General features: G+C 43.3%; 1 long non-coding RNA gene across 1 annotated transcript; it reads right to left on the bottom strand.

The window, feature by feature from the left end:
- Positions 1-43,506: 43,506 nt before the first annotated feature.
- On the bottom strand, positions 43,507-62,922 carry LOC128853394 (uncharacterized). Its single transcript, XR_008451923.1, has 4 exons — positions 62,024-62,922; positions 49,598-51,590; positions 48,855-49,152; positions 43,507-43,857 (listed from the first exon to the last, which is right to left on the bottom strand). It is a non-coding gene; the product is annotated as an uncharacterized LOC128853394 (long non-coding RNA).
- Positions 62,923-72,089: the final 9,167 nt, after the last annotated feature.

Genomic DNA, 72,089 nt, shown 5'->3' with positions numbered 1-72,089 from the left:
GGAGCCTGTGGAAATTAGCTTAAAAATCAGCACTTGTTTTTGGCCATGGCTGTGCTGTAGCAGATGAGGCTTCTATGACCCCAAGCCCATCCATCTTCTCGAACAGAGGAGATGCTGTGAACACAGGGTGAGGTAACTGGGTTTTTTCCATTACTTCACCATGGTCCCAGCTGCTCACCGATGGCTGTCTATTCTCTCTCAGCTGATTTGGAGCCAAGTGGTTCTCATCTAGATCTTATTCCACCCGCACAATGGCACCTTCTGGGTAAATTTGTGTTACTCACAGATCTGAGAAGAAGAGAGGAACACTTTGAGGTCAGAAGAGTGCTGAGAACCTGTAGTGTTTTGCAAATTTTCCCTTAAACTGACAGACCACTCATGCAGATTTTGTTATTGCTGTAGGTCATGAATATAAGCCATGTACGGTTAGGTGTTAGCCTGCCAGTGATACTGATTTGGGACTGAAATAACCGTAAGTTTTCTAGCCATTGGGCTTGATTGTGTACCTGTTTCCAAAGTGTCCATCAGCAGTGAAAAACAGGTAATCCAAAATGATTGAGGTGAGTGAAACAGCTGCTTTATGAGAGGAGACCGAGTCTCCCCATTTGAAGAAGAGAGAGCGTGGGAAAATGTGACTGAGTTTAACAAAATCATGGATCCAGAGGCTGAAGGGAACTCAAAACTATTATTCACCGTGTTTCACAGCATGAGAGAGGAACTGACATGGGACATGGGTTCCAGCGAGTTGCTTCTTGTGCTTTTGTGCCCACAATTAGTAACACAGTGTTTGGCTCATGGTGGCAAGCACTAAAGCCCTGTTAGGAGCAGGAAAGAAATAGGCTACTCCATCAGCCAAGCAAGAATGTCTCAATCTGGCCACTACTGGCCTAACTGGGAGTACTGGGCTAGCAGCTGACAAAATTAGTATGGTTTGCACTGTGTGGACACGGAGAAAATGCAGAACACAAATCTCTAGGAACAGAGCCTCCAAACACCGCTTTGCTCATGTGAAAGCCAGTCCCGAAGGCCAAACGTGTATAAACATAACTTTATTAACTAGGTGTGTGGATGCCATACCTGATGGGATATATGATGGGAATGCAAGCTGAAATCTTTCACTGTGGATGTGTACGGTAGATCTGTGCCAACATAGACAGTGATCAGTGTTCATAAAGCCAGTATTGAATCTGTTCTTAATTTCACAGTAGAAATAGCTGGGGAGACCATCGGTTTTGCTAGAGCATTCATCAAATTAATGTGCCACCAGCACCACGTTCTTGCCAGTGGATGAATTCCACACAGGCAGCAGCACTGTTACTTCAGTGGAAAAAACTACAGCTTCAGGGTGATGATGTGTCGCATCACTCTCCTGCTTTAATATTCGCTCCCTGAATTGCTCTCTTGGATGTGTTAATTCCACATGCCTTTGTCTGCTGTTCTGCTTTCCTCTTGCAAAGCCAGGAAAGAATAAATAGCAGCGTAATGCAACGTGCAACAGTATAAATGCCTGCTGAAGAACAACTGCTGAGACTCTTGACATGAGAGTTTGTAAGAGAAACAAAAGAAAATATGCTGATTCTGCTGGTTTGCTTCTGAACTCGTGCTGTGCCTGACTAAATGTTATGTCAGAACTCCACTGCTCACTGTTTTCTGATGTTTCACTGGGGAATAAGTGTCATTGTTTAAGTTATGCTGTTAAATGTCAGGTTGCAGGGTAGGAGGAGACACCTCTCTTCTATCGACTGTCTGTCTAAACATGATTTTATGAAGTACAGACATTAGATGAGAAATCTCACATTTTTTCACAATATTATGTAATTAGTAAGAGGAGGAGAGAGATACACAGAACACCCCAGACTGCAGCACAGGTCTACCACCACCAATCCACCTGCCAGTTCTGCTCAGCATCACCCTGGAGAGCAGGTCTGGGGAAGTTGCCTGCCAGAGGCGATGGTGGGGCCAGATCCTTGTCTGGCGGTAACTGGTGTGGGACCACTGAACCGTGGTTTGCAGTCAGGTCAATAAAAATATTTGACACTTATAGATCTCCCTTGTTAAATCCCTCATATCATTCCCACCATCACTATCAAATGGAAGAAGCAATCATGCAGGAATATGTTCAATCCAAGTTACCAGGCTGAGCTGGTAACAAGTCCAAAGTTGGAGCCCAGGCCTGAGCGTGGCTTGCTAAAACAAAGCAAGGATGCTCCCTAATTCCTTAAAATCATGAGGAGCTTACAGTCCCATAGGGTTCCCTTCTTGTCTGTCCTGTTCCAGATGACTTGTTCCCCCAGACTGTTGTAGTTCTCATTCATTGCAGAGGAAAAATAGCAGTGCCTTGAGACCCAAGTCCCACTCAGCAGTACGATATGGGCTGTGGAACCGATAACATATTAGTCCACGATAGCAGTGCTTTCTTATGACCATAAGAACTCTGTCTTTTCTTGGGTCTGGAAGCAGTTCAGATCTGAGTACTGATCGTATTGGGTAACAGTACATTAAAGCAGAAGAAATTCCCTTGCAATTAATGGTAGGAGATGAACAAAGTTGTCTGAGGCAAAGAGCCTAAAGTGGTGGGTGATCCATGCTTTCAGCTCTGGTGGCTGCCAGTGCTATTGCATCCAGGGGTCTCTGGAGACCTGCCTGCCAAGGGGCTGCAGAGACCTGCAGCCAGCACAGGATATTTATTTCTAAGGCATTGTGCATCGGCCCACAGGGAGGATGAGTCACTGCCACCCTGAGCAACGAAGATTAATTCTAGGTCAGCGACCGATCTCTGGAGCCACCTTGCCATTTCAGCTAGGTTTTCACTTAAGATCCACGGTCTCTCTTTTCCATTACATATTTCTGTCTTCCCTTCTAATTATCTAAGCTCTAAAATGTGGAGCAGAACTGAACTGAAGAGACAGTGACCATAATAACAACTTAGAATTTATCCTGTAGTGTCCCGTGGTGCGAAGCACTGTGATGATCTTTAGCTGTTATCGATACTGGTTTCCCTCATGTATCAATCTGGGAACTTATTGGGGGGAAAAGCATTCAGTCAATAATCTCTATTTAAAACTACTATGGAGCAGCACATTAGTTGGCTGCAGGCAGTCAGGCTGGGAGGAGTTAGAAGCTATACAGAGCGATCAGGCTGGCAGTGTGCTGCCAACGCAGAGTGTCACAAAGCAGCAGAAACTTTAGGAGAGTAAAACTGGCTCTGATGATTTACTGCAGAAAGGTTTTGGGTACTTGGCACAGGGTAGATGCTGAGTTTTTGTAGTCTGGCTCCCCAGGAAGGTGTATCCAGTGGTATCTTTGCACGCCTGATTGCCTGCCTTAGAGAGGGATACTGCAGAGGTTTTGTTAGATGAGATGGATCCAGACTGAAATGTTTAACAATGATGTGTTGTAAACTTCTAGTAACCCTGCAAGTAGTTTTGCTGCCCTGGGGCAGTATTATTGCAGCATCTGACTTGGAAAGGGAATTATTTACTTCAGCCCATGGTGCAACCACTTTAGCTGCCTCAGGCTGGTTGTTCTGACTCCAGTGCTTGGGACAGAAAGTGAGCAGTCCCTGTGCTTGGAAGTGGGCTGGGATTCAATTCCTATGTGGTCCATCTAGAGATTAGCTTTGGATGGGAAGGATTCTCAATCATCCCTAAAATAGAGTGATAGAATCTGACCCCCAACAGGCTTCCAAAGTCTCTGTGACAGCTGAATTAATTGCACAAAGCTACTCACAACAGCAGCACCTGCACATGTAAAACCGACTGGCAAGTCCAGTTAACAGCATCTGGCAGTTTCAATAGAAGTGTCAACAACCCATGCAAAGGTTATTGGAATTAAAGAGAATTACAGAACTGGTTTTAAAAACTTAATAAGCTCATGAACTCAGAAGACTGGATATACAGGCTCTGGTTTTAAAAGCTGTTCTAGTGCAACCTTCTGGCAGAGGTTATTTATTTGACCATCTGTGAGTGTCGAGCACATAAATAAGGCTCTTGGCTAACTTTCCTTTCACTCTTGCTTTCGTAAAGCAGTATTGTTCCCAAGCTCCCTAGGAAGAGAAACAAGTCACAGAAAGAAAAAGGATTGCATTATACTAAATGCTGTTGCAAAAGTTCATGTCACTGCAAGTCATAGGAATTTTGTCGTGAATATCAGGGACTGGACAGGCATTTAATTTGTGAAATCTGCATGTGAATGAAGAGCAACACAGCATCAGAAACTATGACAGACTTTTTCAATGGATTTTCAGAGAATCATAGAATCACCAGGTTGGAAGGGACTCACTGGATCTTCGAGTCCAACCATTCCTAACACTCCCTAAACCATGCCACTCAGCACCTTGTCCACCCATCCCTTAAACGCCTCCAGGGAAGGTGACTCAACCCCCTCTCTGGGCAGCCTCTGCCAGTGCCCAATGACCCTTTCTGTGAAAAATTTTTTCCTGATGTCCAGCCTGAACTTCTCCTGGCGAAGCTTCAGGCCATCATCCCCCTTGTCCTCTCCCCTATCACTTGGGAGAAGAGCCCAGCTCCCTCCTCTCCACAACCTCCTTTCAGGTAGTTGTAGAGAGCAATAAGGTCTCCCCTCAGCCTCCTCTTCTCCAGGCTAAACAACCCCAGCTCTCCCAGCCACTCCTCATAAGACTTGTTCTCCAGCCCCTCACCAGTTTTGTTGCTCTTCTATTTTGTTGGACTTTGGTTCAGTGTCTGGACAGGAAGCCTAATGCCACTGAAATTGATGCACTGAAATTATGTCTAGTTTAAACCTGCCCCTCTCCAGTTTATACCCATTGCCCCTCATCCTATCTCTACAAGCCTTTGTAAACAGCCCCTCTCCAGCTTTCTTGTGGCCCCTTCAGGTACTGGAATGTCGCTACAAGGTCTCCTCAGAGCCTTGTCTTCTCCAGGCTGAACAACCTCAACTCTCTCAGCCTGTCAGTGCCTCTCTCATCATGCACATTGCAATACCTGCAGAGGAGGTGTTGATGCTTCTCGGCAAATCGAGTCACTGGAGATTCACCAGCAGGGCAAAAGTGAAACAATATCCTACTCCAAAACCCTTACTGCAAACTTCAAACTCTTCGTAACAAGAAGCAGAAAAGATGCAAATTCTGTAGTGAGTTACTCCCTGGTAATGAAGGAGTGCATGTTTAGCCACCTCCCCATCAGCTCGTCAATCTCTCACATCTCAGGCTGCCATCCAAAGTTTTTGTATTTTTTATGTCAAACAAAGAACAGATTTATGGGTAAACAGGCAAAAATAAGGGAAAGGAATGGAAATGAATTGCCATCCTTCACTGGGCCACTCCCCAGGTCCTTCAAGCAGACATGAAATACACCAGTGTAAAACCTTTGCTGCTTTATATCCTTGCTTCAGGAAATCACTAGCAAACGTTCCCCTTAGGGTTTCTTTTTGCAAACTGGATAACCAAAACTTGAACTAGTATTTCTGATGGAAGCTGCACACAACGAAATAACAGCTTCCCTAGCTGGGGAGAAACAGGCCTTTTTCAACTGGGCAACAGTGTATTGGTTACGTGAAGGGTGGTGTGACCTTGGGTACATCATTTAACTTTCCCATCCCGGCTTCTTCTTTTGTAAAGCTGCAGAATGAACACCTGCCAACACTGCCACTTTCTGCTGCCTTGTTTTTTATACAGAATAATAGAAATTACTTCATTTTTTTAGAAAAATGAGTTGAAGGTTCAATCGAGATCACTCTCGTTTTAGCACTGAGTTATGTGTCGCGCTAAGTTCAGCTTTGGGTAACAAGGTGAATGAAGTAGCGGTGTCATATTGCTTAGACACCTGGTAACTGTACCATTTGTAAGGCTTGCCTAGTATTAGCAGAGAGAGAGGAAGAAAGGCAAAAAGTTTGGCATATCTGTAATTCATGCTTTGCTGCTTTCATTGCAATTTCCTAAAGCAGTTAAAGGTCTATCTGGCCTTGCATATCTCTGAAATAAAGAGAGAAATATCCTGTTTCCCTTTGAAATATGCTGCTTCTCTCTGAAAAAATACATGGAAAAGACAAGTATTTGGAATGTGCCTGTGATCTGTGCCCTTCTCTTACCAACTGGTAGTCCCAGGCAGCTGATAGGAGCAGCAGTCCACAAAGAAAAGCTGCACACGTGACTGACAGCATTTCAATGATTTTTTGAATTTTTGGAGTTGGAATCATGTCACCAGAGTGTAACATTGCCAGATTCTCCGATATCCACAAACACATAAACTGTATCCATAATGTTTAACAACATGCCTTATTTGCAAAAATTTACATTCCTAAGATGTGCATTAGAAAGGCAGAATTCTTTGCAGACTCTGGTGTTCAGAGTGTTCGAGGCTGTCTGATGCAACTGCGTTCTCACAAATGCTACATTTTTAAAGCAGCAGAGGACAAATAAGGCGAGAAAATAGTTTCCAGAACCTTTTGGGGCAAGTTTCAAGAACTGCAAGACTAATAGGGTTTGAGGGTGAGGTGGCTGCGGAGCAGATGCTTCTGGCTACTGAACGATGTTCATGCTGGAGCAATGGTCAGCAGTGAGTCTTGGCTACCTGCTGGATATCCTTGCTGGCTGCTCTGTGATCTGGAGCCCAGTCTGTCTGAGGAAATGAATCCACCAGGAACACTTCACCCAGGCTCAGCCCAGCAGTGACAGTGGGAGCTTTAGGTGTCATTGCCTTCTGTCCATGAGTGGTCCTCAGAAATCCAATGACTCTGCTGTCCCCAGAACAGTGAGGGGAATATCTTGTGATCCGGACTGGATGAAGAAGAATTGGGCATTTTGCTGTGGTTATCAGGGTGGAAGCTTGTCTCTGCTTTTGTATGTAAGGGTTGAGGAACTTCTCCACAGGTCTGGTTCAGTGAATTCATTCTGTGCTCAGATTTGGGGGGTTGTTAGGACATTGGGGCACTTGCCTGGATTCCTGTGGACTGCTTAACAGACCTTCTGACAAAAAATAAGTTTTCCAGCTGCACTGCTGGAAGATATATGTTTGGAATGTGTGTTTGGTGTTTTCTTAAGTTGAAGCTAATAAATGCAAAGCAGGTGGAGAGGTGTCCTCTTTGCCTCAGAGAGTCAATTCCACCAGCTGCTGATATGCACACCAGGTCACAGCTTGAGCAGGAAAGCTGATGTCTTCTCACATCTTTGGGGCTTAGTGGGCAAGAAGGACAAATGTCTTGTTTACTTTATTTATTTATGGATAACAGTTCAGGGATGGAAAAACTGCAAAGAAGTATCTGAAAAGAACTTCAGCTATTCTGTTCCCAAAGAAGAAACAAACTAATTTTGCTTTCAGGCTCAGATTGCTTTTTTTCTCCTTTTCCAGCACAGATAACAGTTTTTAAAGAAACTTCTCGAAGCAAGGGTTTTAATGAGTTCTCTACACCATATTGCATCTTTGGATTTGCATCATTTGAACCATATTTCTAGAGGTAATTTTTCAAAGTGGTGCACAGCACTTTATCTGCATGAATGCCTCTGTGTGAGTGATTTATAAGTATAAATTTTGTATATACGAAAGGGGTCCAGGCATTTGAACAAAAAGGCATAGCATTTTTGTTTTCAGCAGCTTCCCAGTGGTCCATTTATCATTCCTTCAGAGAAAATCACACAACAGTTTTTGTCCTGCCTTGGGGCAAAGAGCTCTTAGACCATTTCAGTCTGTGCGTTACCGTGTCCTGCAGAACAGGCAGGCTGAGGGGCTGCACCCAACATCTCCCATCTGTGCTGTGGCGAGGGATGCTCTGGGACTGTATAGCACACATACAGGACACTGACCTGTCTGATGAATCTATGGCTGGATCCTCAGCTTGCACCCTGCCCAGGGACAGGAGGCAGTCTTCGAGGCACTAATTAAATTATTGCCCTGCAGGATGGTATTGGAGAGGCTGCGAAAGGAGATCTGCTTTTCCCAGGGCTTTCATCCCCCTTGTTTGCTCTGATAGCTCCGAAAAAATACAAAAGGGAAACCTAGGGGGGCACAGGTAGGTTTCCTTCACCAATGTAATCATGTCCTAAAAGAAAATAGCCCTCTTGTCCTGGAAATAGATATATTAAATAAATCTCCAATGTTCTCAGCTCAGTGTTCAGCCTGAGCATTTTAAACCATTTAAAACAACTAGAGAAGCCATCTGATTTTACTGTGTCAGTAATGATGCCGCAGCTTTGAGAAATTAATTTCTTCCCCACTGCATGCTCTGTTTGAGAAATGATACCACATTGTGAGATACTGCACCAAGCTTTGCTGATCACATTGCATAACAGGATGCTGGCTAATGATCCAAGATAATAGAAGGCGAAAGCCGAATACATTTTTAAAAATCATCACATGATACAAAATAATGACAGTACTCGGTACTGTGTAGGAGAGGAGAAACTCTTCTAAATGTACTGCCCAGATACTCCATCAGAAAGAACACATTTTGATAATCTAAGCCAGAATGATCCTCTTAATTTTTTTCCAATGAGGGAATCAATGAAACACCTCAGATGCTCTAAGTGTAAATCAGCAGTTCTCCGTTGGAGTCAATCGATCATATTTCCTACTGCTGGAAGAGGAAACTAAGAACAGACGCAGTCGGTAGTTAAAAGTTCTCTAGTCCCAAGCAAGCGCTTGCAACCTCGGCATCATTAACATCAAGCAAAAATCTGCCCACATAGATTAATGGCAATATTCCCATCAAAGCTTCAGAATACCTACAGCCAGAGACCCCGGGGTGAAATCCAGCCGGCATCACTTAGCGTTAGTTAAATCAAACTGCTGGCGCTTATTAAGAAGGTTAAACTTTGCAACAAGGACGCTGCAGCTTATGCAAGGGATGACTCGCCTTCCCTGACCTTGCTTTGTGGCTGGTGCTGCACGTTTCTTGCCAACAACAGTGATAAACTTCAGTGCAAATCCAAAATTACATGGAAATCCTGTGATCCTCCAATTTCCAGAGCCTAGTGATGATCTCACTTTTACAGGGCTGAACGTGTGAAAATCAAGAGCAGAGGACAAGGAGAGAAGACTTGAGAGAGGAGGAGAGATGACTTGCTCTGCCCAGGAAAACAACTCAGTCTATTTTTTCACTCCTTGCAGTTCATTACTCTCAGCTCCTTGGGTGAATGGATTTTTTTTCTCCTATTTATGATAATTTTCAGATCTTCTACCAAAAAAAAAAAAAAAACCCAACCAACAGGAGTATATGTGTTCAGTTTTCCCTTGGAAAAAATTCAGAGTAATTAGGAAGCAGAAAGAATACATATGGCCAACCATATAGCCAGAATAATAATCAAGAACAGCAGGAGGGGGAAAAAAAAGAGTCAGACAGTGCTGCCTGTGAGACAGCCTAGGCTGTTTGGAAACTGTGTGCCCAAACAGCATCTGGTCAATTATAAGAAATGCATCAAATAAAATTCAAACTCATTCACAAATGAGTGAAGATGAGAGTAAAAGAGAAACATTTGCAAAGAATATAATTGGAATGAATAATTTAGACAGTCCTACCTTACCTATTCAAAGTACTTACAAATATTGATTCCAATTTTCTATACACAGGCCTGTGATGGTACCCAGCCTGCTGTTGTCTTCCTGGAGTGAAACCCTGGGCTTTTTTGCTTGGGGTCATTCTCTCAGCCTGATGTGCAGCCGAGTAAGTCCCTCACACAGAGTTGCTATTTTGTGTAGCATTTATACATTTAGGGCTTTATGGTGACTTGCTGTCTGAGTGGGAAGTGTGAGTGCTTTATGCACATAGCCAGGTGTGTGCAACAGGAGGGAGAGATGCTTGGTGATCCCATGCAGGAGAAAACCTATCCTATGGTCATGACCAAGGCTGGAGGTTCTTGCTGTGAGGACGTGCTTTGTGCATCTGGGTTGGGATCACTGCCTGAGCCTTTGCATCCCTCGTGTTTGCATGGAAAGCTTCTCTCCGTGAAAGCCTGCAAGAATTCATCACCTGCAATATCTATTAATCTTGATGGGTGGCATTCAGATACCAAATGGGGTAACCAAAGCCAACAAAGAAGGAAAAACCTGGATGGACATGCCCTTTAATGAAGTTTTACGTCATATACCATAGCTGCTTTTGTCTTTCTCCTACCCTCCCCAATCAACCCCTCAGTACATCATTATTCAGGACGGTGTTTCTGCATGTGTTTGAACTGCAAAATCAGAGGCACAAGCCTAAAATTAAACATGCACTTTAGCACCATCCAGAAACGGTTCTTTGCTTGCTCAGCACACAAAAATGAGAATCCTTGTCATCATAGAGTGGGCAAAGAACAGAGATACTCAGCAAATAAATGTTTAGTTATAATATTTCCTCTAGTGCCTGTTTCTCTGTCCCTCTAGAGTTGAGTGGAGAATCACACCTCCTGCACCACAAGCTCATTAGCCTTATTTCATATCTTGCAAGGGTGGACATGGACTCTGACATTCAGTGTGGAAAAGCAGATCTTCAGCACCAATCTTGAGATTAATTTCTGACATTTCTCTCCCTTTATCTCATTGATGTATGTGAAAAAAAATAAATATGTACCTCTCTATATATAAATAGAGGTGAGCAGAACAGCAGCCCAGCTAGAGGACAGCCTGGTGACATAGAGGAGAGGCCACCGCATGTGCTCCCTTGGGGTTATTAACAGTCTGGTGATTTCTACTAACGAGAGAGCAACAGCAGTGATGAGTTTAAGGTGAGATTCACAGTGCCTGTCTGAGTGCAGAAGGTGTCAGAAAAATCATTCATCTCGCATTTCCCACCACTTCCCTCCAGCATATGGCACAGCCACAAAGAGGTCCTTTGCACCGCTGTGTGTGCGTACAGAGCCAGCACAAACAAGGAGTCGGTGCTGCATGTATGGCCTTCCTTAATATTATTTCTTCTTCCCTCACGCTATTTTCAGTGGTGCAAGAAGAAGCACCAGGGCTATTTAGGATATTTTTTATGTTTGCAGAAGGCTGTATTGAGTGCTTTTATGGTTTGGTAAGAGTAGACAAGACCAAACTGCAGCTCAAAACCCAAGAAGTCGACTAAAATGCTCTCATCACTTCAGTCACCTATACCATACTTATGCAAATGAAGGCAGGAGAAATTAGTGAGCAAACACAGCTTGAGAGCCTGGCCCTGCTGAAATCCGTATCAAACAGCCCAGCTTCAGTAGGTGCTAGATTTTTGCGGAACTAAGGTCCATCTGCCCGCTTAATGACAGCCCCAGGGAGAAGCCAGGTGCTGTAAACCCTGTGACGGAGGGCTGGGATGAGCAAGTGTCCTTTCAGCCCTGAGCTGTAGAGCTGAGGAAGGTTTCTAACAGGTAACAGCTTTAAACTCCTGTCTTGCCACAATGAAGGGGTGCCTGAAGCCAGGTTCCCCAAATTTTCTCCATTTTGGACCCTCCTGCTAGGAGGCAGAGAGAGAGAACATATTACTTGTTGTAGGTCTGCAACTATAATTTTTTCTTGTTGTATGTCTTGCTGGTTTTCAGTCAGCATAGAGGTGTGCCGGAGCTGCTCATTTCCTCTAACCATGATTGTCAGGTGCTTCTTGCAGCATCAGAGCTGAACTTCCCCCGGAGAACAGCAGATGTTTGCTGACTCTCTCCTCCCAGAGCATCCCTGCTCTGCCCATGGGCTTCTGCCACGTGGCACTGACAGCATGAAAGTCAAATGGTGCCTTCAAACACAACATCACTCCCAGGCAAAACCTGCCTTGTGGGGTAGATTAGTACCAGGTGTGATCTTTCCCTGATACAACATTGTTGATAAGGATTTGATCTTCCCAAGAACAGGAAAATTCAAAATGTTGCTAGAGGGAGTAAGTACCTAAATCTTTTAATGAGCAAAAAATTTATCATTACTGTTAATATAGCAGACAGGAATACATCGCCAGACAGTAAATCTGTCGTGGTGGTTATTACCATTTAATATTGAGTCAATATAAGTAATGTCTTGGAGTCTTTCCACGTAAACTGATAAAGCAGCCAGGACACGGGCGGATCTCCAAGTAGCAAGTAGTTTGAACTTGAGATTTCTATAATAATTTTTCTCACTCTGTGCTGAGGAGGAAAGAGAAGACCTAAGAGCTAAGGCGTTTGCTGGACAACTGGGTTGAAATCTTTGCTTTGGTTTCTGGCATGACCTTGGGCAAGACATTTAATCTCTCTGAATTGCTGTGCAAGGGACATCCCACTTCTGCCACTTATTTAGGGTCTCTGGGTTACAAGTTTCTTGCTATTATGGTTTGTATTATCTCAGCTTGATGCAAGATCTGGTGCATATCTTGAATTAGAATCCAGGAGACATCTGTGAAAAATTATATACTCCATAAAATTCAGTTTACAAAAATCTTTTAACACAGACCCTAAGTCTTTAACTAATTCAGAAGAGTCTTGTAGGGGATCTATTAATGCCATTGTCTTATTTGGTTTGGCACATAGTCTTGGGAAATTCATTAGCATGCCATTGCCTTGTGTTGGATTCAAACTGATGGAGCTCACCGCCATCAAAAGTCATGTTTCTTGCTGCTGCCATTGAAAGGACTTTCTGCAGTAAAAAGTACCTCAAAGTAGTTCTCAAGGAGAAACTGTAGGCAGAAATGAATTTGCCAGAGATTGGCCCAAGAGGATGAAATAACAGAGTGTCTTAGAAGCAAAAGGATGAAAGACAAATGCCCTAGGCCCAAGAGGAACTGTGTCTCCACTGTGTCCTCCAGGTCCTGTCATAAACCTGTGCTGGAGAACAGGCCAGGAGCTTGGTCCAGAGCAGATGTGGAAGGACAGAGGGTGGTTTTACAGATAGGAGAGTGTCCCATTTGATGAGGGGGTGCATGCTGTGGCAGCCGGTCACATGGGCAGGCAAACCTTCCTGCACCACTTCTCTCTGCTCTCTCTGTTTTCCACCACTCCAATAAATCGTGCTACCTGACACGGCCTTGTAGACTCTGGAGAGACCTCTCAACCTTGTAGACTCTGGAGAGATCTCTCAGCTACTCTACTACTCTATAGCAATATCGGCTTAAAAAAATAGAGAAGCACTAGCATTTATTGTCAGTGAGCTATTGGGGTTTTAATCTGTGGGTGGTTCTGGGTATGCACTTCATAGACAAAATCTACGATTAGGGAATGAGCCAGCGGAGTAAGACAGACTATGAGTAGTGACAGACAATGCTTAAATACTCTGGCATGCTGTAATCCACATCCAGAATTTCACTCTGTTGCAGCAAAACTGACCTCGATGGGTCAGACCCCTGTAGTCATATTGATGTGGGGTACAGTCATCCTCCCTCCACTCTTGGTAAGTGTATTTGGCTGACTTCTTTTGATGCTTTTTCCTTCTTTTTTTATCCAGCTGTCTGCATTGCTGTAGTTCTCTGTAGATGTGGACGGAGGGCGTGTGTAAGATTGCTGCTAAAATCACTTGCCTTTGGATGCCAGATTACTCTCCTACTCCCTGCTTGTGCATTGTGGCTGGTGATCACTGATTGTGGGATGCTACACTCAACCCCAGCCTGTTCCTGCAGCTCAGACTGAGCAATAACAGGAACATGATCAGACTAAGATTTCTCCTTGTTGCCTTAAAAAGTCTTTGCACTTTCTTTTGTTCAATGTGTATTCCAGCTGAACTCAGCAAAGAGCTCTAATGGGGTAAACATGGCAATACACTTGGATAAACTGTCCCAGAGGGAAGACAATATAAATCTTGCTGGTTTGAAAAAAACTCAGTCAAAGGTTTTTGTCAAGATATTGAATTGATGTAGCAGTTTAACTGTTATTTAATATTTATATATTCATGCATAGCATCCAAATAGGTCAGGAACCTATTGTGCTGTGTAAGACACGGATACATTTACATGCACGAAGTCTCCAGCATATTTTGGAAGCATCACTGATACCTCTGGACTGTTAGTGCAGCCACCAGTACTTGCCTAATGGGGAAAATGAGATTTGTTGGTGTTTCTTAATGCAATGAAAAACCTTTGTGGAAGAGTTAGAATTACACAGACAATCGAGTTTTCTCTGAAATTCTGTTCTTGAAGGCTTCGTCTCAGACAGGGAATTCTTCTGAGCTGGTGGCATTTAACTTCTGTCTCAATACAAGCAAGTGCTGTATTGATCCTGGTTCCAGCCACATTGGTAACCAGGGCTCTGGTTCAGGGTTGCTCCAGGAACCATGCGAGGGAGTTCAGCAGAGTTTGAATTTCTCTTTTTCTTTCCTTTTTCCTCTCTGTGCCTCCAAACTCATGTGCTAATGTTGTTTTCATGCTCTTGTACACAGCTACAGGAGTTAGGTGTACGAGATGCTATATGCCTGCTCTCTCTGCTATATTACTGTAGGCACCAGGGTAATATTGAGCCCTGAATATTTTGATACTAAGTTTTCTGGATGTTAATTTAGCGTCCCAGACCTTTGTGGCCCTTGAGTCGGTGGCGGCAGAATATGCCCAAAGGTAGCCTGTGAGCATGCAAAATTCTGGCAGAGAAGAAAGGAAAAAAGAAGGAAGAAAAAACAGCTCCAGCCATAGCTCCTCTCTGCTAGCAGTGCAGCAGATGGTGGAGGGTTGCTAGACAGCAGTTCCTTGAGCTTTAGCATAAGCCAAGAAACAATAAAAGAAAAGAGGGAAAAGAAGGTAGAAAAGGGAATTTAAACAGATTGTCGTGTCACCGTTCTATTCCTGCCACCTCAGCAGGAAATTAATCACATAATGTCACGTAAATAAAAGCTAGCCCTGAAGGTCCAATCCAAAAATGGCTCTGCCTTGAGGGCCCAAGTGAATCAAACTTCGGGGAGGGGGACAAGAGAAAACACTGATGGAGGGGAAGGCAGCACTGGCTGCGCTGGGAGAGGGAGTAGTTCATACAGCCAAAAGCCAGGCTCGGACCTGTCCCATCAATGTGTCTGATGGTTCTGAGAAGTGGGAGAGAAAAAAAAGTCCACCTGGGGAGATGCAGCTCCTTAATAAAAGTCTTGGTTTTGCTCTGGGAGGGGGCAGCAGGCTGAGGGTCTGTAGTGGAAGAGCATGTTGGCTGGAGGGACCAGCCGGAGGAAGCCAGGAGTTAGCATAGCAAGAAAGGTAAATGGACCGTTCTCTTAATAGCAGATTTACAGCCAGGATGGGTACAAAGTAGTCCATATTTCTTCATAGAAGTTGGTTGGCCGTGGAGAGAAGTCTCCCTAGAGAGATATCTAGGATATGGATGGACATTACCCATAAATATAGTTAAATAAGTTTCCCATTAGACTTAAATCCAGTGAGGCAGCATGAATCATCTTAAACGTGCATAACACTCCCTTATATATCATCACTCCTGAAGCATTAATTAACCCATAATGACCATCCTTAGACACTCAAAAAGACCTATTCTTCACTCTCTCCCAGAACAACTGCTGGAAAAACAAAATAATGGTTCCTGGGTCATAATGCAACCTATGGATTTGGCTCTGAAAAATGCTGCAGTGAGTGTCATTTAGTGTTCCTCTGGGAGGTAACTAAGGACACATGGGACTACATGGCCAAGGTGAAGAGCCGGCCTTGGGGGATCTGCTTGGTTCTTTAAGGTGCTCATGCTCAAGTGCTTTGCCTGGATGATAGTATGTTTGATGGCAGAACCTGGTAAAACTAAGAGACCTGCTTGGAATATGGGTATTTTCCTTTTTCCTTTATTGGCTTTATATAACACTACCATAAAAATCATGCTGGCTTGCATTAGGCTGCACAGATTGGTTTGAACTGGGCTTTCAATGAGAGAGAGAGGCAGCTGAAACGGAAGAGCAAGTCAAATAAAGAAGGTACTAAGCAAACAGAAACACTATTTAAGGTGGCTCTATCCCCCAGTGGACCTACTAGTGTCTGTGTCTGTGCCAGGAGAACCAGCAGCCAAAAACAGAAAAAGAGAGGGAACTAAGTGGAAAAGAGAAATTAATCCTCAAGTAACTGAGAACAGGTGCTTCATTTGGGCACTTGGATGTGAATGTGATGCAGTTGGTTGCTCTATCGACAGGGGAATTCAATAAGTGAGGCTGGTGCACTGATGACAGAGCTCAAAGAATGAAAACCAGTGTAAATTAACTCCCTTCCACCAGACTGTGCTTTATTAAAAAGCACAAGTTGTCAAGGCAGTACCTTGAAGGTCACTGCTCCAGCAGCTTGGGCAAAAAACTTAAAACCTGAAGCTTGTGAATGCCTCGCGTAACTAAAGGGACTTGAGTTGCAACCCTTTATTTTTCCTTCTGCTGACAGTAAACTGGTGCCTGCCTGACTCCTGTGATGAAAACATGCTTACTGAGAGCCCTGGACTGTGACAAAGGGAGAAGGGAATGTCTATACAGCTTCCCACACCACTGATAGGGTGGCAGAGAAAAGAAAATTCCAGCTTGGTTTGTCTCTGTCCATATGCTGCCCCAGCCAGGACACCTGAACCACTACTGGAGGTGTTGTAAGGAGCTGCTAGAATGGGCCAACAACAAACTGCTTCTTCTGCTCAAGAGTGTGAGGAAGGGGCAGGACAGAGTTGTGCCTCGCAGCTAGGTCTCCAAGCAGCAAACCTAAGCAGCGTCTTTTCATTTAAGTTTGCGACTAAAGGTACGGCCTCACTCCAGTGGGCTGTTTCTGTCGAGCTGGGGCCTCTGTGCATTGCCCAGAGGGAGCTGGGAAGAGCAGCAGCTGTGGTACTCCCACGTCAGAGGGTGGCCGATGTCTCCTGCTGCAAACCAAGTTATGGCATCCTGATTCCATTTGATGTGGGATGATGTTTCAGAAAAGAGTTAAGAGCATCATGTCAAATATAATTATGAGACAATAACAGCCTATTAGTTCCAGTGCCTAATTTTAAACCTCAGACTGTCTAAACCCCGTCAGACTGCTTTTAGAAGAGCTGTCAGCTCCTTAAGGTATAAATAAGAAGCACAGAGAAAGGATAATCTCTGCCTCTCTTAGGGCCAAATGCCATCTTCCAGAAAAAGCAAAATTCCCATTCCATCATTTACTCACTGAGAATTTTCTTTCTGGCTAAATGTGAGCAATTTCCCCTGGGATGAGCAGGTTAACAAAAGGACATTATCTGCTTCAGCTCTGATCTGTTGCAGTTCCTTCAAAAAGGCAAAGGCATAGGGGAAAAGAAGCATCCTCTGAGCAACTCAGCCCACTCCTCAGTCATCTCAAATCTGATCAGTTCCTCCTATCTTTGAAGCATCTGCTTTCTCCACTGACCCCCACACTCACCACAACTCACGTTTTGTGGGTTAAGGTGCGGATCAGACAGTTCACTCTGAAACATCCTGGGTAACTTGCAGGTCAAATTATCTGAATGGCTAATTGGTCGTGTGGGAACAAGATGATAGTGAGCTTTTTATTGTTTGAAAATATTTAGTTAATGATATACATACACAAATAATACCTTTTAATTTTAGAACACGGTTTGAGTAACTTATAAATCGCCACACAAAATATTCCCCTCCTCCCCCACTCCAGCCCCGTGATGTAGAGTTGAATGTTGTATGTATGAATGATGCATCAAAAGTAGCCCATATACTGAGTCAGGATATCTTACACTAATGAAGTCCCTAAAGAAATGCTCCACAGACCTTTGGAGCTGCGCTATTCTGATGGCGTGGATATATCAAGAGATAGCTAAAATAGCATTAGATATAAGATCTTCCTAGTAAAATTCACCAAAGAAGCACATAAACATCAAAGAGTCTTAACTCCTCACTGTTATAAAATATTCTTATGTTTGGATTGATAAGAAAGTAGGGTAGTGCCCTAGATGCATAGCTATGGGAAGTGGTGTGATTCTTGAACTGCTGTTGTAACTTATTCTTATAGGATTTTATAAACGCTTTGAAATCAATTAATTTTTGCCCCACAAAATATACCACTTTTTTACTTGCAAATCTACAGTAAGTGGTCATAATATACTTGATTTTTCACTGTTGACCAAATACAAGCACTAATACTGCTCAAAGGGTGCATATTAAATTGAACTACAAAGTGCCTGACGTTAGCTCTGCCAAGATACTCCTGGCTACCTTCTCTGGTATCTATCGGTTCTGCTCATATAAGTGAAACAAACTAATTCTTTATCAGATCAGACCTTATCTTTTGAAAATAGACACTGTCACAGACTATTCCACATGATGAAATTGTAAGTTCCTATCTTCATTTCTTATCATGAAATAATTAGAATATTTCGGTTCTGCACCCTGAGTCATAAACAATGGTAAAAAGCTGGTAATTCAATTAGAAATCAGATTCTTTTTCTAATAAGCAACTATATATTGTGATATCAGTATTCACGCAGAGCGCTAAAAAGCAAATGTTTGCAGGCTTGCTAGCAACTTCACTGAGCTCTCTTGAAAATATTGACTTTTTGGTGATCAGCTTTGAATGTGGCTGTGGGTTCTCACTCTATAAGGCGCTAAACATTACATATGCAAGTCCCATTTGTTAACAGAAAATTAAGTGATTATGAAAACATTTCAGTAAGAACTCTCTCTCTGGGTGCTTTCTGAAATCCTCCTCCATGTTGAATGTGATGAAAGTGTTGGAGCATCTCTGTACCATTACATAGGGAAGTCATAATATCATTGTATCATAGTATGGTTTGGGTTGGAAGGGACATTAAAGATCATCCAGTTCCACCCCCCCCTGCCATGGGCAGGGACATCCCACTGGATCAGGCTGCCCAAAGCCCCATCCAACCTGGCCTTGAACACCTCCAGGGATTGGACATTCACAGCCTCCCTGGGCAACCTGTGCCAGTGTCTCACCACTCATGGCGAAGAAATTCTTTCTTATGTCCAGTCTAAATCTGCCCCTCTCCAGTTTATACCCATTCCCCTGGTCCTATCCCCCCAAGCCTTTATGAATAGTCCCTCCCCAGCTTTCCTGCAGCCCCTTCAAGTACCGGAAGGGCCCTATAAGATCTCCCCTGAGCCTTCTCTTCTCCAGGCTGAACTGGCCCAACTCTCTCAGCCTGTCCTCTAGGTGCTCCAGCCCTCTGATCATCTTTGTAGCCCTGGTCGCGTGCCACCATGCAGCGAGGAGTCGACTCCTTTGTTCTGCCTGCCCTGTGCCGCTTCCCCTGAGGAGCGCTGCAATCTATACCCTTACGTTGTTGCTCTGAGTATGCTTTCTCCTCCAAAACATGCCTAGCGCTGATGCTGCACGGTTGTGCAAACCGCCACAGGAACAGTTTTGCTGTCTCACTGCTGCAGAGCCCCCGTCACTGTGCTTGAGCACATGGCACTTGAAAACCAAGTTATTAGAATAAACCTTTTAGGTATAAACTGCAGGTATTAAAGATCCGTGTGATAATTGTCTTATCTGGCTTCAAATGTGCTTATGATGCTGAGAGAGAACAAATTGGATTATGCCTGAAACAGGCTCTTCCATTTTCATAAACTACCCAAGAAAGCAACGAGGGATCAGAAATGCAGGTGCCTTGCTTTTGACAGACTGTGAGTTTGTTGAAGGATCTTATGCAAGGCAACAAGCAAAGAAGCTGGAAAAGGTCTTTTTAGGAGGAAGGGATGGAGAGTTAAAAAAACCATGAACCAACAGCAAAAAGCTATATAAAAGCTACAATAGAACAATCGAGGGAATATTATATTAAATTTTGCAAACCAAGACAACTTAAGCGTGTATGATTATCAGAGGAGAATGAATCTGTGTCCTTCAAATCCAATCATCTGTATCTCTCAAATATCACAATTTTTCTTTCCCCATTCCTCTACATTTTGCTGTTTGCACAAGAGGCAATGCCTGCTTGCCAAACCTCCCAGCTCCAGTGGCTTAACATCAGTGCGTGCAACCTCATCTCATGCCCTGCACAGCTGAAACGTTTCTTTATGGTGCTGGTGATTTTTTTCAAAGAACATGTCATTAGTCTTCCACGTGGGGTGGACATTTATGGCAAGGAACTATGCGAAGGTGTGAAAACTCTATCATAATTTCACTTCCAGCTCAACCTAAAACCGCGGAGTGTGTTCCCACACTGTATCGTCTTCCATTTAAATGTATGTGTTGTTCAGCCTGGGAAGAGGTGTGGGGGAAATTTAATCAGAATGGCTTTGTCACCTGACATTGAGTGGTTCAGAGATACAAACTTAATGCAAAGCAACGCCCACATTCATAACGAATGCTTTGGTCTTCAGGTGCATGGGACTGGTGGGGACAGAAAGTCACTGGAAGCCAAGGATATCACTTGCGTTTCTTCAGCCTGGAGCGAGTTACTGCTTTTGCCTTGATCACTTTGCCTAAGTGATGACTCTGACCGAAGATGACATCTGGGAGCATTAGCATTATTAAAAGCATTGGACATAGTCTGCGTCTTGGTGGCACAGGGGAACCGCATAGGGTGTATATTATTTTATATAGGTTTTTCTAGCTGGTTAGAGGTAAGTGGGAACTAAAGTGACAGATCTGAATGGGGCCTTAAACTAGGGAAGCTCTTTCAAAATACAGTAGGGAATGCTAAATAATAAGTATCAAAGCTTTTAGGGCTCTGATATACATTAAATCTTGAAAATGTTTGGTTAGCGATATCTTCCATATCCTTGACACAGATGACTTTTTCACTTCTCCATCTTTCTTTCAATCTCACCCAAAAAAGGCTAAAATATTTATTTCTGTACCAGCTTCTGAATTCATAGAATATATTTTAAATTATTGCTCCACTTTTGTCAGCTCTTCGTAAAAACTGCTCGGTAAGCTCTTTGGAGGTTCTAAGTGGATTTCCCTCCTGTTGGTTTGCTCACAATGCTCATTGTTGAAAATTATTGGCATCAGAAGAAACCTACAAGCTTGTAGAAAGAGAAGATTAGAAAGGAAACAGACAAAACCAGGAATAAGTCAGCATTAAGGAATGTACTGGAACAAGGCTTAAACAGCAGCAAGTCTGGATCTTTAAATGGAAACCCAGTTCTAGGAAAGGCCACGAGAGCTCTGGAAAACCATGCAGGTGGGTCTGTCCTGGAGCTCTGAGTGTTATGAGCTGATATCAAGAGAAGCCCTTTGCATTGGTCTTAGGAAGCCGATGACCAAGGCTGCACTTTCCCAAATAACACCTGTTGCCACAAGCCGCTCTGTTTGTCCCTTGTTTACAAACATCACTTCCCTGGACAGCTTTGTCAGGTCAGGCTGGTGTCCAGTGTGCAGCAGCCAGAAGCTGTGGGATGCGGATGACCAGGCTGATGCCTCTTTCTTCTGCTCACCCTCACACTTGTGAGAAGGGAAGCCAGCCTAATACATGATACTGAAGTTTTACTGTCTTGAAGGCTGATCCTCCTAAAGCCAACTGCCTTCATTTTTAGGGCAGTAAATTGCTGGCAGCAGAGTATAAAGAGACTGAACTTACTTTATTAGTCTGAATTTTCTTTATGGGGCTGCCAAAGTGCTAGTTTCTTCCATTCAGCCCTGGCTCTCTCTTCATGCTCCTTCCCTATATTCTGCTGAGTTTTTCTTTGCTTGCAAACATAACTGAAGAGCTCAAAGATTAGTGTGGGGTTTTTTTCTCCCCATCACATACCCACATAGTTTAGCCAAAGTTGATGGAACCTTGTGGCAGTGTAACTGCCTTTGAGCAGCTGAGCAAATACACGATTTATTGCTGGTTTTTTCCAGATAGTAGAGAAATGAACATCAGAGCCTCATACCTTTAGAGTAAGCCTGTTTAAGTGCTAAGAATGTAGATGAAAAAGACTCATATCCCAGACAAAGAAACCAAAGTAAGAAGAGTATGTTCTTATGTACAGGACCTAAACTAACCCAGTAGTTGTCTCTGAAACCTTCATTCCAGGTCATCCTCTAGCCTTCCTTGGGCCATCATATCCGTAATATATGTGCTAGTCCTCTTTTTTCTTTCCCACATGCTTAAAACACCCCTTCCTCATCACACACCCCTCCATCCATATTCAAAACAGTGCTAGTGAATCCCTTTTTCCCACGTCGTTTATGTTCTCAAGCGCTTTGGCATGTGTCCTTCTTGTGGCAGTGATGTCTAGATTTATTTTGAGGAGGGACCGCATTGCCCAGCTGCTCCCAATCCAATTCAGTGGGTGAACAAGACCAAAGGAAATAGGCCATGGAGATGAAGTGAGCAATTAAAGGAGGGTGAGGGTGCACTGGTTAAATCTTTGCAAGTTTTCCTCATTCATTCCCCCTAAGGCAACATCTTTATTGTGGTCTTCGCTCCTACACAAGCCCACACATCATTATAGTTGTTTACATACCATCAGCAGCAATAATAATAATAGCTAGGTAATAATTCTTCATTTGAATGTGATGAACGGCTGCATCTCTCTGTAAAAATAAATACATGAGGAAAGGGAATATATATCATTGTTACTAGCAAATGAGGCATAGTGCAAGAAATTAAAATATCTGGCTTATGGAAAAACAGGGGAAAACAACTTTGCAAGGAAGTCTTAAACCAACAGGCATAAGGATCATTTATTGAACATAAGAGAAATTGATAGGGAAAAGGGATAATTAAGAGAGATATAAATGTTTGCTGAAGTTCTGTACAAGGGAGTACCAGCAGACATAAAATTAGAGCTCAAATAAGAACACAGATTACAGTTTCATACTTCAGCTGACATGCTCGATTTGTACAGGTTTTAATTTCCACATTTTTCATGGATAAAATGCATCCCATCAAAAAAGACCCTGTAAGTTCCTAAACAGTTAAATGTCTTGCTCTGTAACACAGTGAGTGAAGTTAAATTTCCCCTTTTTGAGTACAATGAAGACCGATGCAGTTCTCTGCCCTGAGCACTACAGCAGCCGTAGTCCTGCTGAGCTCAGAGGGCTGGATCAGCCCCTCGGCAGGTGAGTGCTGTCATCCTCCCAGCACACACAAACGTGCTCCTTAGGGCACCAGCCTCCCTCTGCCAGCAATGTCTCTACTGCTTGCGGAGCGAGCAAAGGGAGAATCGTAGAATGGGTTGGGTTTGAAGGGACCTTAAAGATTACCTAATTCCACCCCCCCTGTAATTGGCAGAGACACCTCCCACTAGATCAAGCTGCCCAAGGCGCCATCCAAGAGAAGACAGAGGAAAGCATCCCACCTTAGGAATGCTCCATGTTGTCCCCCTGTGCATGGCATTTGCAGCACCTTACCTGCTGGCTGGGCTTCCCCATCTCTCTCAACAGTGTCCTTGGGCAACCCTGCTGAGCCAGGCAAAGCCCAGGATTTTGAAGGTTAATGCCTTGTCAAGGGTCAAAGGCAGTTCAGGGAAATGCTACCAGCTGAGAGCTAATAAGACAAAGCTGAGCCTGCTCAGGCACAGGGCTTTAGAAGGAAAGCGAGGTAAGGAGGCTGCTTGTTTGTGGGGGTGATATGGAGTAGGAAACGAAGAGGTTAGTGACAGGTCATGCTACATGATGTTCCTCTTGCACCTTTCAACACTTTGCTTCTGCACTTTCAGGCTTGCCAGGTCCGTGCAGTGGGTGCTATGGCCAAATTGGCACCTCTCTCCTTTGAAAAAAGGAGACTCTGCTTAGAGCACGATATAGGGTGCTGCTCTCGTTTCTCTGGGCTCTGCTGGTCTCCTCCTTTTCCTCCTGCAAAAGTGACTTTGCTCTACTGGGACCAGGACGGGTGCTGAGTGAGGCGGGCTTAAATCTTTAGTGTTCTTTGAGGCTCTAGGCATCTAAAAAGTGAAATTATTCTCCTTGGTGGGATCAGGCTCTTGTTTTAGTTTGCTGTAGGTTTGAGTTTTATTTGGTGATGTGTCAGTGAGAATTTAGCTTCCTTTCTGAAGCTGCAGTAGCTGGACTCATGATTCTGACAGAGCTTTTCTCTCTACCAGCGAGGGGGGGAAGCAAATATATTGGAAATATTCATTTAATAGCACTCTAAAGTAACTTGTCCACAAACTGCTGCACATCCAGAATATGTAGCAGTAAGGAAGCATAATGCTTCAACCCTTTTTTTTTTTTTTCGAAATTACTTACAAGCTCATGCTGAAAGGCTCTCATGCTTGTGCTCTCTAGTATAAATATGTCAATATTAAAATCATGCTGTTATTATATTTCTAAGCATTTTTCTATAAAGAGGCTGCAGAATAACGACACCAGCATTTGTCTTGAATAGCGGGGTTTTAGCACTGCAGAAAGCAAGGGCCTAAGACCTGTTTCATCAAAGGGAGTCTATATTTCTGTTTCATGTTCTTCTTCCCCTCCTGAACTGTTTACAAATGGCAATTTAGCCTCTGGTCTTTGACAACAAAGCCTTCAAAGATGCCCGAAACTGTTTATTTGTTTTTCTTCTAATTCCTTTACCACTCCACTAGAGATGAGCTATATTGCTTAAAAACAAAAATTCATCAGGGGCATGAAAAAAACAATAACAACTAGGAACTGCTACTCATCTTTGATGTTGAAGTGTTTTTGCAACTACTCCAAGCCTTGCTTCTCCTGGGTGTGGGGCTGGCCCAGTGGCAAGGCAGAACAGTCTGTCTGGACTGGAAAAATAAATTCAAAGTGAAGTGATTTTTAAGTAAATGTTACAATAAGCTCTTTTCTACAGATGTATGTATTTATGCAAGAAAGCAAGACAGCTGTTTCCCAGCAGCATTTATCATTAATTGCTTTACTATTACTGTTATCTCACTTGGGCATATATCCATGCTAGAAAAAGGCCCAGATTTCTGTGTTGTAGCGAACAGTAGCAGAGCTAAAAAAAATCAACATCTATATTTAATGAAGCTATATCATATTCTAATATGATAGCCTCTTTCTCTGAATTAACTGCTTTAGCTTTAGTTTCCCTTTATATTAGCGGGTAAGAAGTTTCTCGTTATGGCCATGATTAATCATGAGACTAGAGTACATTATTTCAGTTTTGTAGACATACAGACCAAGCATATTCATTAAAACTTAGTTCAGCCTTTACTTTTATTTCCAAATGATTAATGTTGCCCCTGGCACAGAGAACTGAGGAAAGGTTTCTTTCACCCATTAGTAACGGAAAAGCAGGGATCTTGCTGTCACTGCATCCTGTGTCATACACTGATTTCTGACTGAAAACATTTTTACTAGAACAGCACATGAGAAGATGGGTACTATGTTTTCTTAGCAAAAAGGAGGCATTGCAGCAGACAAATGAAGACTTTTTGGTTTAACCATGAGGGGAAATATGGTGTACAGGGAGGCTAAGCTCTCCAATAAAACAGAGCAGCACAAAGTTCAGCAATTTTATTAGAAAGAAATAAAAGCATAGAATGGGATGTTCATCTTTCAGGGAGCAGAAGAGTCCTGTTATGGGTGAATTTCCCACAGGTGTCTTATAAAGGAGGTGAGACACACTTCCAGGTGGGAAAACAGCATGTTGGCTCTGGTCTTTCACAGATTTCTACACCAGCTGTCCCATATAACATGGGATTTCCTGTAGTACATTCATAAATCCTGTGTGCCTTATTAAAATTATATTACTTGGCCAAAGGCTTCAGCAAAAGCAATGTGCAAAAGTAGCCTCAGTCTGCTACTTACGGCTGGCAATAGGCAGTGTTTCTCTCTAAAAGCCTTGTTGGACCATAGGGCATGTAGGACTTTCCACCAGCACCTCTGCTCCTCCTCGGCTCGCAAATCCTGCTGCCTGGGGTCTCTCCTCTCCTTCCCAGCTCTCATGGTGTCACCTTCAGCAGAGGGCTGTTCCGCGTTTTAAAGGCTGTAAGTCTGGCAGCCCTATCCTGACAGCAGTTAGACGAAAGAGACACAGGCACCCACAGAATCATAGAAGAATTTGGGTTGGAAAGAACCTTAAAGGTCATCTAGTTCCAAGCCCTCTGCCATGGGCAGGGACATCCCACTGGATTGGACTGCCCAAGGTCCATCTAGCCTGGCCTGGAACACCTCCAGGGATGGGGCAGCCACAGCTTCCCTGGGCAACCTGGGCCAGTGTCTCACCATTCTCATGGTGAAGAAATTCTTCGTGATGTATAGTCTAAATCTGCCCCTCTCTAGCTTATACTTGTTCCCCCTCATCCTATCCCCCCAAGCCTTTATGAATAGTCCCTCTCCAGCTTTCCTGTAGCCCCTTCAAGTACTGGAAGGTTGCTATAAATCTCCTCTGAGCCTTCTCTTCTCCAGGCTGAACTGACTCAACTCTCTCAGCCTGTCCTCATATGGAAGGTGCTCCAGCTCTCTGATCATCTTTGTAGCCTCCTCTGGACCCATTCCAACAGGTCCATATCCTTCTTACATTGAGGATTCCAGAACTGGACACAGTATTCCAGATGAGGTCTCATGAGAGCGGAGTAGAGGGGCAAAAATTTCTACTGCCCCTTCCTTCAGTCACTGTATCTCAGAAACACGTTCAGCTACACATGGCAGAATTTCCTGTGAGATTAATGAAGACACAGAGATTCAGCCTTGGAAAATAATTCTCTCGAAGGACTTTATAACTCCAGATTCAAATGTGACTTATTAGAAAAGGTCAGGGAATAAAGAAAAGTTAGGAGAGAAGAGGGGTTGCAATTATGAGCATGTAACTGGAATAATTCTTCAATTTCCATGCATGATGAAATGAATCTGCCCTGTCAGAGATAGCATGAAGAGACAGTGTGTTGCAGTACGTGTTTGTGAGATGTTTGTACCATCCAGGAGGAAAGGGAAAGCTATTTGTGTAGCACTGTGTTGGAAATACTTCCACATTTGATCGTTCCCTTAAAATGGTTGGGGGTGTGCTTGTCCCAAATCCAGATGTTGGATTCACATCTCTGTTGGGAAAAAGTAGGTATAGACTCCAATGAGGTGTTATTTTTTAGCAAGTTCTACACAGTTCAGAGCTAAGAATAGCCTACAGCTGATAGTCTTGAAGTAATCTAAGGCGAGGAGAAAATGGATAGAAACATTTATTAAACAGCTGCACCACAACTGTGGGCACTGATTCAATACCGAAGAAGTGCAGCACACATCCCATTTTGGATGCTGTTGAAAAGTTGAGAAAGAAAATGAGCTGAGAATGTGCAACCACACAACACAGCCCAAAGGTCCTTCAGGAATGCCATAAGTAAAAATGATTTCACCCTAGAGATGGATAAGAGCCCAGGGTGCACAATGATGCTCAGAAATGGCACCTCCTAGACCACTGGGTCCAAGTTCATTTAAAGGCCCCTTCCTGATGACTACAGACATGGTAACTCACAAAGCTTAAAGGGGTGGTGGAAGTCAGAAGTCTTCAATAATTATCTTCTCTGGAACATAAGCCACCAAACCGAAGGAACCGGTGTCCTCCTTGCAGTGATTAGCAGCTCTGAGGTTCCCAGAGCTCCTCTGTGCTCATCAGCATCATAACAAGCACTGAGAGGTTTCTTGCTGCTCTAATCGAATTGCACATGACCAGCCTTGGGTTGGTTTTGTCTGTTTTTTCTTTTTGAGTTAACCTCTGAAATAGAAAACTTTTCTGTTCCTCAAGCCCAGGCTGTACCCACTTTTATCATTTCTAAGAGCTCATTTGTACTCTTGCAAGGTATTGTAACCCATTCTTATCAGTTGAAAGATTATCTCTGGGAACAGTTTATCCTTTGCCAGTAGTTTCTAAGGCATATGGTCAGCTCAGTTGGGAATGAGAAATTGTAATAAGTGGGGCACTTCTGTCACTGACCCCCTCTTATCCTCTTGATATAGCACTCCTCCAGGTTTGCCAAGGTGCTCAGAGATTAACGTAGACAGAAGGAAACAGTGCAGGGATTCTGGCTTAACCATTCATTTTGATGTAAAAAAGTATGTATGAACAGTAGGTAGGGTGACAGCCTGGGATTTAGGAAAGCTGTGTTCAATTCCCTGCTTCATGGTGTGTGACGTTACACCTCTGTGCCATGGCTCCAAACCTATATAACAGGACAACTGTATTTTCCTACTTCATGGGGCTCTTGAGAGAATAAATGCCTTTAAAACTGTAAAGTGTTCAGTTAACCTGACAATGAGATCATATAAGTGTATTACATAGGTACTGCAGAATTCAATGAAAGTGATTTTAAAATAATATTAACATCTATCTTCTTGAATACGATTCTATGAGAAGAGACTGTTCTGCATTTGTATTTCAGGCCATCAATCATCATCCAGATCCATCCGTTGTTCAAGCTGTTCCCTTGCCCTGAAAACCCAAAAGAGCTTTGTCACAAACTGTGTATTGGAATAAATATTTCTTCCATCTGACAGAACTCTGGGATCTGACATTTTCTTAAGTATCCTATATTTTCTCCTAAACTAACAGCAGTTATTAGAATACAGTGATAATTTTTATAAGGTGTCCTGTAACAAGAGGAATAGCTTGCAGATTTGAACTTTGCTCGTCCTTCTAGATATCTTGCATGGGCTCTAGAGATAGACCAATTCCAGTGATTAAGAAGTTCTGTTGGTATCAGCACTATTCGGAGTTTTGGCTGCTTTATCTCTGTCTTGCTTTTAGTCCCAGCTGAAATCAAGAAGTAGAAAGGAAAATTGAATGAGAGTGATTGTTATTAATTAAAAGAGAAAGTCAAAAAGTTACCCAAACTTTTTTTGGTGTCTGAAAAATACGTTCAGGTATGCGATGTCCTAAGGTTCTTGAGCAAGTAGATATCTACTCCTTCTTTATCTAAGTCCATTCAAGCATACTACACAGTTGATATGGGCCCTGTGTAGCTTTATCTGAATCAGTTCTCCCAAAGACTTAAACTATATAATTAAATTCTTTTTAGTGACTGGAAAACTGCCACTAAATTTGAAATCTGTCATGGCAATTTCAAGGCTAAAGGAATTAAGTTTAACAAAAGATATTATTCTTAATTATTACTCTATCTCCAGCTTTTCGCACTTGCCTAAAATCTTTATAAGTTTTATCCCTTCCATAGCCACCTGATCATCAGAATTTTAATTAACGTTAATCAGGATGTCTGAACCGTGACTGTCCATAGATTACTCTCTTTGACTTAATAGTAGGTGTTCATCTCAAAGCCTCATTGTATTTGTTACTTGGGCTGACATGGTTGTCGTGGCTTCTAGTTTTGATATAGCATTTCCTGAAGTTATTTGAATTGAACGAACTAAATTTAATTTATAATTTCAGAGTAGATTTCCACTTCCCTGCATTATGGCAGTCTTGCAAGAGGCAAAATCCTTTCTGGAACCATTTACTGTTGCTTTCTGACACCATATTTAGATGCAGGGTCTGACTTTTATCTCAGAGAGGTAGAGATGTACTGCTTATACTGGCCATTTTTTTGTTGATAATTTAGGTTATTGACTTCAGCACATATCTTTATTGATTCCCTGTAATTGCTGGCATCATGTTTTTCAGTGGTATTTAAAAAGCTCCTCTTCAGTTCTTCTTAATAGCATGACTATAATTAGAAAGGATAAATTCACATATGTGAAGAGGAGAGGGAGATCTAAGCATCTTTTCTTCAAGGAGTGAGTGTCCATTGAAGAATGAAAGTTGTGCGTCTCATCTCTTTCAATAAACAGGAATGGAAAGGTTAGCTTGGAGAGATTGTTCACTAACTTATTCCCATTTATGAAACTCTTGTCTATCCTTAGTTTTCCTGGGGGAAACTTCTGACTTTAGAGCCTTTGTCTTCTCTTTATTTTCCTTTTCAGTAAACAATGCTATTTACGGCGGAACATGACAATAGCTGTACTGGTTCAGACCGCAGTTCTTATTAGCTGTCTGTCTCTGGGAACAACCAATATCAGGATCCCAAGGCAAAGGGAGAGGACATCACAGCAAATGCCGGTAGTTTCCCAACATACTTTCCAAGTTCTTGGTGGTCAGAAGCCCAGTGACTTTCTGAGCTGGAAATCCAGTGTACTGGTCTTCAACAGCATAAAATACATTTTATTGCCTGAATTCATCCAGGTGAGTTGTTGCAAGAGACCTGATCCTGCAAAGAGTTGATTCATAAGCATTTTTGAATGCAATATTTAAAAAATGGGTGTGGTTTCGCAAAAGAGGGAGATGAGTCCGTGTAGCTGGATAGAATAACTGGCTGACTGTGCCGCGTCAGAGGAGATGCTCCCTGGATTCTGCAAGGAGCAGCTCTGCACTCCGACTGCTCTTTGTTAGTGAGAAACACAAAGCCTATCCGCAACACAATTTATCATTTGAAGTTGAACAAGAAAGCAATTATGTTACCAGATTGTCATTAACAGGTAGAAAAAAAAACAAGCCGAAGGTTTCTTCTGCATCTCAGCTTGTGGGCTGACATTCAGATAAGATGAAAACATCATAACTTGCAGTCATTAACTGTGAAACAGTGGAAGTAAAGCAGTCGATTTTTTTCTCAAATACAGCCTTAAATGCTTTCATGTAGGTGCATCTTTTTGAATAGCACGGCCTTCTGTGACACCATGGAGCATTTTTATGTGCAGACTTAATTGAAACAGTCTTATAGTTGTGAATATTCATTCTTGTTAAAGGTGGAGAGAGGCAAATAAATGTTCTCGCTTTCCCTTGCATCAGCTAATGATCTGGAAAACAAATATATTGCCATTCCCTGGGAACTTGATCTTGTTATGTTGGATTATACTGGACAAAAGTTAAAATTCACCTTCCATTTATCTATTATTCACATCTCTCCAGTGCCTGAAGTTCCTACTGTGGTACGCCAGGCATAGACCCAATGGGCAGTCTGTGTCGCAGAGCTGGCAATTTAAGTCTGAGAAGAGAGACGATAGATGGAGCCAGAGAGACAAAGAAGTACGAGGAGATAATTAGACCAAATCCATCAATGCAACTGGCCATGGTCTTTGTGCACCAACGTTGTGGCAAAGGATTGTGGCGTAAGAGTGTTTAAGGAGAGTCTTGTGAGATGGATGTAACATACTATGCTGAAATATTACCTCTGATACCAGGCAACTAAGAAAGGTCATTTTAATCAGAGAATTTGACTGCAAAACAAGTTATTTTTGCCACTAAACAGTGGTTGTTCTTTACAGTATTTAGTTGTCTGTTAGCTATCCATGGCTTATCAGGCTAACGGTTGGCTTACTACATGTCAGAGAAGCCATCAGCCCTTCATGCAGCTGTAACACAACATAGAGCTGCAGCTTTTCACAGGATGAGGTGTCACAGCGTGGACACAAGAACTGTCTAAATCTACAAGCTAGCTGGGACTAGTAGTGTAACTTCTTTTCTTCTCAGTAATGATGTTCCGTTATTTAACTTGCCAGGACACGTGGAATTAGCCTTTAACTCAGTTCTTTTACATAACTGGATGCAACATTGCACTGCAGTGAGGGATCTGGGGAATCAGAGCCTGTCCTTGGCACTTATTCCCTCCTTTCTCAGCCAAGTGATACTGCCAGAGAGAGATGATGAATACTGAGATTTCACGGGCCAGTACTCCCTCGAGCTGTCTGAAGGCTTAAGCTGTGTTGCCTGGAGAAGTTCTGCACAGGAGCCACCCTTGCAAGAGAGTCTCCAGTCCCAATTAGAGAGGTATCTGAGTAAAATGACTCTGGGGAAGTAATCTTAGTCTGCCTCATAGACGCATACTGAACCCAGCCTTCACTCTTGACAAAAAAACGCTCAGTAATAAGTATGATTAAACAATGAAAAGTATCATACAACAAAATCTGGAGCCTAATGCTCCAATGTGAAACAGCTGTCGACTTTCAAGCTTTTTTCAGGTACCTAAACTTCTAGCTCTCTTTTCCCAAGTAACAAGAGGAAGTCATTGAATCATAGAATTGTTTAGGTTGGAAGGGACCTTAAAGATCATTCAGTTCCAACCCCCTGCCATGGGCAAGGACACCAGGCTGCTCAAGGCCCCATTCAACCTGGCCTTGAACACTTCCAGGGAGGGGGCATCCACACTCATCATGAAGAATTTCTTCCTTATGTCTAATCTAAATCTTTCCCTCATCCTATCACTAGATGCCTTTGTAAAAAGTCCATCCCCAGCTTTCTTGTAGGTCCCCTTCAGGTGCTAGAAGGCCACTATAAAGTCTCCCTTGAGCCTTCTCTTCTCCAGGTTGAACAACCCCAACTCTCTCATCCTGTCCTCGCAGCAGAGGTGCTCCAGCCCTCTGACCAAGTTGTGCCAGGGGAGGTTTAGATGGGATACTAGGAAATACTGCTTCATGGAAAGGGTCATCAAGAACAGGCTGCCAAGGAAAGCGGTTGAGTCACTGTCCTTGGAGGTATTCAAAAGATGTGTAGATGTGGCACCTAGGAACATGGTTAAATGTTCCTAAATGTTCCTTGGTAGTGTTATGTTTATGTTTGGATTCGATCTTAAAGGTCATTTCCAACCTAAATGATTCTATGATTCTGTGAAAATAAGAAGTGCAGTGTTTTAATTTGTAGATGACGTTTGGTGCCTATAGCAAACTACATCCAGGTAATTTGACTGGAACAATCTTTAGGGAACACCAAAATATGTTGCTCCTTCGCCAAAGCGGAGATAAAAAAATCAGGCCAGTGTGAGGACTCAACGACAGCTAATTGCAGAGGTGGACTCTTTCCTGACTCATCCTGACCAATGGCCAGGTTGCTCTTGCAAGTACTGATCCACCCTAGCAATTTCTAACTTTTGGAAATTATATCCAGTCATGACAGAAATGGCTTTGGAAAGAAACAAGCAGACAAACTGTGGAATGAAAAGACTCTGAATGGTAAAAACAACCTTACTTGTACCTTCTCTAATTCTTCTCTCTTATACCGAAGTGCCTCCCTCTGCAAGCTTTTGCTCTCTCATTAGCCATTGACAATAAAGGAAGAGAAGGCATAAATTGGGAGCATGAATCATATCCCAATTTATCCTGTCTCTTCTGCTAATAAAAAAGCTTACGCTTCTCAGATACTGCTCTGCATTCAGACTAAGAAGGAAGTCAGCAGAGGGAACGTTGAACCATGCAGACTTTTACAATGAAGCAGTTTCTATTTCCCTTTAAATAAGAGAAATAATAAATTACAAAATTTTCTTAAATCTGACTTCATCTTGCACCATGTATGTGCCTGAACTAGTTGCCCATATCCAAATACGTGGGAGGAAAGCTTGGTTTCTGGTTAAGTGTCTGAATGTCCGGGTTTAACTGTGTGGCTTTGATGCAGATTGTGTGTGTTTGAGGAATCTTTATGTAATAATCTGCATTTTACAGCTGAGGAAATAAATGTGCCCTGACATGGTTCATGGAAAGGGCTACATGAGACCATTGCGGTAAGAGGGAATTTGCCTGTCCGACCTGCAAGGTCCTGCTAGCTTTAAATTCCTAAGCTCACAGACTTGACAAGAACATTAATGGTTTTGAGGGCTTCAGGCATTATAATGATGGAGCAAGATGACAGGACAAAAAGCACTTCTTTAAACAGACAGGAAGGATCTAAGAATCAAAACACCACCAGCTGCAAATATTATTTTTCTTGAAGCAACAGAGAGAATGCAGATTAGGATCAGATTGCTGTAATGTTCAGCTGACAATATAAAGCAACAATTGTGAGAACACGCAGATATCTTTCAAGCAGATCACATGAAAAACACCAGTGATGATATCCTAGACAGAGATAACATAAGCCAGCTAACCCAGCTAGAATGTAGGCACACTGGAATAATCCAAATTATTTTATATCCAAACCATATTTTTATTTTGTTGCCGTGCTTTGCAGAAGCTGTCTGTAGTATTATATTCACAGTGAAATGCCTTTTATTTTCCCTGCATAAGATATATACAGGTACCACTTGCATAAGTCATGAAACTCTATATTTAATTTACAAAAAGTTGCAAAATTTAAACAGACCAAACCTATTTCCCAGAAAAGATCAGATATCAGTGAAAACAAACGTGTAGTATCAAAACACAGATTAAATATTGATGACTTCCCAAATTCTACACAGTAGTAAAACAACCTTTGATACTCGGACAGCATAGCAACAAGGCCACTTGGAAACAACTTTGCAAAAACTAAGTGAAAATCTGTTTCAATGGAAAGACTTTAAAATGTACAAGCTGGCTGTTGCACAGCTGTTGTATGTTATTATATCTTTTCAGGAGAGAAATTAAAACAAGGCAGTAGATAGTGTGCTCTGTAAACTCTATTTCTTTTCTCGTATGCTGCTACTAATGCGTTAGTAGAAGAAGAATCTCTCGTCTGAACAACTGCTAAATAATGAGCCTCTGGAAACATACATTGCCGTACAATTAATTGCATTACAAATTCCGAAGTCTACCAAGAGATGCAGTCAGTAATGTGTTCTGAACTGCCTGGGAAGGAGGTAATGAACATAAAAAGACATTATCCCATCTTTCCAATGAAGCCAGCTGAGAACCTGGCAATACCTTGTCTGACATGACTCCAACAAAGTGGCAGTGTTTTCCTATAATAAACAGTGAAACTTAAACAAGAATTCTGCATATAATTAGCACTGTTTATTTGAAGTGTCCGTACTGGTCCCCATAGGCCAAAAAAGTCCCTGCCTTCCAGCAGTAACACAAATAGGCAAACTGAGGCAACTGGGGTTTGGGATGGCATTTTTGATCCTCTGCCCCTTCTTCTATGCTGAAAATATGCAGAAGTGGGAGTAAGTCAGAAAGTATGGTTTCTCAGTATTGAAAGTCCAGACTTGTCCTGGTTGTTGCTCTCTAGTTGTGTCCCCATCGGCTACAAAACTGGCTGCTATTAAGGAAGTGAAGCTGTGGTGTCTTCTCCATGGGGTGTTTCTTGTTGCTGGAAAACTTCCCTTGGGTTCCATCAGTCTTTGCTCAGACCTCCCTGAAGGTCCAAAGGCTCCTGGAGCCTTGGAAAGGAAATAACAAGAGGAACGAACCTTTCACAGCTGACAGAGACTTGTTTGGTAATGGCAGGGTAAGAACCAGCAGAACAATTCAGGCTGGAAGTCCACAAATCCACTTGACTAACACACCCCAGGCCAGCAGTGCCAGATAATTAAAGTTATTATTGGAAATACAGCCCTTATTTTAGAAGTTAAGACTCATCTGTACCTCCTTTAATTTCTTTCTGTGAAAATTATAAATGCTCCATCCTTTCCAGAGCCTTTTCAGGCCTGCTGCATGGAGTCGATAATATGCCTATATTTAACATACTTTTCAATTTTATACTTGAAAGTCCGAGTCCTCACCTCTCATCTGCTACTGCCTGCTGCTTCTGGGGGTGAGACACCAACAAAAGCTTTCCATCCATTTGAGAAACTAAGTGCTGGCATTAGGGAGATTTTTAGGAAAGGGCTTGACAAATTTTTGTTGTAGTAGTTTTGGTACAGTTGCTTCTGCTGTGGGGCAGCCTGCTGGGCTAGATGACCTCTGAAGAGGCCCATCCTCCTTTCTATTGTTCACCTTTACTTTCTTGCCTTGGTCGTGGTGGCTTAATGTTTTTCACTTCCCATCCATGCCTGGTTTTAGAAACAACTATCTCATCCTGTGGTGCTTTTGAGACCCCTCACACACTCCCATTGCTGCATGGGTCAGGGACACCAGCTGCTGTATTCCAACCAGGCACAGCCCCTGGAGAAGAACCTGTCTTCTTCACAGCCTGGAGGAAACAGTGTGAAATGAGGGTGTGAAACAAATCACATGTATCTCTCTATTTTTAAATTGTACAAGAATTCCCTTGCTATCTTATTAACAGATAAAAGCTAATATTATCACCTGTCACGGGAAAAGAGAAGGAGGACTGGAACATGATCTCCTGGGAAACCCAATACGAGAACCTGCATCACATGAGCTGTTAGACAGGTGGATCCAACAGACTAAGCTTATTTCCTTTTTTATGAATTTCAACGGATGTTGAATAAAACCCCATGGTGAGACCCCTGCTGAAAGCAGCTGGTTTTCAGATCTTTTAGAGTTACTGATTTCAGCTTTAAGTTGTATTGAATCTTCTTTTAAAAGGGAGATTGCTGCTTCTGCTTTTGCTACAGAAACTTGCCTCAGGCGGGTGCTCCCTCTTCCAGTTCTCAGCAACTGGCATAGCTCTCTGCAGTTCCCTCACCTGAAGTGTGAAAGGACAAAATTTGTCTAGCTGGAGAACATCCATCCCATAAAAAAAGGAATTTAATATTCACCGAGTGCCATCCATCAACTCGGAAGTTCCCACTTTCAGACATGAATTGATATATTTCTTTCATTGTCCAGGACATATCTGGCAGACACCTTGCTCTCTCTAGGTTGTACATCCCATCCAGGAGGCAGGGGCAAACTAGCAGGGTTTATTTTTCACCTTCCCATTAGGTGAGCTGCAGCCAGTTGGGAAGATGTCCTGGGAACTGCCAGCAGCCACCCACCCTTAACTTGAGACACGCTTGCAGGGGTAAGGAAGCCAGAAGCTTCCCACAGACATCCTGACATGGCAGAGGTGTGGACACTTCTGTATCATTCACACAAATGAAGAGTTTTCTTTTCCTAGCTCATTCCTACCTACCTTCATGCAAAAGAAGAGGAAAAATACTCCGAATATCCACAGCAAAATAGGCAAGACTGACATTACTATAAAAAAATAAGGAAAAATCCCAATAACTGGCTGCTGCTGTTGAAGACAATACAAGTACTGAGGGAAGGATGTTTTTTTTCCTCCAGAAGCACCTGGGGGGTATTCATTTTTGCAAAAGTATTTTCTCATATATGCTTCTGATAGTTTGAAATTCCTTCAAGAATGCAGCCAATTCCCACCTTCAGTTCCCCCTTGCCTTGCCCTTCCCCTGGCAGCTGCCCTTCCAGTGAAAGGATGCAAAGGGAGAGGAAACTGCTCCTGCTACCTCTGAGGGTCACAGACACAAGGGGTTCACACCAGCTCCCCAGGACAGTCGCTGAGTGCAGGTTCCAGCAGCATCTCCCACTCGCTGCACCCGTTAGCAAGATACGCATACGGCTGTCAGCACTTCTGGAGGAAAATGTTAATATTTGCATGTTCCACCAGACTGATCAAGCATCTACAACTCAGCAGATGGGAGTATAACTGAGAGAAGACAGAAAAAATTGATTCGGAGGCCTCAAAACAGCAAATCTTTCCTTTGATGTTCTTTGGGACAGAGTACAGCTCGTGTCAGTGTCTCTGTGGCTGGGATAGCATGGAGGGCTTTCAGCCTACCACCCAGGACAGACTTTGAATCAGCCATACAGGCAACACAACCGGCTTGTACACCACTGGGGCAGCAGCTGTACACGCGTGTTGGAGGGAGATGCATATGATGATGTGGAAAGAAGCCTGGAGAAGAGGAGGCTGAGGGGAGACCTTATTACTCTCTACAACTACCTGAAAGGAGGTTGTGGAGAGGAGGGAGCTGGGCTCTTCTCCCGAGTGACAGGGGACAGGACAAGGGGGAATGGCCTGAAGCTCCGTCAGGGGAGGTTCAGGTTGGATATCAGAAAAAAATTCTTCACAGTAAGAGTCATTGGGCACTGGCAGAGGCTGCCCAGGGAGGTGGTCGAGTCGCCTTCCCTGGAGGTGTTTAAGGAACGGGTGGATGAAGTACTTAGGGACATGGTTTAGGGAGTGTTAGGAATGGTTGGACTCGATGATCCAATGGGTCCTTTCCAACCTTGTGATTCTGTGATTCTGTGAAACAACAGGGACCTCTCTAGCAGCTTTTAAAAACCAAGGCCATTTAAAGCAGCCTGAAGGTTGCTTTGCTTTGTGCCGGCGGCAGATTTGGCCTTTGGCCCACGCCAAGATCAGGAGGAGTGTAAAAATGTCTCTGACCATTTTTGCCTTCTTACAATAGCTACAATGAATGACTCGCTACTCCGTTAAATCCGATTTTCTCAGTGCTATTTCTGGTATTAAAGTAGAGGGTCATTGAAGCTACCCTGATTGTAAAACCAGTGTAAAAGTGAGGAAAATTAGGTCTGTTCTTCTGTTAGCCACTGTGTAATTTTTAGCTGGAGTGAGCATATTGCAACAGACCTGTCAGCAAACAAAATGTACGGTGATCAGAAATACCTGGGGAGAACGCGCTTACTGATGTGTGAAATGCCTCAGCTGTCACTCAAGTGATCCTCACAGCTCCAAGGACAAATAAGCAGCATCTGTGTTAACGCTCTTTGCAGCATTCAGTTCTAACAGCTGCATTTTGGGAGTCTGGTTGTGGAGCGAGCCCCCACTGCTATTCCATCGGCTGCATTTCTGTCTCGTGCAAGTGGTCTGTGCTTTCCAAGAGGTTTCAGCACAGTTGTTTTCCCCCCTTCACCGAACATCATCTCAGACCAAGTAAATCTCAGGCTGCGAGGAATGCAGTTTCAGTCACTGTAAACCAAGGCTAGACGTTTCATGCTGTAATCAGAACTGGCAGCTTCCAGTGATCTTCTTTACTGCTTAAAAGCAGATTGTATGTTAGCATGGGTGAGATCATGAAGGAGCAATTTCTCTTGCGCAGACCCATCTAGGGTAATTAGATGACCTGCCCTCTAAGATGCAATTTTAAAACAGTGGGATAGACAGCTAAGTGTGTGACTCAGCCTTGAAGGAATTTCTAGGATCCTCCCAAAAGCCCCCTATCAAGCATGAAAGAGTCCCATCACGGGTGGGTTTCTGGATGTACAATTCTGATGCTCAGAGTATTCCCTGTTCAGTTAGCAGATGTTGTTCGTTGTTTGCAGTTGGTGTTCATCTGTCTCTACTTCCTTCTGCCCATCTATAATCAAGTTCTCGAGCTACAAATGAGGTACTCAACAACGCACAGCCTTATGTTCGTATCATAACCCATTAATCCTGCGTTTGCTTTGTAGGAGGTTTCTATTTCTACAATAGTGGACAGAGGGCTAATAGATACTACACAGACACAAACATCTTCGAATCATAGAATAGTTTGGGTTGGAAGGGACCTTAAAGATCACCCAGTTCCAATCCCCCTGCCATGGGCAGGGACACCTCCCACCAGCCCAGGCTGCCCAAGGCCCATCCAACCTGGCCTGGAACACCTCCAGTGATGGGGCAGCCACAGCTTCCCTGGGCAACCTGGGCCAGTGTCTCACCACTCTCATAGTGAAGAAATTCTTCCTAATGTCTAAATGTGCCCCTCTCCAGTTTATACCCATTCCCCCTCGTCCTATCCCCACAAGCCTTTGTAAACAGCCCCTCTCCAGCCTTCCTGAAGGCCCCCTTCAGGTACTGGAAAGTCACTATAAGATCTCCTCTGAGCCTTCTCAGAGGCTTATCTTGTGCTAAAGCTGGTCATAATTGCATCACTCAAAGTGTTATTGGTAGCAATCGGTTATTGTCATCAGCAATATATTGACCTGTCGGACTGTATAACAATCCATAACCTTTGATTATCCATTTCTCGAAATAATTATTAATTGTTCATTAGCCCTTTATAAAGTATTTATATGCTCAGCTTTCATATGAAGCATGACTGTAAAGTTAAAGTCTCATATTTGACCTTTAAATTCAACTAATCAAAAAATCAGCAAGAAACAAGTTTTTGGAGCATTCACATTTTTTTGGCTGAAAGAGCTGAACATCAGCACCTAGTCCCAGACTCATTTGGATTCAGGGGACATTCTCTGTCTAAACACCGTATATCTTGCCAAGTTGTTCTCCTTTTCCCTCTCCCTTTAGAGGAAAGACCATGGCGTTATCAGAGAAAAATAGATTAAACCCATCTATTTCAGATCCCAGGCTCAGGGTGGGTCAAATCACTCTGATTCTGAAGATGGTCAACCTGGAGAAATTCCAAATTATTGAGGTGAATGAAAGCATCCCTATGATTCCTGGCACTGGAGGCCTTATCTGATTCCGCAAAGTTCTTCAGGATATGCTTAGACCCACTGGCTAGATGGAGTTGTAGCATTTAGCTTGGGCAGAGCAGGTATGGCACACCACGCAGGGGAGGATTTCTTAAGGGAGCAGTGAGGTTTACAGGGCATCTAAGCATGCGGAGTGGCTCAGAGCATTTAGATATCCATGCATGCAGTGAGGAGCTTAGATACCGGTGTGGGACACTCATCTTTACCACATTAGAAGGTCAGAGGAACCTTGGAAATTTTAGCAGGACAAAAAATTCTGAGGCATATCTGTTGAAAGGTCTTTTATCTTTGTCTGTGTTAATATTCTCTCTGTCTCTGGCTTTTAGGACTAACAACAGCAAAGCTAGCTAACACTTATGAAAATAGTTTGCACAGCTTCCAACCTCAGCACTGGAGTCTTTTGGGTGAATTTTCTCTTCAGCCATCCTCCTTCATCATGTCCATGTCCTACATCATCAGGCAGCAATGTATCACAAGATTACACATCATGAATTAAATCTCATAACAAGCTGGTTTGAGCTGGGAACATAAAAGAAATATATTGTGGCAAATCATATGAGAAGCAGAAGAGAATAGCAGTTGTTTCCAATAGGCAAAGTTTGGCCATGAGTCTGTACTCTAGACCAGTCTCTAGATAAAATCTTCCAGCATCATGCCAAGGGGAACAATGGCTCTTTTGATCCCAGTGCTACCCTGGTATCTGCAAGCTTTGGGAGAGCCAACTCGAATTCCTTCCAACCTCATATTAATCCAAAGACATCCAAGAACTTCTTTATTCTCTGTCCCTGGTTCCCCATGGCTATACACCAACACCTGCACTTGAGCCACTGGAGGCAAAGACCCAAAATATTCACAAGGGGAATGGAGTAGTGACAAGGCAAAAAACAATCTGCCATGATATAAGGTGGGTAATTCCTTATCAATGCCTCAGCAAACACACAGACGCCATGGCAGGGAGCCTGACGGATGGTTGGGGTGAAGCAATGGGCTTTATTCACCAAGGCATGTCCACCTTCTATTTCTGTTTAAAACAAAGGTGTAGCCTGGATAAAAGCTTGTTCACTTAATTGGGCTCAAGTTGAAGGGATGCACTGCAAACAGGCAGAGTCCCAGCTAGTTCTTCCTCTACATCCAAAAATGTTCGGCTGTGTCTCCATCCCCTGAGCTACTCTCCGTTTCCATCCCACCATCCCTTTCGGTGTTGGCACCTTGAGCCCAGTGCTGTGCCTGGGCACAACACCGCTGCCTGATTGCAGCCTGACATGGGCGGTAATGGATATTTTTCCTTCAGGGACCCCTTTGCTGTTCTTGGATGCTGTCCTGCAAGGATCCATCACAGCTCCTTTGTCTGGGATAGGAGAGCAGCTGCCACCAGCACAGCCCCTGAGCAGGGAGACAGCATCGGCGATGGGGAAGAGGGCTCAATTTCTTTTCTGGGGAGATCTCCACGGGTCCAGCCTTGGGCAGCCCCTGGAGGAAGGGGCTCACTGTGAGGCTGGCAGCCCTTCCACAGGGACAGGCTGGCCTGCAGCATCACTCCGAGCTCTGCTCCGCAGGCAGAAAAATACATTAAACGCTTTTCTTTCATTCGTTTGCTCTTTTGTTTCATCAAACTATCAGCGCAGACAGCCTACCTCTGATATCACCTTTCAAGTGATTTCCCTCGCCGCTTTAGCAAACACAAGTTTATCCCTCCTAGAGAGGTGAACCGGGGATATGTTTAATATGAAAAGAGAGAGGGGAGGTAATCAAACACCTGCTCCCACTAAAACAAAGCCTTTCCTCTTCACAGGCTGTTGAGCACTGATGGGGAAAGGCGAAGGCGCACACCAACCCTAACCCGGCACAAAGTCCAGCCTTTAGAGTGGGTAAATCTGGGTTGTAAATGCAGAAACATGAACCACATTCTGTGCTCGGGTTTCAGCTGCTCCGCCAAGGTTGGAGAACATTTTGCAAATACTTCAAGTTGAAAAGTAGAGGCACTTTCACTGCTGCCTGTTCCCATCATCAGGCAGAGAAAGCACAAATGTTAAGTGGACAAATTTAAGAAAAACTGCCTTTGTTAGTCTCATTGGAGAGCCCCTGTTCTACACAGGCATTGTGCCTCCACAGATCCCACCAACTTTGAACAAACCCGGCCATGCTTGGCCTGTTTTGCTCAGGGCTTCATGATGCTGCTCGTCCTGGTGTCACTGGGCCATGGTGGCCATGGGTCCGTGCTGCAAACTGCCCTGAGCACCCCCAACTGGGTACTCCCAATATCTGGAACGCGAAAGCTGGCTGTGACTGAAAACTGGTTGCCTTTTTGTTGCAAAAGCATTGACAGAAGAGCACGATCCTCCTTGTAACGCCATCACTCCCAGACCTCTCAGGACTACATCTCTCTGATTACATAACAGATGTACCACAACTACGAGGGCATCTGTGGGGATGGATTGAAGGACAGTGACCATATTGCCACCCTTCTCCTCCCAGAACACATTTTCCTCTTGCTGCCCATGTAGCACACAGCCATGGCTCCCTGGCACTGCCCAAGTCACAGTGGGTGGACCCCAACTTCCAAAAAGCCCATTTGATGGGCATTTCTTGCTTACCTGAAGGACTTGTCTCATGCAGGCTTTCAGACCTTCACATGCAGCCGCTCTGAGGCTTCAAGTGACTTGGATGCGCTTGGAAAACATCATTTTACTACTGGGGAGAGGAAAGACAGGGCCAAAGGATAAAAACAAACCCAAAAGCCATGAAGATTTTTATATTCCAACTTTACCACCGTTCACATAGCAGTGGCACTATGCAAGCACTTAAATAGTGCCGGCTGATCCTAATAGTTCATCAGGTGCATTTTGCCTTCCTGGTGAAAGGTAGCAGTGCCCTCACAAATGTCCTGAATATCCTCAGTCAGATTGCCGGCTGCCCACAAATTTCAGATGTTTCTCATTGCCTCTAATGGCTGATTTGCAATAATTTCAAAGGGAGCTGCACATGATTCCCATCAGAAGGCAATCAGGCATCTCATATTTCTCTTCCAGCACACAATTCTCCATGCAGGATGGTCATTTCCTCTGGTTGATGCCAGGAGCCCCCTAGTCCTTTGGTTATTGCCTTAATCAAGTCTGCAGCTTGAAAGAAGAACTTTCTGTGCAGCAAACACCTGCTAGGACAAACTGCCAGAGAAATAAGCATCTATATATCATGTGCAGCACAGTAACATCAGCCTCGGAGAGCTCGCTCCTGGATCAGATGCCTAAAAAGTCCCACCTGATGTTGACTGCTCTGAAAGTTTAGATATGCAGAGGTATGTATTTCAGACAAGCAGCCCCTGAAGTGAGTCTGTACCAATCTCTATAGACTGTACCAGGGTTTGAATTGTAACCAGAAGGATGTAGGCTGCTAAAATATAGCAGAGCTCATGGATGTTATACGCATGGTCGTTTTATACACTTATCTGGACAGTAAGCATTGTCCACCAGCTACTGTACTACTCTCCTTCTCGCCCATATTTCATTATAGGTTTACCATTTCTCAGTGTGTAAAACCAGGACGGGCTGCCATGGCTTAGATGGTGCGAAGAGCATTGTGGAGAGGCACAGCAACAGCCGTGATGGAAAGGAGAAAACGGAGGAGTTCTCCTGAGCAAAGCGCAATATTAAGCAAATGCTGAACCAACAATCTCTGCTGCTGGAACCAAAATGTTCTGGCAAAAAGCCATCGCCACATACATATATCCACCAACCAGCAGCCCCGAAGAGGTGAGTGTGTCAGAAATGCACTCAGCAATTAAAGCCTTTGCTGTATAAGCTACAGCAGACAGGATAACCCTGTTATTTTACCTACCTGAGGAAAGTTAGGCTTGGTTTTGGAGGGCAATATTCCATGGCTTTCCATCTTGTAAATTCAAAGTCAAATGGCTTTATACTGGTTTATATCTCACACCTCCCTAGTGTCCAGGATGATTCAAGATAGCTGGGAAGGAGGTCTCCTGGTGTGGTTTTCTGAATGTGCTGTGGTTTTCCTCTGCTCCAGCGTGCTGCAGTATTCAGTGCTACCCAAGACACCCAATTGTCACCACTGATATATCCCACACAAGATGTGCTCCTGGAGGGCATTTGTGTGATGTTGAGGCTGGTCTATCCCACCTCGTGGTGATGGTGGTCAGGGAAATGAGACCTTCAGCTCTCTGTAGGTGTCCTGCTGCAATAAAGATTGTGTGTGGCCAGAGGAAAAGAAAATAAGGGGAAAATTGGTTGGAGGTGATTTTGGAGACTTGTTTGCCAGGATTTAATGTTTTGGATAACTGACAGCTGGCTTTCCATAGTCACATTTTTCTCTCAAATCTTTCTGTTTCCTCAGGCGACATCTACCTCTGCTTTTTAAACAAAATACAGTCAGAACCAGACTATCACAGTGCAGACTGATTGACTGCTTTCAGACAGCTCTCCAAGCCTCCTAAACACGTTAAGCCACCCTCTTTCTGGTGAGTGGCTCCCAGTGATTTCAGCATGAATAAAGATGCAGCTCTGCCAGGAAGCATTAGTGAAAACATGATCATTCACAAAAGCCTCTCAGTATTTCTGGGCTGAAATTATCCACAACGATATTTTTATAATTCTGTTTTTAATTTCTAGTAGTGGGCACAAGAGTTGCTCTTTCAGCTGCATAAACAGCTTTTCTCCTTTTCTAACAGGGTAATATTTTTTTCCAAAATTAAGAACGAGTTAATGATTGGAATTTTAGGGTTTTTTTATCCTGAGCTGAAATTCCATTTTGTAAGAAAAGGATCATATTTATGTTTCATAGTAAAAGCTTGTGGAATGTTTTGCATATAAAGCTGAATCTGATTTGCAAAGGCGGAGTTCAGCTGAGATGTTTGTACTAATGTTTGGGAGTGATGGAGCGGAGAGGTTTTTGGCTGGGAAGAGATATCTGTGAGATATCTGAAGTTCTCCAAATCTTGTGAATAGGGGATCATTTTCCTTTGAGTAGTCCCTCTTTTTCATCCAGGGAATTCATATCACATCATCTGGATAGGAAAGAGGACCTCGAGGGGTCAATTAGCAACAAATCCCAAAATGTCTGGACCTGCTCAAAAAGTGATAAACTCGTAAATAAGAGACCCAGATGTTCAACACTTTCCTGCCAGCCGAGGGAATTCAGTATGACAATCCACCAAGCTCATGTGTGGTTGCTGTGCCCGACCCAGCACTACTATCATCCCTTACTCAAAACTCGGGAGACTGAGGCTGTAACTAAATTTCAGCATCACAAATGCAAGTTGCCAGGGCTGGTAGATGGTTGGCGAGTCTTTGGTATAGAGAAACTCATTGGTATATAGGCCTTTTTCTACTGCCAAAAGTCCTCAGCAGCTGCACATGCTGGATTTATCAGACTTTATGAGATATGGCACCACAAAAACTGCTCTGAGACCGATGGACTATTTACTACCTACTGTACCAGAATAATTTATATGTTTATTCCCCGTCCTGAATACATCCAAAACTAAACCTCCCTGGTGAAGTTGCACTGATTTAAAGCTAACCATAAATCTATTGACCCTTGGTAAACGATGTTTTTTTGCCTTTTTTTTTTTTTTTGTTTTAGGGAGTTAACATGGATCTGTTCATTTGAGAAAAAGAAAGCAATTTTCTACCCATATGCATCAAACAAATCTTCAGATACTTTACGTTACGCCGTTCTCTCCTTTCACTGTTTCTTATTTGTTTTTATCTCCTAAAGCATTCTACAGTCTCCCCTGCCCTCTTCTAAATTTTCTTGCTCCTAGCCTCTTGCGTAAGGAAAGCCATGGGTGGAAACATGCTTGGTTTACTTGCCCCCTCCAAAAAGGGAAAGCAAACAAAATAAAGTCCCTTTGTGTGCCATATATCAAAGCATTTCATCATTACATGTTGATTCACTGCCTGTACCATGCATTGCCCTTAATCCAGAGCTCTGCAGGAGGAGGTAACCCTGGGGCGCTGCAGATAACTGATGTTTTGATTACTGGGCTGATATTTTTCCTCTTTGGGAAAAAGGGTTGATTTTAAGGGCAGGGGTGGGAACTTTCCCTGGACTGCTGATGGCTAGACTTTGGAAAGCCTCCCTATTCAGGACAGCCTGAGTAATTTTAAACTTGTTTTCAGCTCCCACTCTTTTCCTATTAAGCATTTTTGTAGTTCACTTCCATGAATAGGAGCCTGTGTCATCCAGAGCTTCTCTGTTCCATCATCAATTCCAATCTCTTAGCCACTTTCTGCACATCAGACAAGAAAAGGAATAGGTCTTTGGTACCAGAGTTAGTAGAAATCTCTAAGTTCATTGTACTGGTTTATTGCAATAGAAAAGAGATTTTCATACTATGAATGCATTAATATATTCTGATTAGCCTTGAACAGTGGAAGGAGGAGATAAGCTCTCAACATCTTTCAGAAGTAAACAGCAATGTGTTAAATTGGCTTAACAGCTTTTGGATGAGTTTAAATGAGGCATCCTTTTAAAAAAAAAATTACATATTTAGAGAAGATTAGCCCTTTGATTTCTTTAATGACACATTCACTTATGTCACTTAATGTTGCATGTTACTTCTTTTACAGGCATTACTGTGCAAAGTGGTGGCATTTTTGCAATCTAAGGGAAATAACTACTCCCTTAGCTATTCTGCTGATTAGATAATTTTAAAAGTGCAGATTTCTTCATTAAATTCTTGGCTGGACATGACGTCAACAGCAGTCTTTTGTGCAGCTCCAAGCACAGTGCCCCACGACTGCGACCTCCAAGGTAAAAACAATGAATTCAGATGGGTTGGACCAAAATAGCTTTTCTCAAATTAGACGATTTCTGCATAGAAACCTCTGATGAAAACACTTCATCCCACCCACCATGTGTTTCCTCCATGGCTTCAGACATCCCCTGTGGACAGAAGAGGATTTTGTCCATTTTGTCAATCTCGCTCAGTTATCAATCTCCATTCTGCCTAAATGGTCCATATACATCAGGGCTAGGCAAGTGGTTCTTCGCTGCTGGCAACTGTTTAGAGACATCAGACAATGTCAAAAGAGCAGATTGGAGGCAGGACTTGGGTTTCTTCCTGGCTATTCCCCTGCAAGGGTCCCAGACCTGGTGACAAGCCCCGGCAGCGGCTCAGCTCTGTGCATGGCTGTGAGCACAGGAGCAGGTACAGGGACAAGTTGCCCCCGGACAGTGGGTCCCGCAGTGTGCAATAAATCAAAGCAACTCCCCAAACCCATGGACTAATTATGTTAGAAATTTTGTCCCCCGTGTGAGGGAGTATTTGTTGTGTTCTGACTACTACCAGGGTTACAAAAACCACATCTCCCACAGGCAGTTACATAGTCTGCACAAATTTTCCTCCATCATAGTTTTACCACAAAAATATCAGTTGGTATTTTTAAGGGATACTGAGGATAGGAGAAACTAATTCCTTATTTATTTTTTAATATATTTTGGGGTTATAGATTGATAAAAAAGCAATTGGATGAACTGAACAAATAACTGTATAGTCTATATTTTTCTCTGGCTTCTTTAAAATGCCAATAAGGAGATAAGAGGGTTATTCCATGCCTTTTAGGAGACTATTTCACAGAGATTTTGTCCTGTTTCTTAGTTCACACTTTTCCCTGTGTCATTTTTATCGTGCTCCCTTTAGCATCACATTTTTGTACACACAAAATAATTCTTTTCTGTCTGCTAGAACATAGTAGCCATAACCCTAGTCATTACTCAGTGAAGCTATATATATTTAGTTCATCATCTTTTCTCATAAATCAATCTTTTCAACCCCAAAATCAATTTAGCTGCTCTTTGAATTGTCTCCAATTTGTCTGTTTTTTTCCTGGTAATGAGGTGGCCCAGAACTGAATGCTGTATTCAAGGCAGGCTGCCACCAAAATAATGGGAACCAGGATGATTTCCATTATCTGCTATTTGACACAAAACTTCATGTGAATGCTTTGCAAGAAAAGGTCTCTTCTTGCAAATGTAATAGCACTGAAAACATGCACAATATTCATGCTCTGAGTTTAATACTGGGAATCCAAGGCATCTACATTTCCTGCATTATCTTATTTTTCAATCTTGAAACTTTTTTTTAAGGGACCGTAAAGATCATCCAGTTCCACTCCCCCTGCCATGCGCAGGGACACCTCCCACCAGCCCAGGCTGCCCAAGGCCCATCCAACCTGGCCTTGAACACCTCCAGGAATGGGACATCCACAACTTCCCTGGGCAACCTGTGCCAGCGCCTCCCCACTCTCATAGTGCTCCTGCTTGCACCAGAACATCTCATGTACATTGAAACATCTCTGTTGGTGTGGGTCCTGCCCCATTCCTTGACTAAGCAGTACACGATTAGTGGCTAATTAGTTTAAAACAAGTGTCTTTTGAGGTGGCAGCCTAAAGGCAATGATGAGCAGCATCCCAGAGAAGCGCATCAGGACTTTCTTTTGGCTGTTTGACCAGCGGGCAATGCACTGAGCACGAATTAGCTTTCGTGGTACAAAAGACAGCACAGATTTTTGTGAATTCAGGTTTACATAAAAGGCAGGTTCCAAAGGCCAAAATCAGGCCTGTAGCAGGGCTGAACCTATCACGTGCCCATCTCTCTAACATCGTGTTGTGACTGTTTGTAAAGCAGGGAAGGGCTGTTGGATTGCAGTGAGAGGACAGGACTCATGGTTGCAACACTTGTCTGGAAAAATCAAGGTCCGCTTTTGTAATTCTGGCCTGGCTTCTTTCTAGCTACAGCTGGGGGGAGGACACGGGGTCTGCATCCTATTCCTGGAACTGCCTGAATGTGTAGGTTCACCTTACAGCTTCTCAAGCAGTGGCTCTGGTTAAGAGCAGTTTATACTGGTCCAGCAGTTTATGCCCTCTTTACTCCCTAAAACCTGTCCCATGGTAGATCACTGGTTGCACTGGGACATTCAGACAAGGCAGGGAGCTGGAGCAGTGGAGAAGATGGGCTGAGACCAGCTCTGCTGCTGAAGGACTCTGTGTGCAGTCCCGCACCTCAGAGACACCCTTTCAGGACTAACTCTTTTCCTGAAAACTGGAAGGCCAAGTCATGTCCTGTTTTCTTCAGTGTGTTATCAGTAAGACAGAGAACAGCAGAGGACTGTAGTTGCAATATGAGAATGAAAAGCAAGCTCAAAACCATCACGACATTTCAAACTTACCTTGGGTCCTTTCTGAAGGAAAGGCTGGACTGTGCTTTGTTCCTGACACCTTGCAGGTCTCAGGTTTTGTTTTGCATTATCCCTATGCTTTGTTCCTCCTTGTGCTTCTGGTAATGCACCATTCAGCTTCTGAAATCCCTCCTCAGCTCCAGTTCTTGTCAAGTCACAGGACTCAGCTCAAGCCAAGCTCTCCGCTTGAAGCATTTACTGATCCATTTTCATGGTACAGCCTTCACATAAATACAGCACCAAGTCCTCTTTATGGCCATCTGGGGACTTCGTAGCCAGTCTAACAGCCCTGTTATTTTGATGTTAAATAGAGCAGTAAGGGTAGGACCAAAACCAAAAATCAAACCCAAAACAAAACAATGTCCCCCCACTGTTAATAGGATTTCTGAAAATAACTTCCTTCTATGCACGTGCCAGCGTGACAGCAACTGCTTCCCATTCCTGACATCAATAATGGCAATGAGCAAAAATCAATAGCAAAAAAGGAGGATCGATGCAAACAGAAACGGCATGTCTTGTTTTAAAAGATTTTGGCAGAGAGTTTTTCAAAAACGATGCCATCTGCGGTATTTCTCTGCACCGACAGCATGTGCCGTGGATAATGCCAGCCCCACATCAATAACATCTGCTAATGCCGCTCTCCGAGTGGCATAATCAATCCTGCCCAGCAGGTCTCAGGGTGGAAAAGTAAGCTCAGAAACCGCACCTGCCATCTGCATCCCACCCACCCTCACCTGAATTCTGGCAGCCTTCACCCAATGCACCCGATGAGGCCATTGCTCAAGGTGTGGAGCGTTGAGGTCCAAGGCAGAATGAGTCGGGGAGTTATCGTGCAATGGTGCCAAAATTCATCATTTCCCTTTTTTTGCAGCTTGTCGGTCTTGAATATAGCCACCAGTTTCCCACAATCAGCTTTGCACATCTGCCCCTGGTTGGGGCAATGTGGCTCCTGTGCTGAAGGAAATTCCACATGCCACCACGAGGATGGTCTCCTGGGGACCCTGACATGTCGTGGGGGCAGAACTGGGCTGTCACTGGTGCTCTGGGAATACAGATGGGGCTGGGCACGTGCATTTTGCTTTGTCCAGAAAATATTTGAGGATGCGTTTTCAACACTCCCAGGGATGACAATGAAGGGATACAGGGAGTATTTTAACACAATCTCAGCCTTGCAACACCTCTTAACTCTTACCTCAAGAGGAAGGTCTACTTGAGGTGGGTCTTCCAGAAAAGTTTTGCCTGTTCTGTCTGTGTGAAGCCTTTGAAATCTGCTGAGATTCAAGGTAGCACCCAACTATCAGCTTCCCCCATCATAAAATACCCACTCTCCTTCTAGAATATTTTGTTTGCCTTATCTTGGTCTGTGCTGGCCCCAGGCAGCAACAGAAGTGCTGGGAGTGCAGTACCTGCATCACCAAACTACGCTCTCCAAGTACATTCGCACAACATTGCAGTTATGGGCAATTTCTTTGAATTTAATAGCGAAGTTCATTGGAAAGTAGCAGAAAGGAGATGGGACAACAGCAGATATATTTTCTCTTGGGACCAGAGGGGCTATCAGCCTTCAAGCATAGAGCCCTTAAGGCATCCATAAGGGCTCACCATATCATAATGGAAGTTAGGATAACTTAGGTAAAATAGAAGAGGTCAAAACACTCACGTTGGGTAGATAACCCAAATATATCGAGGAACAAGTTTCCTGTTAGTCTCACCTGATATCCCTTTCTACAGAAACATCAGGTTGGGGCGCTGGGGGAGTGTCAAGCCATAAAACGCTCGAGTTGAAGGGAACATTTCAATCTGAAAGGAATGGCTTTTCCCCAGAGTTTGAAACGTGTTTGACAAATAGCATAAGTTTTTTAAAAGGTTTTACTTTTTGTAGATCTGAAAACAGAGATTTCACTTTGACATCTATTTTTAGCCAGATTGTGAGCATTTATTGCTTTTTCTTCACTTACAGATAAAGTAAATGCTCCCTTCAGAGTTGTTTGCTTTCAGTAGCACAGAGCCAAGGAATTGTTTTAATTAGAAGGTTTTCTATAGACAAGGGCATTTCCCTAATACTTCTCCTCAGTCAAGACTGAACAGAAGGGGAAAGTTGGTGCAAAAAGCACTGGGAATTGTCCACAACAACAAATGCAGTCCAAAATAAGGGAAACCTGGCCAGTAGGTGACCCATAGCCCGAGTGCCCAACCACTGCTGCTCATCAGCAGTAGCATAAACAGAAACCTCCATCCATCCAGCAATCAACAGGGTGTGTACCATGTCACTGCATATCTCTGGAAGCAGCTTCACAGCAGGACAGACAGTGTGTGGTCTTAACAGTTGTGTGACTGCAGATGCACCATTTTGGCACTTGCAGGAGTTTGGAAAAAGGGAGCAGAGCAGGAAGAAGAAGGAGAATGATGTGGTGAACTTAGCTAGATAAAGTTTCATTTGTCAAAGAACTGTTGAGGGAAAAAGCTGATGTATTCTAGCCCGCTGTACAGTGTATTACAGAAGCAATCTATTTTTGTTCTGCTATTATGCCATGGAAAATTCATCTCTCTGCAACGGTAGAAGCGATAAAGGAAAAAAATTGGCCCTTTCCCTGTAAATCAACTCCAGTATTTTTGGGTGGGTCTTACTTGCTTTCCTTACAGCTGAATGCAAGCCTATATACTCCCAAAGGAATGCTGGTGTGGAAGCCAAGGTGCTCTTGAAGATCAAGTCCAAAACTCAATGACCTGGAACAACAGAACAAGTCTCAAAAATAATCAGCCTGAGCTGGCATCTCAACTGCAAAGTAAATCAAATACTTGGAGCTTTGAAAGTTCAAAAGGTTTTAAGAAAGATAAAATCACTTGTCACCGAGCTACTTATTTAGAATCTTGATTTTTTTAAAATTTTTTTTTTAAATACAGAGAAATATTTCCAGGTAGGTATTACAAATTCGGTGTCACTGACTGGCACAAGAGAAGGCCAAAATTCTCCATGTGAGAGGGGCACTGAACCTCTAGTTACTGGAGGACATGAAGACTTTCAATGACAGCCAAGATGAGAGTATTAGATGCATTTCATATCAGAGACACTGCCATGCACATTGAGATGCATCTCCTCACCGTTATTGCCTTATAACAACAGCCTTGAAACAATACAAAGTAAAACCAAGTATTCTGCATTCAACCCATTTGCGCAGTTATATAAAAATCCAGCCTAGTCCAACAAATCAAAAAAGAGCTTTGGGAAATATAGGCTTTTTTTCCCCTTTTGTACTGTTGGCGTGAGCCTCGGCCGTGGGCACAGACCCCACTGTACCACGCATGACTCAGGGGGGCCAAGGTGCTTTACCCTAAAAGACAGGTACAGATACACCTTCTGTTGGAAAGCTGCTGCGAGGTGCTGCAAGATGCACACCCTGGATCTCAGGGATGCTTAAGGAATAGCTCTCTGCCAAGAAATGCAAGTTTGGGATAAGGCCATGCCAGGTTTGCAGATGCTACTGCCAGGAATGACTCTCCCAGGGCTCAGACCTCCCAGGATGGCTTCCTCTCCTACTTACTGCCGGAGAACCAAAAAAACATTGCCTCTACCCCAAGCGAATTCAAGTGACATCAGGTCAGTGTAGACAGACAAGCAGGGAAACTGAAAGAAATAACATCGGGCGTTGGTAAGAGTGCAAAACAGTGATATCAACACCCCAGTTCCCAAACCATTTCAAGCTGCTGTAGGTGTGCAAGGCAGAATCTAAACAACAGAGCCCCTGCAGCCTCCAGAAGGTCAGATCTAAACCACACTTTCACTGTCCCTTGGGCTGCGAGCAGCAAGGCGATGTTTGCAGCTGCCCAAGTAAATCCTACACATGCCGGCCAACATGACCTCTTGCTGCCTGGAAGAGAGAGACCAGCACTGTTCTGATGATATTTGGATTAGACTGTGGTTTTTTGCTACGTGGCTGCTCAGATCACTGGAGAGCTTGAGGTGGGAGAGGTGCCTTCTCCTGCTCAAGACATGGCTACAAAAACTGGATGACGAAGGGTGCATCAGGCTCCAGGACGCTGCTCAGTGAGATGCTCTGGGGGCTGCAGAGGACAAGGTGGCCCCTGAGAGGCTTTAACAGGAATAATAATAATAATAATAATAATAATAAAATAATAATAATATAGGGGGGAAAAAGACAGAAGATGGAAGGGGCATGAAGTACGAGCTCTCTTTGTCCTGGCTCTCTTTAGGAAGGAAAGGCAGTGGGGCAACAGGACAAGCACGTGGGGGGAAAGTGTGGTAGGGAAGGAGCAAAGGCTGCTCTTCTTGCTGTGGGGACTTGCTATGCGTGTCCCCTCGGAGCTGCCAAGCCAGCAGCACACAGTGGCCTCATTTCACTGAACAAAGGAGGAAAAGCATGAGAAACAGCCAAGGAGGGAGAAACATGAAGGAGGAAGTGTAGGTCTGAAGGAACAAGCAGGAAGGAGACTTGTCAGTCCCTGCCTGGCTTCTGCTCTTCTCTCAGGCACCCGGAAAACCCACCACCTTGGCTACACAGGGCTTCCGGCAATGTATCATGCAGGGAGCATCCTCTGTGGAAAACAGTGGTGCTGTTTACGTGATTTATAGTGAGATAAGGTGATTTATAATAATGAATAATGAATTCCTACACATGTTAACTGAAGCAGCAGCACAAACTTGACACCTCTTAAGAGCAAAGAGCTTGCTTCAACCCTGTCTCCCTCCCCACGCACTTCTCCCCAGCATTGCCCTGGTAGCGCCTTCCTTCACATTAATATTTATCCAGCACAGGGTGCCGGGAGCTCAGGGCAGCCGGCTGCGCCTGGTGGGATGCAGCAGAGCACGAGCCATCGTGAGACCTCCCTCCTGCCTCACACACCTCGGATGTCTTCTGCGCTTGCTCTGCGAGGCATGCAAGCACTCCAGGAGCTTCCTGCGGGTCTAAAAATGTTTTTTGTTTACTGCACCTTGGCAACACGCTCCTGGCTGCAGAGGGATTAAAATGAGTTTCACTCTGCTCCCAAGACACTTGGCTGGATGGATTGAAGCAAGCAGGTGGTACCTGGATACACCAAGCAGAGCAAAATGCCTCTGGAAGTGTCCTCTGATCCTTCCCATGAGTTGCTGAGGGCCCTGTGGATAGCACGAGCCTTGAGTCCTCACTGGCTTCCCAGGAGCCCCAAGATGATGGTGATGGGCACAGCTCAGATGCAAGTCCCATACCATGAGTCAGAGGGACAGGGAGCTGCAGCCCTTACTCCCAAACGGAGTGATTATTTATTGACTGTTCATAATTCAGTTCTTGTGGGAATGAAGGGGAAAACCAACAAATAGATGAGGTTTTGGATATAGACAAATAGACGAGGTTTGGTTCTCATATTCTGGCCTTCCTGCTAACAGCCTGGGAGATGGTTTCAGTGATAGCTGCTGGAGGCTGAGGCTGTTTCTTCAACCTCAGGAGATATTTTCAAATGTTTTCACCAGTTGGCTGGGTTGTAACATCCCCATTTACATTGAAGACATTTGAACTTCGGCTCCGTGTTTTCCATTTTTTTTTTTTTGCTTACAAACATTTTGTGGAATGAAAACAGGCATTTTTGAGATGCATTAATTTTAATCTAATTTCAGACAGGTTGGTAAGGTAAGGTCGGCATTCTGTCAATGACAAATTTAATGAAAACAAAGGTCCAGACACCAAAATGTTATGGAACTGGATAAGGCTTTTTGACTGCTGTCATTACAATTGATAGTTCTATTCAGTCACTTGAAATTTTATCGATTTTTTTTTCCTAGGCACTCCACTTTAAACTTATTTTTCATTTCAAGAAATCAATACTATGGATCCTTTGACACAAAGCATGCACATTCTGCCACAATATGTATATCATGATGGAAGGAGCTGAGATTTTTTTTTTTGTTCACTTCTTTCATCATGAAAATAAAGTGAAAATCTCAGTTACTTATAAAAATACAAATCTGAGGAAAACTTCCTGCCCTCGATTCTCTGCACTAGATCACCTGTGCTGCTGTTGAGATTATTTTTTTCCCCAAAACCCTGCTGCTGGTGAAAGGCAGAGTTATGAATGTATGATGAGGTTCATGTAACAGCTCTGGTGTGGAAATTCTTTTCTTCTTCTTCTATCTGTCTTTCTCTCTTGTTTTTTTTTTTTCCTCAATTCTTCTTTCCTGGGCACAGGTGGAAAAATCTTATTTTTCAATTTCATCAATAGAATGAAAAAAAACAGGTTTTGCATGGGCAAAACCCAGCGCTCCGGTCTGAAGCACAGGGCAATGTTGCTGCTGCAAAGGCAGATGTGCTCTGGGTTAGAGCATGCGATGGGTGAAAGACATGTGGGGTGCTGAAGCGTTATCAGGGACACGTCTTCATGGAGTTGCCTGGTAAGAAAAATGAGACCGGGGGTGGGTGAGTAGCCTGGCCCACTGAGGACAGCAGTTTGTTGACTGCGGGGACCAATCTGCAGCACCTCCCTCTCCAAAACCGCACTTTCAAGCTCTTTTCCAGCAGCCCTGGTCTGGTCTTTCAACACCCACCCATCCATGCCATGCTGAGAGCACAGATGGGTTGCCTCCTGCGAGCTCAGGCAACTCGGCACTAGTAAAGTCTGTGGTTTGGAGCAAAATGTGGACAGCACTGCAAAAGGTGCTGCTCCTCTTCACCAGCCTTGAGTGGCTCTGGAGTCACCATCCCTGGAGGTGTCCAAAACAAGATGTGTACACATGGCACTGGGACACAGTTTTTGTAGGCATGGTGATGTGGGGCTGACAGTTGGACTGGATGATCTTAAGATATTTTTTCCAGCCTTAATGATTCCATAAATCTAACTTTTACATTATGTCTCGATGTTACATTTTTCCTGGTAAATGCATAATTTTCAAAGCCTAATTTCTACTTGAATATTGCCCACTGTTTTCTCTCTGTCAGGAAAGCACTAGGGAATGGAAGGAGCAAGGTCAAATCCCTTACCAAGCTGAAGATGACCCTTCTGGTCAACTGAGGTCTTTAGAAACCCCCTGTATTGTGGATCTAACCATCTTTCTGACTGATAAATTATTTAGTTCTGGGTATTATGAATCCCTGGCATTTTACGAATATAGAAATTTATTACAAGCACAGAAAGTCTCACATTTATAAATAATTAAAGTTGGTTACACACAATGACTTTAGTGAATGATCTGAAACATAAGTGAAAAAATGGATTATTTGTTCCTCTCTTTTTCAGAAGAATGGAAAAAGAGAGGAAAGGGAGTGATAACATTGTAAGAGCATAAAGGAGGGGTAAGTGGACTATATCTTTCTTCTAAGTATCTCTCCAACCCAACAGATTTGTGACTACAACTCTGTAATTTTGAGGTAAATTAATTCAATTCAGAGAGAAGCAGGAAAGGAGAAGGGAAGCTTGCAGTCAGCATTCTGGTAAGTGTAACAGGTATAAAAAGACAATATCCAGCATTCATACCTTATTACATCCCCCACTAAACTGGAATGCTATTAGCAGTTGTGGCACAACAGAGAATGGGGAGGGGGGAAGATAAAGAAAGAAAAGAAATCAGGATTGATGTTCTCTTGCTGTATTTGTTATCTTACAGAAAAAAGCAGAAGAATACAAATCAACCCATCCCACGTACAGGAGGGTGGGATCCTCCAAGACTCTGCTTTTATGGATGAAATAAAGTTAGTCATTAGAGGATGAAAGGCTCTATAAGTGTGACAAAAACCTAACCTTTTGCATGTTCTTTCTCCAATCAACAGCTTTTGGAACGGTGGTGTCAAGCGAAACACCAACAGTGGTTTGGCTAAGGATGGTAACAACTTTCCCCTTATCAAAAGCAATGCCTTGATAGATTTCTTCCACTCCTTTTGTGGCACCTCCTTCCTGGAGATGACAGTGAAATGGCACGTAAGGAATTGTTAGTCATTTGAAAAGAAATAAGCTTTTAAAAGGGAAATGATCTGTCTAGGGAAAAGCATGTGGGCAAAAGTGGAAAAAAATACATTGCTTAAGTTTGGGCAGAGGCTGACAGTCTGCTGCTTTCCTGTCTGTGGTTCTCCACCTGAAAATACAGGTTTATGTGCGCTACAGACCAAATCAGCATCTGTTACGCTTCTGAAGGAGTCTGTCTCTTCCTGAGAACATTAAAACACAGCAAGCACTAGGCTGGCAAAGTGATCCAACCTCACCACCACCATCTCCTGTTCTGCACTAGTGGCATTGCAAAGTTATTTCTCACGTTAATGGTATACCTGGAAAGCAAGAGAGATATCACAGCTATCTCTAGACTGGACACAGTACCAAGAACTGAGATCAGGCGGAAAAGCTACCTAAAATATTCCCTTTTTCATATCTCTTATAGATTAATGTATTATGTGGACAACTTGGCAAGCTTGTGCCTTTCGCTGGAATACACTGATTTACAAGGTGGAGTCAAGAAATTGGTCATTATAATAATATTACTCAGAAGTACACAGACCTTAAATTTCCATCATATGAAACATCCCAGAGTGGCTGAGATTCTCGGGGTTTCCAAATACATTGTGCCCAGAAGGCACAATTTCTCTGCGAAATCAAACCACAATCTAAACTGAAGGGCATTTTTCTGATTGGTGATGAAATTCTTAATTATGCAGCATCAAGCGCAGCAGTACTAGGGAGAAGCAAATTCACTTACAAATTATGCACATACATCAAAACCGCCCTCTGTTTCAGAGACAAATGCCCAATCAATCCGATCTATTTTGCCCTCTACAGCAGATGCTGCATCAGGCTATTTTATAACTATAAATTTTAATATGTCTTTCCTCACTGCCAACTTGTGATTATCCAGACTCAGGGAGGGAGCTGAACTAACCCAAACAAAGTTTGGCCAAAACTGGCGTAAGTCAAAACGTGAAAATAAATGTCTTATTTTCTATATTAATCTTAGTGAAAACTGAAGTGGAGACGTAGCAAAGGTCAATGACAGGAATAAAAGTGTTTTATTTTTAGCGTAACACGGTTCATTCGCAAATGGGTAATGTGCCCACACATAATTAAAAGTTGACAGCATCTGTATTGCGAGCTAGGTGAGAGATTTCAGGGAAAAAGGAAAGTTGATTTTGTTTCACTTTATGCTACGACTCTGCTGCTTGGTCCGGGTGATGGATTAAGACAGAGTTGTGATGCAATTTACAGCTCTGTCCCCTGGGCAGCCTTTCTGGAGAGAGGAGAGCAGTGATGGAGAAAGCGTAATCCTGATCACTTGGCAAAATGTAATATGCTTCCAAAACACAAGGGGCAGGGCCACAGACAAGGGTTTAAATAAAACCAGTTTGTGAGAGAGAGAGATCTATTCCTACGTTTAAGCTGAAGCTGCAATCAGTGCCCCGCTAGGTGGGGAGGATGGACCAAAGGCAAAGGTTTCATCAGGAGAATTGGATTGAAGCAACCATCAAACAGCTCTTCTGGTGCTATGATGTGCACTTTTAGGAGCACAATTCAAAGAAATTCTGTACATTCAATAATCATCCTTTTCTGTACGTTCAATAATCATCCTTACAGAGGTTTGATTCCCTATTACGTCGTTCTGAATTATATTAGAGATAGCACACAGAATAAAGATTGGGCTCCCTCGTTCTTTTATGCCTCTAAAGCCAGATGGAATGCTAGAAGACAAGAAAGCTCCTTCCCCCCTCCCCCTCCGACTTAAAGGAAAATGGCCCTTAATAGTAGTTTTAAGATTAAGAAGGAAATGGGTATTTAAAAAAGAAACATATTCCTCTTGGGTCACTATGAAAAGCTGTTTCATTATTGCTTAGAACCAATGGAAATAAAGCCAGTGTGTCATCAAATCCTTAATACAACATTAGATCTAATTGAATCTTCTGCATCTATTTTTAATGAGCAGCTCGTTTGTTTAATGTGATGGCTACATAATTATGAGTACGAGTTTGTTCTCTACATAGGACATATTGGTTCTAATGGGATGATATTTAATTACTATCTCTCAAGGAACTATAAGAAACAAGCTGCTAATTTTGAAAATACACTGAATTATTCCTTGTCCACTGGACTGAGGAGACTGCACCCCATTTGTGTGGTGACCCCAAGGGCACCAAGCCTTTCACCTCAGGTTTCTTCATCAGCATCAAGTGCTACTTGATCTCTGCGGAAACCAGCCCAATACCAACACATGCAAATGTATTACTGGGTAAGACTTTCCATAAAAAGAACTAGAAGTATCATATTAAAAATGCAATATCAAGAATAAGAATGAGGAGGTAATCCAGCTGTTGAGACAGAAACAGCAGCACACATCAGGAATATACATCTGTTTTCATAGAAGCAACATCATCTGTTTGCCTTGGAGCAGTGTGACCCTATTTCAGTCAACTCTAGAACCCAGAAATGGCTTTAAGATGCCACTGAGACTCCTGCTGGGAGCTGCCTGTCCCAGCTTCCGTCCCCCAGGTCCCCAGCTCAACATGCTGTCCCTGCACATGTCACTGTTCCACATCTCCACTCTGCTCTGGCAGCTGGTTATTGCTGAGGAAGCTGACAGCAGTGGAGGTGAGGGAATTATGGCCGGTAATAGTGTCTGCAGCAAATCCAGCCTTCTTACCATGCTTAGTTTCAACTAAACTCGTTCAGTATGAAGGGGTCAATCACCTGTAAATTCTCCCCAGCACTCAGGCTGAGGAGTGGCTCCTGCGACCTCTGTGCCTTTCAACTGGCTGTGGGTTTTACCTCTTAGAGCTCCACTCACAGGCACCTGTTCCTTGATAACAGGAATTAAGCCCCTTAAAAATGCAGCTAACAAAACTTCACCCTCAATCCAACCCTGTCTCACAGGGAGCAGCCTTGCCCCTTTTAAACTACTATTGGTATTTTCGCTGAAAATGGCTCTTCTGGTATTTTTACCCATGGGCTGTGTGCTGCCCCTTACCCTTCGAGCCAGCTCTGAGCACGAAGGGGTTACCCAGAAGCGCTCCACGCAACGGGGCTGAATGCAGGCAATTTCTCACCCAGCCAATTTGCCATTCTCTCTCTTTATGCCATTACTCTTCCCTTCGGTGTAAGACTCCCTCACACATAACCCCATCAATAACGCCGAGCAGAACGCAGAACTTTGTTTCAAAAAAAATACCCATGAATTCTCACTGCTAATGCTCAGCCAGCTCTTGCTTAAACAGAACAATGGTTTGGGAGCTGGTGGCCAGAAGAAAACCCCTTCCAAAATGCACAGTTTTCTTTAGCAATATATTCTAACTGCTCCATTCCTGGGCTACCGCACAAGTTAATTGCGGAGTGATCAGGGAATAACATCAATCCATTGACATGAATAACTGCAGAATTGCCATTATTTCCAGCAGAGCTACAGTGCGGTCCCAACAAATAACTATATAATTGACTTATATAAACCCTGTTATTGTCCTTCAAATGTTTCCTAGATAACAGAAGCCATCATTGCGAGGCATTTCATAGGTAGGCATTAACAAAATCAAAGATTTATAGTTCAGCCAAAGTCAGAAATCCCATTGACATTCCTGAATCACACCTTGCTGCTTTGTTCATGCAAGATAAACCCCTTGTAACTTCTTGCCCAAATCAGGTGAGGATTTACCAGTGAAACACCACTGAAAGTACACAGCTTCAGCTTTCTTACTGACTATGCACAAAGAGGGACATCCAGAGCAGTAGGATTTGCATCTTTGCACAGGGAAATTAATAGACTACCCTGAACTAGGAAACATCTAAATGGACCAAGGATGCAAATACCTGGATGGAAATAGGGCTGACAAAAGCCATTTTTATCATTTCCACGATTGCTCCAGCTTCGAACAACACTGCGAGGGTGTTGTAGCTTGGGTTGGATTTTCTGTTGTGTTTGTTTGGTGGTTTTAATTTGCATATTTTGTCCTTCCAAGTGCAAGAAAGGCAGAGTACAGAAGGAGGAGAAGGGACAGGGTGGACTAAAACACTAGTTTGAACTGGCAGTGAAATATCACACTCAAATGCCTGAATAACCCACAGTGAAGTGGAGATTAGACAAATGAACAATAAAACTGACTATTCCTTCTTGGCCTCAATGGATGGGAAAGTAATGAAAATCTCATGAAAGATAAATGGTGAAGTTAGTTTAAAATGGATTTAATGAAAGTAAAAGAAGACGAGCATTCATTCCAGGCTACTGATTTATATTTTCTATATTTTAGCCCTCACAACCAAGTTCTGTCTTGTTAACCATTAGAAGTTTAATACAGGGTTACGTGTTCAGTCAAAATCCAAGCGGCTTTTAATACTTTGAAGGAGCACAATGCTGCATTTTGAAATATTAGCAAGGGCGTCCTTGGCTGAATTCTCACATATTAAAAAGCGATCTTCAAACCCAAGTTTTTCTTGCAGGATACGGGAATGGGGAATAATTCAAACCATCTCTCCCTTTTTTTTCTTCCATTGAACTTGGTATAATGTAAAATTATACCAAACATGCAACAAAAGGAATAAAGGTTTGCAAAGAATTAGCTACAAAATGTGTGGCTCTTGTGAAGATCAAATATGCTCCAAAATTAGCTGAGGTTTGTTGTTTGGTTTTTTTTTTTTTAAAAAAAAATTCTATATTCTTTGTCTTTCAGCTGCTCACAGATTCTATAAAGAATGAGCTATTTTTTCCCTCTTCTTCCTCTCAATGTTTTTGCACAGTATAAATAACACAGAACAATAACAATATTGGTTTTACTTGGAAAAGTGGAATCTATTTTGGTGTCAGGGCCAGACTGGAGGCAGCCACAATGCAGTGAAACCCTCAGGTTACACAGCACGGACCATGAACCACCAAAGCCATCCTTGGCCGGATGGATCAGTAAAGGAGAGCACACAGATTCACCACCTCTTAGACAGGCAAAAATAAGCAAAAGTCATTTGTAAAGCGGGAGGCAAAGCACAAACACAGCCCCAGGCTGCCCACACCGCCTTTCCAGTGACTCAGCACCGAAACTGAGCCTCTCCTAGACCGGACTAGATAGCACAGTCTCCTGTGACTCATCCCCAAAACAACAGCAAGGCTGCCAAAAGGCGAGCGGGGTGTTGTGACCAAGGTATTACGCACCAGTGTTCAGAGGGACACCAACCCACCCACTGCCTATAGGAACGGGCAGCAATATTAGGTTGTCACTACTGACCTGGGTTGAAGACAAATCTGGGAGTAAGTCTTCATCTCTGTGGGGCATAGGCAAGACAGGGCTGCTGCAATGGCCAGGTAGGGGCTAATTACCTAATAGTAATAAGCTAATAAAGAATAGTAATTGGCTAATTAGCTAATAATCAATTTAGAGCACTGGAGCCCCTGTCAGTTCCCTGGCTGCATTGAGAAGGTATGGAAGCAGATCTCTGTAGGCTGACAGCAATGTCCTTGATCATTTTAGCTGTATAAATAACTAAACAAACAACTAAGACACACACACTTTCCTTAAGAAATAAATAGGAATTTTCCACACATGGTCAAGGAGCCACCCTCTGCTCAAGGTTTCCTCCCATCCAGGACTTTTATGTAATACAGCATCCTGCTCCAGCCTTTGCTCACGTCTCTGAATCTGCTCTGCCAGGCTCTGATGCCATAAAGCAGCTGCTAGTGCTAAGTGACTTTCTGCACCAGTGGTCTTCTCGTGAGCAACACTGATTTTTCTTTCCTTAGCAACTGAAGATGCAGGGTCTGACTTCAGTCAATTGATTTTGATGGGGATCGCATCCACTTGCACAGGGAGGAATTGGATGCGCCGCGAGCGTCTCAGTCCCTGAATGAACAATTGTACTAACAGCAAGGACGCAAAGGCAACAGATTTCAGGCTGTCGCAGGTAGCAGTAACAGTCAATCACTTGCATGAAATGACTCTGTTATAGTAAATCCTCCCGCTCCATGAAGTGAAGCCATCCTGTTCCTGGCTTCTTCAGAGTCAAAGAGGTAACTTACTTCCTGATGAAACTCATCTGGCCTTTAGTCTCCCATGGGAACACGTTGCACGGTAACTTCATAATCCAAGATCAAAGGAAGGGATGCAACCTTGGCAAAGTGAGTGCTTTTAGATGTAAATTCCGCAGCGCTTGCTTGTTCTTCTGCACTCTTATTCTGATGCGCTAGTATTTAGAAACCTCAAACTGCTTTTGCTGGGCATATATTTCTGTATATACCATAATATATATTCTGAGTTGCTTGACCTCTCAGCCAAGACCTCAGTCCCATTGCAAACCTGCAGCAGAGAAGGTTCCAGAAAACAGCTCCACCATCGCATCTTATGCAGTGAAGGTGACCCCTGTCCTGTGATAGTCATGTCATGCTGTGAAGGCAATGTCTGGGCACAGCCACATCCCATCTGATAACAGATGTGGAGAACTTGGCCTTAAGTGTCCTGTGAAACCCTAAAAACACAATGGGTGCAACCAAGAGGCTGTCCCATGCCATGAGTAGGACAGCCAGTCGAGTGCCTTCTTTTCCATCCCCTACCAGTGCTGCAGGTTTTCCTCCTTGGTGCAGGAGGAGCAAATATTTTACCCACCATGGCAAATGCCAGACAAATAAACACCGGAGCTTTTCAGACCCTGATGAGTAGAGCACATCTATCCCAGAGAATAATCTCCCAGAAATCGACACATAACATTGAAAGACAAATGAGAATGAAAAGGCCTCTCAGACTTAATAGCCTCCATGAATTACACTGCCTTTCATCCACATTGACTGTCACTCTTCCCATTAAAGAGTCACTGTCATCAGTAATCCATTTTAAGATTTATAGACCAGGAGATTTATAGACTTACTGTTCTAATCTGCTTTTTTTTTCCATGCATCTCCGTGGGTCCAAAAGGTGGGACTCTATCCAATACCTCTGCCCTGCATCTGAAAATATAAAGTCATGATGGGATTGCAGGCTTTTGAATTGGATGCCAATGAAAGTGATAATGCTGATAAGGATGGCAAGGATGATAACAGGGAGGGGCAGCGTGTAAGGAAAGAGTGAGGAACAACAAGGACAAGAAAAGATAAAAGATGAGCAGGAGAAAATAAGAAAGGGATAATCCAGGTTTTAATTTATTTTTCATAAATTCTCACTCTGTAAATTCCATAATATCTTGAAAGAAAGAAATTAGGTTACTTTCCCTTTTTGGTAAATTTTTTTTAAGAAGAAAAAAACCCTGCATCCTTGAAGTGAACAAGTTCAAATCCAACTTTTCCATCCAAGAAGACCACTTTACAATGATCACAATAAAATATACCCAGGTGGAAGTGTACTGACGTTACAAAGTCTCTTCAAACAGCTAGAGGAATTTTAGTATAAGTGAGCCTCAGGCTACCTGCTTTGCATAATTTTATCTGATTCTAGTGCAGTTGCACAGTTTGTTCTGATAGTAATTGAATACCCATATGTGGATTAATACCTCCAGCACAAAAGAATTTGAATATGTTCGTGCTGCCTGAAACTACTCTGTTTGCATGTGCCACTGGATACCAGGCAAAATTGCAGATACTTACGTGACTTAGAAATCAAAGCACTATTCAATAGCTTCTAACTCGTTCCAAGCCTGGTTTGGGGATGTGTGTGTAAGAAACAGATCTACTTATCCTCACTCCATTATTCTACATATTACAGTGACAGCAGGTAGTGTTCGAGGCAATTCTAAAAAAGTAGCATTGGACAAAATTCTTCAGGTAACCTTTAAAGCTCTGTTCCTGCTAAGTATTGCTTGGTATTTTTGTACATGCTTCTCTGTAAGGAGAACTAGGACAAATCCTTTCCTGAGTTTTGTTGCTGTGTAAAAGAAAGCTGCTATATTTGTTGAGCTACTGAAGAAAATGCTTTTGGTGCAAGTGGCTATGGTGTAAATCAACGGAAGTCTAGAGGCAACACTATCCATATATATTAAAAATAAGGCTTTCTTCCCAAATGCAAATTTGCTTAAAGAACAGTGAACTGCAGGGACTGAATGTGTAATGCATTCTAATTAGCTTCCTCTTCATCACAGCTACTACCATGGGCTATCGTCATAGTGGAAGCTGTGTCTGCGCTGATCCTTTACAACATGCATGTGATGGCTGTCAAAGTAATTATCAGCACAATTTTCACTTTCTATTTGTATTTTATAGCTCCAGACAGAGAGGAACTTTAGTGGTGGACTAATTTTGCTGTGCTCTTGGGGAAAGGCAGAACAGCACTAGAACTCATTTAAAACTGATCCCACTCAAGCTCTTCAGCAGATAGGGTTATGACCCATGAATTCAAGAGCTGGCTTCCTGTGCTGTTATGTATTACACAGGAAGGAATCTACAAAGCCAAAGCTGTTAAAGTCCCCTCCTTGAACAAATAGTTTCCTAAATAAGTGCCCTACGCTCATTGCCTTTAATAATCCCTTGGTTGAATGTCATTAATTTGCCTGTATTTTTCTCTTAACAGTGTTGTTTCTCTTGCAAAACAGTTTCTATTTTGTCTTTTATGCACACCATCTTTTGCACAGCACTACAGCTATTTGAGAAAGAAAATTCAACAGGGCAGAACTGTAAACGATAGGAGTTTAGTGTGATTACACCGCTCTTGTCCCATCTTTATGGTGGCACTGAACAGAGGTCATTTCATGGAGTCACTACGTTGTGGAGACCTTGCAAAGAAGCAGGGTGCTCAGCTACAGCCGAATTCTTCCTCTCTGGGAAGGACATTGCTGTATTTTGAGCGCTAAGGGGATGTTCGTGTTGTTCTGTGAGCTAAGAAAATGGGAAAATGGTACAGAGCTTGCTCACCCTTCCAACACTCCTCCTGGATCAGAGGGTAGGCTGCCTGTGCTAGCCTCCTCCTCCACCTCTGCCTGAAGGCAGATGTTTGAAAGCACACAAACTGGCAGTTAGGGGATCTTCCCAAACCCATGGATCTTGCAGATCCAGAAGGAAAGGAGACACTGTTCCTGGAAGCACAGAAGTTGTCTGCAGCTGCTCCAGAGGATCTTTCCAGGACAACGAGCTACTGCACGACCTGTCACAACACAAAATGCTCCTGACTGGCAGCCCGTTATGCCAGTGCAGCAGTCAGACACTGTCAGTGCTCAATGTTGGGCAGTTCCCACCAGGATCTGCAGGAGCAGAAGAGACTGGAACAGTAATTTGGCAAATGGCCTCTCTCCTTCCCCATCTCTCTTGCTCCAGATGGAGATCTGGAGAAGGAGGCACATGGAAGGGAGCACTCTCCACGCCCAAGTGAGAGATTGCAGAAGAGCGGGCGTGATCAGTTATTAAATGCATCCACAGACAACGCAGATGATTGAAAATGCCATTTCGCAGCCTCCTGGCAGCAGTCACCATGCTAATGGGGAGCACCACGGCATTAGACAGTGGCAGAGCCCAAAACTCATTTTTTACACACACATGCCCCTTACTTTAGGTAGTGATTTAGAGATCAGAAGGAGGACTTGACAGTTTAATATTTAAACAATTTGTTTCATGTTTAGACCATCGTGTTAATGATCTGTGTGTCATAACAATAATCAAGTGGGATGGAAGCTTGCTTGCAATTATCCACATCTCCTGTCAAAGCCTACAGCACATCAGGCCCATGACTTCTAATTTTAGCCAAATGCTTGCTTTGAAATCTAATTTACATTCTGTTTCCCCCCAAAACTCCACAAATGCTTATTTTCCCCATGGCTCTGGAGATTAGGTCTCCCAGCTGACAGGGAATGTGCCTGTGACAGGCTCCAGTGCAGAGGCGGTTCCTTCCCTGTCCACTGTACCCTTCACAGCTTTTGTCCATGCACCATAGAGTATCCTACACACACTGAAGTACGACACTTACTCAAAAACTTTGGGTCCCTATTAAGGATAAAAAGAGGCAAAGCTATGAAATTCTATATCCAGGCTGTGTTCTGAACTACCCAAAGGGTGAGGAAATAGCCTGATTGGTCCTGCTGCTGCTCCACAGCCCTTACTCAAATGAAAATTTAAGCCTCATGCACTAAAATACCCTCCTCTTGCCTCTTAATTCTCCCTCTTTAATAATCTGCATTGTGCTGGTACTAATCCCAGCCAGAGGCTTGCTGTGCTAGAGACTGTGCATGCAAAGCCAAAACCAGTGTCCTAAAGAGCTTTAAGCCTGGCTTTAATTTTAGTGCAAATTATGTAAAACAAAATGTTCACAGCGCTGTTCAACAAGCTGTGGAATTTCTTCAGGAATTTGTATTATGATGAAAAATGGAATTCGACTTTTTGTTCCTTCTTTAAATAAAAGCAGAACAATAACCTCACTGCCAACAACAGCTTTTACCAACAGTAATATGCATCATTTTTACAACAGTAGAGAGTTTTGACTGATTGTCCTGTGTGTATCAAATCTCAGCTCTGCTGTGGTGGTGAACTGAGTAACAATATCCACAGCAACGCGCTGCCTTGCACCTCTTCAACATCTTTATTAATGATGTTCAGCTGAGCCCCTGCTGCTCGCTGGTGCTTACCACCAGATTTATGGCTAACTTCCAGGGCCTTTCCCACCACTCTTAATTTATTATAACAACAGCGTTCATACATGAGCATTTCATGTTAGGGAGACGGCAGTGTGTCGGTAGCACTACAGCAGATGAGGTCTGGTTAAAGCCCTATCAGTTTAGGCAGCCAAAGTCTCAGGGAAGCAAGTCTCTCCCTGCTATCAAGCTGCAAAGTTGCTTTTTTAGCCCTTGTAAAGTGAAAGGTGCTTTTAAGGCCTTTGAAAAGTGTTTATCGTGGTCATAAAAAAGTAGTTTGCATCTGGCCACTCAATCCCATGAAGCATCCCCAAGAAGGTGGCTGCAAAACAACATCTTGAACTAAGCCTTTTCACCTCCCACCAAGTCACTGGAATTCAGCTCATGGAGAGTAATCTCTTTTTTCCTTTTTCCAAGATGATTTGATTGTTTCTAAACTTCCCTGAATTCCCACCTTAGCTCCTGCTTCCTGTTAAATTTACCTGCTTTTTCTTTATATTTTATTTACTCCTGCCACAAACTGTATTAAAGGGCTGGCAGCCTCCAAAAGGGATGTTCCCAGGGGACCTCAGACCAACCCCACCCCAGAAATGATGCAAAACCTCCAAGACCAAAGAGCAAAGTCTGGTCTTTGTAGTTGTCAGAGCCTCTGCACAGCCTGATACTACTACAGACCTTCAAGAGTGAAAATGCAGCAGCTTCTTTCTCTCTTCACATCTCCGCCTGATGTATCACCGCAGACACACAGCTGCATAAGCATCAGCAGCCTCCTGGAGAAGAGATTCCCACCGCTTCCCCATGAGGACTGGAGGGAGCTAATTGTCCTGCTCGGCCAGCCTGGGGAGGCAAAGTCCTCGCAGCTGATAAGCATTGGCAGCCTTGCTGTTCTCCAAAGTATGTGTTCACAATCAGCTAACATCCCTTGAAGGTAATTCGCTTTGTCAGGTGAGACTTTTGGACCAATTCCCTCAACCAGCATGGTCAGGGAAGCTACCTGCCTCCCCTACACTTGTTATACCCCATGGTATCTTACTCCAGCCAACACAAACACGCAAGACCATCTCATCCCATTGTCCCACCGGGCTCAGTCTCAGGCAGTCCCTGATTTACCCTGGGGCGTGCAGGATGGAGGCAATAGAAAACCAGCCAGTGACACTCACTCATGGGTGCGGCAACAATAGAGAAGGCCCGTCATAATTTATCTGTAATTATGTTTTCCAATTGTATCCAGAATAAAAAAAAATAATCATCCACATTTTAATATGGTCTAATAACATTTGGTCTATGAATCTAAACTATTTAATAGTAAATTATTCTTTCCAGTAATTTTTTTAGCCATTCCAATAGAATTTCCTTATTAGCAATTTTTTTATTAAATTTGACAAGATAATAACAAAAGGCTATAGAAAACTTTTCAGCTTTATTATAGTCTGTAGTACTCTTCCATAAAGGTTAATATGGACTCACCACTCCTAATAATTAAATGGCAATACTCCTGCTGAGACTATTCAGACCTTATCGTTCTGCCCTTTCAAGAACAGCCCTTTGTCTTACATTGATGTGCTACTCCACTTTTCTTCTGTGTTTTCCCTCATCAATAAGCTACATTTGCAGAAATTTAGGGATATCTTCTCTTTTCTGCCAAGTACTGCCGGATACACTATAGCAAAATAGAAAAAGAAATCTACTGATCAAGACAATTCTAAAGCTGTCAACATATTTTGTTCCCTAACTACATATCCCAATCATCTCAAAGTATTGTAGTCTTCTCTCGGAGTTGATAAGCCATTTAATGTATTATTCTGGTGACAGACAGGTTGGCATTTGCTACAAGCATTTTTATGATTCAGTAGTTTTCAGAGAGACTGGAAAACTAAGCAGCAGATTTACACTATAAGAAAATAAAAGCAAAAGATCTCATCTGCCTGATGAATGACTAAAGCAGCTTTCATCTGTGGATTTTCAGTTAGTTTGCCCGAAGGTGGAGAACTTATTGTTTAGGGCTGATAACGCTACCCTCAGGCTATAATCGCATGCCATGCGCCGAGGACCGTACACCTGCAGGGGGGTAGAGAGACTTAACTCTGGGGCAGTTTCCATCAAAGCAAGGCATGTAAGTGCAATAAACTTGAAAGAAAAAGGAGATCTGAAGAAAAAAGAAATGCTCTAAGCATGTATATGGGCTGGGCTAAGAAGCAGGCATGCATCAGCAGCCGTGCCCAACCGGCCACTTTGCTCAGCCAGTTGGCTCTTTGGTAAGAGCCACAGCAGATGTGGGGTTTATTTCAGAAAGAAATAAATGCAAGGACAATGGCAGCCGAAAGGCCGTTACATACATAAAACTTGGCATCAACAGGGAGGCAGATATAGTATTACTGGCTGCCTTATTCCTTAACAGATATTAGATAATGCCTCCCTCTCTGCCAAGCAATGAGTCAGTTGTTGAGATGAGAGGATTGCTCTGGCCTCCGGACTGCCGTTCCCACATCTGAGCAAGGACCGCACTAGCTGTGTTCCAGCAAAGGCCAACTCTGGGGACAACTTTGGTAGCAAATGCTTAAACCATGCTTGACACGGGAGGGCAAGCAAGTCAAGTTTCACCCATGCATTTGAAAAGGACACAGCTGCTAAGAGCATGGATGCCTGTCTCTTGGCACTAAGGGCCACATTCAGCCCAAATGCCACTGAGGTTTAACCAGGCTGTCTTCAGATAAAATGACACAGGAGGTGTGAGAGCGAAGGAAAATTCATACTGTCCCAGCATCTTCTTATGCTGCTTCTCTATCCCCGCTCATCTTTCATGCCCCCCTGCTAGGACTTCACCTGCACCCTATCGAAAAGCACACAAAAGTCAGTTCCTTTCCCCACAAAGCCAACAGCCGTGAGGACATGAGGCACTGTCAGATCTGAGCCCAAGGACAACACAACACATCTGCCAAGGCCAGTGGGAATACTGGAGAAAACCAATGATTGCATTTTCTATGCACAAACATTTTGGTGCTTTCCACATGACTTTTGAGCCATGACTAATGCCAGTTTCCAAAGATTTGTCCTACATTTGAACCTTGCTCACAGTCTTCCACTTGCTTAGCGGTGAACATGATTTTAACAAAGCCATTTCAACCTCTTAGTTAATTTGTTTCCCAGGGCCTTCTCCTTCAGAGTGTGTAATTAAACTAAAAGAGCCTGGAAAAGCCCCTTACAGTAAATAATTTACAAGTTCTTCCCTGGGGACATTTTTTAATTATAACTCCACTGGTCAGATCTTACTGAATACTCGGAGATAGCGTTCCCTGCTGAGATCCTGAAATATAATTAACTTATTCCTTCGGTAATGGTATTTTTCCTGAGCCTATCCATTTCTTATGCAGGGCAGGCAGATTTGTTTATAAACAAAGTAGAGATTGATAGACGCTTTGTCATGAGAATAGCAATAATGGCATTCACTGCAACAGACGGGGGCACGTCCATTCGAGGAAAGATGATACTGTTTTGAAGCAATTTTTATAAATCCTACCCTGACAATCGAGTATGGAGAGATACACGAGAGCAACCAGACAGCTCCGATTCCTTTCCTTCTTGGCAGCCTGCCTTTCTCCCCAAGTGCCATTTTATGCATAGCAAACGTAAATAATCCTGACGCACCTACCAACCCCCTAACCTTTGTGCTTCTGCAACACTGCTATACACTATCAAACTGACAGTGATTTCATGTTATGTGGCAAAAAGAAAAACCCTGAGCGACAGCAGCAAGGCTGGGGATGTCAAACGAAAGCTGTCACATTTATTTAGCTCCATGATTCTCCAGACAATATACATAAATATTGTTTTGCTATCCCCACCAGCCAAATGTTAAAGAGCTCCCTGCATCAGCCAGGGTCCAGTGGCTGTCCCCAGCCTGGTCAATGAGCCTGTGATGATGTCCTCCTGACCCAAGAGAGGCTGGCAAGAAACAACACCAGCTCCTCAATGTTCCCAATGAGATAGTACATCAAATTGTTTCCTCATCCTTTCCCACTGGAGCTGTAGCCAAAAGGGTGGTTTGGAGTGAAAGCCAGAGTGAATGGCTCCACAATGTATTGAAATGTGATCTGTGACATACAAAGACCGAGGACAGGCACTGCCTCCAGCCCTGAGCTTGCTTCTCCTAGGGTAATTAGTTCCAGCAACTCCAACGAACCCACAAGGACAAAGCTTGGTGTCTATCTGTGGCTGGGCTGGACGGGGTCCTGTATTTTCCATCCAAACTCTTACTTTTTATTTCCACCACCACCACCATTTTGAGTTCCCATGCAACAAAATGTATGACCAAGTCCTTTTCTCTGTCAAAGCACTTTGTTTCTGTACAGTTGTTAGTGCTGACACTAACATCTTCATCATATTCTGGCCTTTTGGTACACAGCGTTAACCTGGTATCACCTGTAGTGAAATGCACACGAGTCAAGCCAGCCCTTATTCTAGCGAATAAATCACAGCTCAGACAGCAAGATCAAGAGCTAATCCAAAAGAGCCATAAAATTTTGTGAATAGATTCATATCCAACCAGGCAAAGAATAATAATAAAAATAAACCCCTCTAATATAAAGAATGTCTCAGAGGAGCAAAGCCACGAGGTGCAGAGGTTTTGGATAAAAAGTTGGCGTTCATGGTAGCCATTTCATTTATGTGGCACAAGGCCTCCTTGTAAGACACAGCTCAAAAACCAGTATTCAGCTATAAAACCAAACATCATGGCTTCCCCTCAGCTTGAACGTAGCT

Source organism: Cuculus canorus, chromosome 12 (assembly GCF_017976375.1).
Source record: "Cuculus canorus isolate bCucCan1 chromosome 12, bCucCan1.pri, whole genome shotgun sequence".
Lineage (NCBI taxonomy): Eukaryota > Metazoa > Chordata > Aves > Cuculiformes > Cuculidae > Cuculus > Cuculus canorus.
Note: the sequence above shows the minus strand (reverse complement) of the source record. Positions and strands in the feature narration are given on the sequence as shown.